We start from the raw sequence: 62,119 nt of genomic DNA, 5'->3' as shown, positions 1-62,119 counted from the left end.
GATGAGTCTCTGGTTTGTAAAAGAGTATGCGCCCTTTACCATCATGAAAGTTTAAATTTAAAACTGTGCCTTCAAGAACAGATAATTGATAAACTGGAGAAGTTTATCTTTTTCTTTTTCTCTCCCTCCAGTTCCAATGAAAAGAGTTCCGAATTGATGGTATGGCATTTAAAAATGAATTTTGTACAACTTCTAGATTTTGCATCAAATATTGTTTTGTTAGAGTCCACAACCGGGAAAAGTACTGTAATCCAAATTAAAGATTGTAAGGTTTCCATAAATTTAGCATCTGTGATTTGTCCCTACTTTGGTAGCTGCAGGTAAATTCATGCACTTATGTTTTTAACCTTTTTGTATTATCTTCTGTAATTGTATGTTGTATGACATATCTGTTGACGTTATAATCATTCTTTCACTACCAGTGAGTGTCAGAGTCATAGGTTTGTTCTTCTATTAATTTGTTTTTGCTATAGGAAAGATGTTTAAATTTTGTGTCAGTCAAATTCATATTGTTAAGGAGAATAGGTAAATTTTTAGTTATAAGTAGTTAGGTAGTTGCCAAGGGAAGAGTTGGAGAGTTGCTAAATTTCATGGTTACTAAGTGGAAAGTTGTTTTTGCTTTCTTCTGTAAAGCCAATTTTTTTTGTTAACACACAATCCGTTAAATTATACTCACTCCTAATGAAAATTGTCTATTTAAATTGAAGAGTATGAACACAAGAATCTAGAAAAACTGGCAAAATCTAATGCCTTATTTGTTTTTCGGAATCCCCACCAATTACAAAACAGCACCGAAATATCAGCTTGGGCCACATTGGATGTATTCTGATTGGTTTCCTGAAGCACATAAGATGTTATCTAAAGAATCTAGGGCCCAGGTGTTAACAAAATCGAGATTGAAAAAGACTCCTAACGTTGCATGAGACCTTATCAAAAAGGGCCTGAAAATGATAATAATTACATGTTTAATGGTAGCACTTTTTCCCAGGAGACGCGGAACTTCTTCACCACTTAAAAACTTTTCACCTGATAAATTCAACAGATCTCTTGACGAAATAGAAAGAAATTGTCCTTTGAGAGCTAAGGAGCGTGAAGGTGTGTTTACTCGAAAGCGGGCATTAACCGAACTGGGACTGTCGTCACCCGATAGCCAAGCATCCAAAGCATCCAAACGGCCGTGCTTTGGAAACAAAATTATTGACAGTTCTTTTCTACAAAAAGGATTTGAACTCTCAGCAATCTGTAAGAGCTGTAAGAATCCTAAAAGCAGCTTGATTTTGTTGCAGGATGATTCTAGAAGGCATGGCTTGAAGAAACAATTTTCATTGAAATGTACGGTATGCAACGCCTGCACCGATTTCGAAACTAACAAATCAATTTCTCACACGTCCAAGATAAATTTAAGGGCAACACAATCCAGCTTTTTCAGTGGATTTGGACTCACTGCTCTCCAAAAGTTTGCTCTACCTTAAATTTACCCCAACCACCAACTAGCTACAATCAAAATGTGAAGCGTCTTTCAGAAGCGAGCAAAGCTGTGGAAACAGAGACATTACGAAAAAGTGCTGAAAACATAAAGAAATGTTTAATCAATAACAATGAAAATGATAAAGGGAAAGATATTGATTCAAATATTTTTGATTGCAGTGTCTCAGTAGGTGGTATTTGGCAGAAAAGATATGGGTTTTCGTCATTGCTTGGTGTTGTATACATTATCTCCATGGACACCGGAGAAACCCTAGATTATGTCGTCAAGTCTAAAATATGTTTTGAATGTAAATCTTGTGCCCACTGGAACAAAGACAGTCGAAGGTATAAAACCTGGTTTGAAAAGCATAAACCACATTGTGAAATCAATCATACAGACTCAGCAGGGGAAATGGAAAAGTCAACAGCATTTGAAATTATTGAAGATATTATTTCAGTTTGTCTGTTCAGTATTCATATTACTGTGGAAAGTTTATCATTTCTTGAACATGATAGTATAGTAGGCGACGTTTCGGGAGATACTTCTCCCATCATCGGGCCCGATGATGGGAGAAGGATCTCCCGAAACGTCGCCAGCATTTGAAATGTTCGTCCGGTCAATCAAGAAACATAACCTTCGGTATACCACTTATGTTGGTGATGGTGACTCAAAACCCATCTTTGATAGATTGTCCTGCTCAACCTTTTTTTGAAAGGTGTTTGGAGGGATTTACTCAGAACCAGAACGAATCTCTCAATAACATCCTCTGGGCTAAATGCCCAAAGCGGGTTTTCTGTGGTAAGGCAAAACTTGAGGCTGCAGCAGCCCAAACCATTATTGCTTGGAATGTGGGGGCTGCAAGACAAGGAGCAATTCTAGAGAGAGTAGGCATAACTGACATTGGTACTAATACTCTGATTGATTACCAACAAGAAAACAAGAATCGCATTTATCATGCAAGCTGAAAGTCAGATTCTTGAGAAAGAAAGGCAAAAGCTCTGCTAGATTTTATCAATCTGGTGGTTTTACAGTTAACAAACTGCCTGACAAAGATATCATTGTAGATAAACTGAATACTGCTAGTTGCTCTTCATCAAAGTGTGCTAGTTGTTCTTCACCAAAGACGGTGACAAGCGATGAATAGAGGGAACCTAAAATTTTATTTGTTTCAGACGTGACGTCAGGGAGTATATCAGACAACTGTTTATCTATATTTTTTGGATTTTGAGCATGTTATTATGTTGTATATATTTATCTTATGATATAAATAGGTTTACAGGATGATTTTTCACTAGAATTACTTAAAGATTGCCCTGAAATGCAAAAATTCTACTATTTGGACGTGAAGATTATCTTTTTTGGCGTTTTCCAAGAAAAGAGGTTTTTGAGCTTTGAGAAAAGATTGTGACTGTTGTAGTCATCCTTTTGAGCTGAAATTTTCAAGAGAGGTTCAAATCAATGTTTAGATTGTTCTAAATGGGAATTTCATTTTGACCACTTTAAGGTATGGTTGCTATGGAAAAACAGAGAAGTTTTGATTTTCTACTGATAGATATATAACACTTAGTATATATGTAGATAAACTTAAGAAATCTTTTCTTGGCCAAAATCTATTGTTTCTATTGTCATCACCCTATTGTCACAATGGCATGACATGTCAAGTCAATTGTTTACTTTTTGAAAAGCGGAAAGGTCATTCTATCATCATGCGAAGTTTCAAGTACCAATCTTTTTTCTTCATTGAGTTATGTTAATCTATGTGAAAATTGAGCTTTTTTTGAAAAAAGGTATAGAGCCACCTTAACTTGTCCAGACAAACTCAAGTTACAAAGGACTTGCATGCTATCTCCATTTCCAAGATTGCGCCTTTTCCCAGAAACTGTTGTCCAAAGTCGCCTTACTCATATCTCATTTTTGTTATTTTCCTAAAAACCTTGACCTCTCTAAACATTTCAAACATTCCCAAAACATCTAACAATGTGTGTTACATCTGTTTATGCTACTGGGAATGAAATAAAAAAAATTGTAATGATCACAAACTATTTAAACACTTTTTTAATCATTTTAGATCATAGTAAAAATGTTATCAAAACTATGTTTAGTTCGCAGTACACTGCATACCTTAGTTAAACAAGTAAGTAAACACTTTGCTCGCTTCATTGTGAAAATATTTTTTTTTTATTGTTAGTGCTTTTTTTAGGCGACAAGATCAATGTCCGGTTTATCCTTTGGTAAGTATGCTTTTAGTGATATTTTCTGGAGTGGCATTCCATGTGAAATTTTTTAAGAAACTTTAACAAGCTGAAAAAATCTCCAACAATAAAAAACAGGGAAAAGACACAAAATAAAAACAGTTTTTCGTTAGTTACATTACATGGGATGTTGTACTAAATTAAGGTTTAGTGCTTGATGGTTTCTGGCTTTCCAGAGTCACATAACGAAAATTTAGAAGGATTAGAGGCCAAAATTATCAAAATGTTATGAAACTCAGTGCTTAATACTCAGGTTTCTCAATATTACAGCTCAAATGAATTTTGATTAAATATGTAACTGAGGTTGTTTATAAAAAGGGTCTTTATTTGCATGGTTTAAGTTGGGTTCCTGAGTTTTGTTCTGTGTACGCAATATTTATTTTTACCTCAAAGAGCTTAACGATGAACAAAAAGGCATTGAAGACTTGTCCCGCAAATTTGCGAGAGAGGAGATTTTGCCAGTTGCTGCTGAGCATGACAAGACTGGGGAGGTAAATTTAACCTAGTTTTTCCATCCTCCTAATAACAAACTCACATAGCAAAAAGACTTGCAATTCAAGTAAGTAGTGGCCTTTTATAATTCTAATTAATTGTTTCTAATATTTGACAAATTTTTTTTAGTTTCCCTGGGATATTGTAAAAAAAGCTCATGCTGTGGGTTTAATGAATGGTGCCATTCCAGTTGAATATGGTAAGAGAAATTAGGGCTGAAATGCACAATCATATATAATTATCATTTTTTAAATGATTGTTGTATTGAAGTAATTTTTATCTTTTAAATGATTAAATGATGTGTATTTCAGCGCCAAATGCTTTACTTTCATTTTACTTCAAGCTTCAGAAAAAAAATTAATTCGTAAGGTTAAATATTTTGATTGCTGCAATTTTTTAAAGTAAATTATGTTTATAAGATGTCCAAGTTATTAACAACAATCTTTGTGTGCTGTAGAGGCACATTTCATTTTATTTTTTAATAACAACTCTAAAAACTTGTAGCCTTATTGAGGTATAGGATTTCCAATGTTGATAAATTTTTCATATGGAAATTGACTGATCTAAACCTGTTAATAGTATTTAATCACTGCAAGAGAATAGCAGAGCAGAAAATCTACCTCTGCAATTGCTGAATCACACATCTGTGTGAGTGATCAGTAGGCTTTTTAAAATTTAATTGGCGTTAGTGGTCAAACTTGAAAGTGCGTATTTTTGTGCCATTTTACAACAACTTTAATTTTTAATTTTGCCAAAAAAACATAATTGCAAAATTTGTTTTGCGCAATACCAGAATTTTTTACCCTACGAGTGTACCTTCTTTGCATCGCATGATTAAACAGAACTGCTATCTTATAAGAAACATGTAAGATGCTTTTCCTTGTGAACCTACATATATTTCAATACATTTCTGGTGGTATACACACAAATTAAAAACATCTTTCAACACATGCTTTTACAATTTAAAGAAAAAAGTTGTGAAATAAACTTTGAAATTTATTGTGCCCTTGTAAGAAAAACACAGCATTTCTACAAAGGCTTGTAGCTAATGAATGCCAAATATAAATATATCAGCTTGCTAACTACTAGAAATCTTATATATATCAACCAAGCAAATAAGATTTATATTTTATGCTTATTCTCCACTGCAATATAGTAAATCCTCAAAACAAAATCATTATTGAAATATAACATCTAAGTAAGCTCAACGATAAACCATACACTGCAGGAAACCTAAAAAAAAATAAACGGTTAGGTCACAAGTCTCCGTTTTTGTTGTTGTTGTGCCAATCTTGTGTTACAGTAAAGCATATAAACAGTAAATTATAATTTTAAAGCAATAACAAATCCCTTTAACTATGTTTTCAACAACTATCTTTTACACATAACATACATCAAGAATCGCGGTGTTTCACCTGTTACATTTCATTTACACTTCTATTAGCCATGACTTTAAAGTATATTTTAAAATACAAAATTTTGCTAACTAGATCTTTTGATACTTTGAAGCATCAAAATAAATTAAAACATACTATTTTAGCTAATTTGATGTCGCTGAATTCGAATATTTGATTTAACATTCAACTGAACCACTCCTTATATAATGCTTTATATTGTGTTTATTGTGTTATATGAGTTAATTTGCATATTATTTCTACGCAACCATAATAAAGTCTAAACGTTGCAGCTCATCTATATGAAAATTAAGCATTGCTGGTTTGTGTTGACGAAATAACCAACATGACTGTGCAAAGCTTACTAAATCTCATTGAATTTTGTTTAAAAATTAATGAAAAATTGCGTGATCGTATGATGCTTAAATCTTTTATTGTAAAAAACATAGTTTTACCAATTTTAAAGTTATATTTTAATCGTGCCCTCTGAGTATGAAATTGTTACAACAAGTTAAAAAAACATGACCAAAAACTAAGCTGTAAAGCTGCCACTATAGGCTATTTATACTATAGTAGTGATATGCTTTTCATTTAGGTGGAATGGGCATTGATAGTGTCAGCTCTTGTATTATTGAAGAAGAATTTGCATATGCATGCACTGGTATAGGTGTAGCTATCGAAGCGAATGGTCTTGCTGTGAGTTCTTTAAGTAAAATAACTATATTCCAACAATGCAGTAGTTTCTTAGTCAGCACTATTGATTTGATTGATGTCCAAGCAGTTACTAAAATTAACAAATCCATTGCACTTATAACTCTGAGACAATAATTTTCACATAGGTAGGGAAAAAAATGATGTCTTTTTTAACATGAGAATGGTAACCAGAAACCCATTTTAGAACTGACAGGTTCATGACAACACTTTCTCACTCAAATATCATTTTCTTCTACATACACAGGCCATTTATGATTTCATTAAAATATTGAAAATCCAATATCTTTTTTACTGCCCATCTACCCCAGTAAATCTTTTCACTACACTTCAGCATCTGTAGCATCAACACAAGATGAGTGTTTAGAATGCAGATGTGTAGATGCAAGAGCATTGGTATGATGACCTGAACAGTCATTGTGATACTAGGGTTTATCTTTTTTAAGTGTGCACCTGTTAATATTGCTGCTAATGATGAGCAAAAGAAGGAGTATTTTGGTAGATTGATCTCGGAACCTTTATTGGCGGTAAAGATTTTTTTATTTGTATTTGTGTTGTGCCAAGTGTGAAATGTCAAATTTTATGGTCATTTTTACCACCAGTTTAATGAGTATAACAATGATTCTATTTCTCTTTTTTTCAGGCATATTGTGTGACAGAACCGGGTGCAGGATCTGATGTAAGCGGTATTAAAACAAAAGCTGTTCAACATGGAGATGAGGTAAGTCATGGTAAACAAAAGTTAGAAAATAATAGAACACACTTTAAAAATAATTTCTTTATTGTACACGAATTCGTGTGGAGGAGTAAGATGGAAAAAGAGTTTTTATGCTGTTAATAAAATGTGTACAGGCAATTGTAGGAAAAAGTTATATTTTCTGCAAGAAGTCGAGTGCTGTGTTTCGTGAATCTCGTACATTCTTTGTTCCCTATCTTTTTCTTTATAACGTGCGCCAGTTGTCATAATTTGTTTACATTTTTACAAACATATACACAAGAATGAAGCGCAAGTCGAATAATCGTTTTGTTTAAATTAATGCTCACAACTTTTTTTTCATTGCGATTGTCTTTAATGTTCCTTTAAATTACCCCCTCAAGATAATAAAAAGTAGTTCAACAAGCAGTGTTTCTATCATATGATTATAATATTTTAGTGGGTTCTCAATGGCAACAAAATGTGGATTACTGGAGGTGGACTAGCCAACTGGTATTAGCTAATATCTTTTTACTTATCAGATTATCCTTATTTTTTTTTTCAAATAAGTAATATTATATTAGTTGTTAACAATTTTATTATGCATACCGCATACAAGAATTGCAGGAGAATTCATCCTGTATTTTCAATTGTAATGTACTTTCTTTTCCTTCAGGTACTTTGTATTAGCAAGGACAGATCCAGATCCAAAAGCTAAAGCTGGACAAGCTTTTACAGGCTTTATTGTTGATGCAGATTTGCCTGGAATTATTAAAGGAAGAAAGGTATATCTTATACATGAATGTTAAGTGATCAAATTAAATTTAATTGTTCAACAATAATATATAATTGTAAGGTCAACACATCTCCATATGTTACTTCATGTTCAATTAACTTTGCTCGATTAACTACTATTTTCAGGAATGGAACATGGGACAACGAGCATCGGATACTCGTGGGATTACCTTTGAAGACGTGCGTGTATCTAAGAAGGTGAAAATCCTCTTTATATAAGACAAAAATAATTTGTTTTTAAATCTGTTTTAACTAAAAATGTTTTTTACTAAAAATCACTGTTGACAAGAAATAAGCATTTATATAAATTTTAAAGTTCTTTTTATTTTGGATGATGATAATGAAGATTACTTTTTGTCGTAATTTAAACGCTATCTGTTGTTTATTTTCTTGTTACTTTTCATTTTAGAATGTATTGGGCAAAGTTGGAGAAGGTTTTAAATACGCTATGGGAGCATTTGATAAAACTAGACCAGGAGTTGCAGCGTCAGCTGTTGGTCTCTCCCATAGAGCACTCGATGAAGCAGCAAAATATTCCATGGAAAGAAAGACATTTGGCACTCAAATAGCTAATCATCAAGCTATTCAATTTATGTTAGCTGATATGGCTGCTGGTACTGAACTTGCTAGGTTGATGGTGCGAAGATCAGCTTGGGAGCTGGATCAGGTCAGCTAATAGTTTGTGTTGTACTAAAACTTTGCACACTTTTACTGTCTTCAAGAAAACCAAAAGACCCATGGTATTTTTCTGTTGCGCGACTTTTGTTGTTGTTGAAGAGATAGGTTTTTAGAAAAAAAACACCCTGCGATCTCAAGAAAGCTTAACACTAGGAAGATCAACCGATATTCTATTGTTTCTAGTGTTAACGTCACGATCGCGAAGTTTAAAGTAATCTACGAAAGCAGGAGCAACATTGCCACCCAAAAATTTTTAAACAAGCACTACAGCTTGTTTATTGAAGGTGTCCATAACTATAGTTGTTTTAACATTAAACAATGATTCCGCTCTTCTTTGAAGAGATTTCAGCTTCGACTGCTTTAGTACTCATGAAAAAAAGCATAGGCGACAGCTCGTGCGATGGCATAAATTTTTATGTTATTAATTTTGTTATGTTAAGTCACCTTTCTAATGTTTATATATATTAAAAAGTTCAAAATGTAAAAGTTTGTTATTCCTTATTACATTATTAAATAATTAAATCTAAAAATCTTTTACATGCGAGTAGTTTTTTGATAAATTTTAAAAAGCTCTAACTAAAAGTCCAGCATTATCTTTTTACCTAGGATTCCTTTAAAATTAACTTCAAAACTAATTCCTTGAAAAGCCTCTTTTAGTAAGTACTCCTCTTTTAGTTTGTTCAAATATGGTACACAAAAAGGTCCCAAAAACTAGGTTAAAATTAACAGTGGAAAGCATGCACGACTCTCGCAAACGTCTTATTTTCGAAACAATATAACTAAACTGGTGTATTTATTAAGTAAAAAACATTTTTTACAGTTTGACACAAAAACAGCTCTTGTTATAACTTCTGTTGTATGCACCTCTGCTCTTGTATAGGGTCGACGAAACACATATTACGCTTCTATTGCAAAATCATATGCATCAGATGTTGCCAACAAAAATGCGACCGACTGTGTTCAGGTATTTTTAACATCAGATAAATAACATGATTGTGTTTTGTGTGCGAGGTCTTTTTTATATAGGAATAATAGCAGTACTATCATTTTTTAGCCAATAGAAGTTTTAGCCAATATTATTCTACTAAATATATTTAATTACTAGTTGAGGGAATGTTTTTATATTTCCACTGAAAAGATTCTTGATGACCCGACTAATTTTTGAAGTGTTGTAATGTTTTTAGACGGATTGCTGCTGAGATATTTTCCTAGCCCTTTTTTCACACACACAAATTTCGGTCCTTCATACAAAATTCATACAAAATAAATGAAATGGCTTGCCATGAAAAAGAGTCATGTTACTATTTAGGATTTGTTAGTTATGGGACGAGGCCTGACTTTGTTCTCATTCTTTAATTCAAACAAATTCGTAGTTGATCGATTAATCATTGTTGCATATATTTTTATATTGTTTCTACTTAGATATTTGGAGGTAATGGGTATAATTCAGAGTATCCAGCAGAAAAACTTATGAGAGATGCAAAAATTTACCAGGTATGATTTTACGCATTTAAAGAATGCACTTTCTATTACTAGAAATAAAGAAGCTTACATCGACAGGTTATGGTTGTCCAATTAAAACAAAAAAATTACTGCACATTGTATTTTTTAACAAACTGAAGTAAAGGGTAAAACCACCATTATTTTGGCTTTGTGTTGAAATAGTATTGAAAAGCCATGACAGCATCATCGATTTGGTCGATAGTGAAAGCCACTCATGATATTAAGTTCTAATACATGAGATTTTTTTCTGTTTAGATCTATGAAGGGACGTCACAGATTCAACGATTGATAATTTGTCGTGAATTTTTTGATAAACTTATGAAAGGATGAATTTCATTTTGTAAATATAAATTTTGGATCTGGTGTGAATTAATGTGATATATTATTAGTTTTTTGTTTAAATTTAATAAATAATTTGTTTGCTATAACTTTTTTTCCCATAATATTAAAAAAACCTGCAGCTCAACTATTTAAGAACCTTACAAAAAAAAGAAAGAAAACTGTCAGTATTTTAGCAGTGAAAGAAGTAGTGAGACAGGCTAAAAATGTACGGTTCTAATAATGCGCTGACCTGCGAGTTTGATTCACGATCATTCATTTTTATTTCAAATGTGTTTACTTTGGAATTTTTTCAAAATTTAGTAGGTAAAATATTTATGCGGATCTCTTTTTTACCGACAATCTATTGACTCAATCAAACAGATATTATTGGGGAAATTTTCATTTTACTGTTATATACAATAAGGCTTTGTGGGTTCTTGTTAGTAAAAAAAATGTAGAGGCGTTGCATTAAAGCCACGGCCATAAATTTTGCACTTCTTAATAGTAGTTTTTTCGAGAATGGCATCATCAAATGCTTGCCGTACGTGAGCCAAAATGGTAGCTGTGAGTAGCAAGTAGCTAACGACTATTTCTAATATTGTGAACTTTTTGATATTTTAGTTGAAATAATAATGGATGATTATAAACTTGGATGGGGTGAAACACTTCATGTTCCACATGAAGAAGTGGAATTTGCATTTAATTTTAACTTGCGTGGAATTCAAAATCGGTTAAAGGTCAACATAAACATCCCTTTAAAAAGAAAAGTACGAGAATTGGTGTATCGTTTGATCGCATCGCATTCCATACCATGCTATTTACATGATGGTAAGAAATTTTGTTGCTGAGTCTTCCTATGACCATTCTTTAATATCAGTACCGTCATAAAATTAAAAGATTACCCAAGGTAAATGATGATAAATATTTACATGCAGCAAAAATCTTTTTGTGCATTTTTTTTTAAATTTATGGCAGACAAGATTTAATTTTGAAAAATTATCCAGTGTGTGGCGTTTTAATATAAATGAAAAGTAATTAGCGCAACTCTTTTATCGTTTACCTCACTGTTGCAGAACTTCTACTGTCTCTTTTATTAGTACATGAACTTCCAGTCATATTTATCGTAAAGGTATATGTTTTTCCTGGTATAAATTTTCTATAACTCGGAAGATATCCTGTCACTCACAACTGTAATTCACATAGAAATTAAATCACAAATATTTTGAAACAACAAAGGCTCGATGATACACGGTGATAAACTTTCTGCGTCATTTATGTATATTAAACTTATTGCAAAACGATTATCAAAAAAAATTAAAAGATTTCTCTCGTCGAAAATGTTGGGTTTTAATGCGGGAAATAATTTTCAAGATAGCCAATATGTATGTTGTTTTGATTTTTGTTCGTTCATCCGTTTGTTTTGTTTTGATTTGTTTTGCTTTGTTTTTATTTATCTATTTGTTTGTTTGTTTGTTTATTTATTTATTTATTTTTTTGTTTTGTTCTAATTATTTCTCATGTACATCAAACATTGTACATTTAGAACTTTACAACACATTAAACTCCTTTGTTATACAAAAAACGAAAGAATTTCAAGCGAAGATGGACGAACGATTATTCGAAACACTCAGCATACAAGGCGTTAAAGAGAGGCTTATAAAAGATTGGAGCAGTGCTTATACTCACAATGAAAGAGAACATCAAACAAGTTTCGCATCAGTTGATAATGTTTGGGCAGATGTCTACCATGCTTTGATCCACTCGCCAGCTCTTGATGCGTTATTACGACTAGAACATAGTTATTCAGTCGCAATGAAGGATATGGTGCAGCAGCGTGACAACGCTCTGAAAGAACTGCGTGATAAGTAGGTCATTTGTTTACCTCCGTTTTTTTGTAGGAAGTGGTTTATCGCGTTCTGTTTTGTTTTGACTAATTCTTACTTTATAATGACTTGTGACAGCTTTTGTTAGCTGCTTAATTTTTCAGACTCTGAAATCTTTTGTCCTGTGTTCAGCGTTAGGAACACAAAATTATCTTAAAAAAGTTTTGTAAAATAAAAAATCCTAAGATCCTAATAAAATAGTTTATCTTTGTTTTGTATTTAGACAAGTAGCTGAAATGGAAGAACTAGTATCGTATGTTGGTACCATGAAAACAGATGAAGATGTGAACAATCTTGCTGCAAAACAATTGGATGAATCTCAGGTAGACCTGTGTTTCTTTTCAAAAAAAAGCCTAATAGCAGCTTCAGAAATATTGTAAACGCGCTACAGCAAATCTTCCGAAAAATGTTTAGAATTATGTTTGGGTAAGAAAATGAGATTTTAAACTAATTTGCATAAAAAATCCTGAATATTTATTGTGATAAGAAGTACCACAAGGGAATTAATTTTCGCGATATATTTTTAGGGGAAAAATCGTGAGAACTAATTTTCGCGAAGTAAGCAAGTCCTAATATTTTCCGCGAATGGAATTTCGGAGGAAAATAGTTTGAATCCCTTTTTATGCCGTTTTCAGGGTTACCATAGTAGCTTTTATGATTGTCTTAATAAAACATTTTTAGATGCAAGAAATCTACTGGTCGAGTGCTTTATCCGACCTACAGGAATCACAGAAGCGTGAATACAGAGAGTGGGTGTTTACTGTGCATGAGAAAACGATAGCTGATGATAGTTGCAAAGATGTTAAGCCCACTCCACGTCTTGTCAGAAGTCCTTCCATGGAAAGCTATCAAATGAATTATGACGTCACTTCACCTCAAGAACATTTTATGGAAGAAAGTTTTACAATACATTTAGGTAGGTGAGACCATAGATATCTCGTTCATTTATGTCAGAAAAAGTGGAGATCTTAAATTTTCCTTACATATCGTACGTTGTTGTTTGTAGGAAATCAAATGAAAAGTATGCACAATATTCGTTTGGTGTGTCGAGACATGTTGGACTATTGCCAGTGTAAAACCACCTTTATCGGGTGAGTAAATAAACAAATTATTAAGGAGCAGCGGTAGAGAAATGGGGGCGGTTTCTTCATGAAAGCTTTTCTTGTCCTGCCATATTTTGATCTGAAGAAAACATGAACAAAGCTATACATGAAAGCAGATAGTCACAAAAGCAATTTGATCTGTGGCCATTAAATTTGGTATAAGTATCTATTCGTAGATCGATCTTCACAGCGTTAAAGTTTTTGTCAAAGTGTACGACTACTGTGTTTCTATTAGAGGAAGTATGGTGCCGCAACCACAGCGACTGCAAACTGCTATGACGTTATATTCTGAATCACTCTCCGCATTAATCTTACTTGTCGACGACAGGCTGCATACATCCATTGGGATCAAAAAAAGTTTGTTATTGTTTTGTTTAATTTTTATTTTAAACAATTCATAATTTTTTTTACCGTCATGTAAAAAATTCCAACTCAAAACGATACGTCAAAACTTACTAAACGTCAATTAAGCTTTAAGACAGAAACGACGATGAGTGTCAAGGTTGGTAATTTTATTAAACTTTTTGGCGAATGTATGGACATATTTTTTTATTGCGAGTTGTCTGGATTGTTCGCCAATGGCCGTAGCTAACCAAATTTCATAACCTTTAAGTTGTTAAGTTTTCTTTGACTTCTTTTCGCTTAGGATTCAAGCAAGTTTGCAATGAATCTACAGATTTTCATTTCCCTGACTTTGAGAAACAAATATGCTTAATTGAACAAGGACTACAGCACCGACCAACCCGAACTCGAACGATGCGAAGCAGTTTAAGTCATGCGAGGGAACCTCCTACGAAAAACAAAAACCTTCAAACAGGTACTGAATTAACACATTGGATTGTAAGCATTGCTCAATTTATTTGCAAAGAAGTGTTAGCGCAATTTTTAGCCAAAAAAGAGTAATTTTGGAGTGCGAGTCACTCATTTTTAATAATCTGAGGGTGGGTTAAAAGCATATAAGCAATTTATTGTCGTTTCAGGCGATTTTTACATCACGAAACATTCCAATCTGGCCGAGGTGCACGCTGTTTTTCATTTGGTGACGGATGAGTCAGTCGCGTTGTCGACAATCAACTCACGTCATGCCGTTATAGCGGGTGTCAGAAATATCATGTTAGCTGCAGCTCGACATAACATCACGAATGTCACTATACCTCTCTTATTAGTTCACGAGATGGGAGAGGTAAGTTGTTCTGTTTAAAAAAAAATCACAAAAATGCTACCGAATTTTCGAAACAAAAATTTTACAAAACCAAGATAAAACTCGCAAGAATTTATTTCTCTATTTCAAATTTTCTGTATTGATGGTGAAAGAGATACCAGGTGCATTAACAACTATATGGTTTGGCGTCGTTTATATCTTTCGCCTTAAGCCGTAGCCGTATTATGTCTGTGTGTTTACCATAGCTACATAGTTACTTACCTCCCCTTGTCACGAAATGTATATACGACGGGCAAAAATATGAGAAGCAGCGAACCTGTTAATTTTTTGTCTGTTTGTGCATCAAAACCAAGAGGTATTACGGGGTGCACGAAATATGGTTAATATGTACGAAATATGGATGATGGGAATAGTATGATTGGCTGATTTTTGTGGAATTTTTCTGTATATGTTTTCTCATTTTCAGGTGAATACATTCGGATAATCAAACTATTTTGAATGAGCCACTTTAAATATTATTAACGTCGATTTTAACGGGGATATATCAATCTGAAATTTCATATGACACTGTAAAAAAATTGCTTGTTTCTTTGTATGTTTTCCTATAATTATCTTTAGAATTTGACGGTACAATGGTGTATGAAGCGAGCTGAACTTGTTTTCAAATGTGTTAAAGGTTAGTTAGTTGCTTCTCATGGTTGCATTTTTTGTTGTTGTTGCTGTTGTTATCTCAGGTAAACATTAAAAAAACAACTATTAGAGGGTAGTCTCGATTTTCGCCAAAAAGCTGCGAATCAGTAATTATGCCAGCGGTTGAAACGAAAAGTTTTTCTCGCAGAAGCAAAGTTAATCTAAATCTAACTACGCCGTAGTTTTTAAATTCAAAATATATTTTGTATGGATGATTTTCATTTCTGTAGGTTTTATGATGGAGAGCTTATCGTGGGATGGTCATGATTCTAGAACTCTACAATTTGTTGTACCTCCCGTGAGTAATGCGACCTTTTTGGATTTCACATACCTATACTGTTTTACTACGTACTCATTTTTTTTAAGGGTATATCTGAAGATATGTTTGCAGCTTTCAGCAATATGCTTCCCAGTATCTTCAGAGTCTCCACAACCCTTGATCTGTCAAATATTTCAGCAAATTAGCTTACACGACTGGAGCAATATTGCGGTGAAGTAGAATAATTATTGCCTTCTTGCACCAATATAACAATACAAGACCTTACCAGAGTTGAAATCACTGATGGAGGACAGTACGTGCCACAGCTTTTGGCAACAAGCTGCAAATTTTTTAAAACAATTAAGATTTAAACTTTATAGAACAGAGATGTTTTTTGTATATATGTAATTATAGCTTTATTTTTGTGCAACAAAATGACCAATAACAAAAAGGTTTTTTTTAAAAAAATTTGTTTTGGCTGTACAGTTGTACACAGTAGCAGTTACTCCTTAAATAGAATTTCATACTAAAAAAAATACAGAATAAAAGTGGAGATCTAGAGGTTAGAGATTTGATTTTATATTTTTTCTCGGAAAGATCTTTGGTCCGTCAAAGAAGCGTTGAAGGATTGTTTTGAGGGATGAAGGAAAATGACCACTTCAAAATTATACTTGCCGCAAATAAGTGGAACTCTCAAGGGCTCACTTGACCAAATTAATTCCACTCAGGAGATGCATGCAACAGAGTTAGTTAAATTCGTAATTTACTTGAAATTTGCACTTCGAGGACTCGCAAGGGACCAAAAGCTTTGTTCGAGACAGAACATTCTCATATAAATTAAGAAATTTATTAACAAAGCAATTATCAGGGGGTATCAAAAGTTTATTTACTTATAATTCATCCAAATGAAAATCGTGTGTTTTGGAACACCCAATTTATCTGATGCCTCGAATGTTTTGGGTCCATTGGTATTTTCATTTGCCGTGTAGATGACCCCTTGAACAAAAAAGTTTGAGATAGGGAGAGAAAAAGGATTTTTGTTCGACATAGTGTCCACTGTACACATTTAAAGACGGTATTTTTTTTAGTCTGTTATTGCCAAGTTGTTGGTTTTTTTGCTGCTTGAACAGGCGCTATTTTAGAAATGAAGAAGCGCACAAACGGCGTTGGATTCATTAGAACGAAAAGTGAAGTTGTTGTTTTTTTCACAAAGAAAGGTTGCTTGTTATTTAACTTTTTGATTATAGATGTGTCCCTTCTTAAGAGAAAAAATGAACGCGGAAAAAAGAACGTAGATTTAATATTCGCAGTTTTAACAGGACGGACATTCGCGATCTTTTACTTCGCATTACAGCTTGTTGCCGGCTCGTTTGCAATTTCTTTTAAAATTTACTTTGAAGAGAGCTTGCGAAAAAAATACTTTAGAAAAAGCTATTTTATACTAGCCATAGTTACCACAAACGCGCCCCGAATTGCTAATAACGATTTAAAAAACACGAATTTAGAACGGAATGGAAATTTAAAATGGATAATGGTGGATATTTGATGCGATTGCATGATAACGGGAACAGAAATGTAGAACAGAATTGAATGGAGGCTTGTGGATAAACTTATTGCCCAGAGTAAAAAACTATAACTGATGTTAAATGAACATGCGAAATATTGCGTCAGGGCTTTAATGACTTGATTTGCATTAAGACCTTTTATTACTGCCCAACTTTAGCAAAATACAGCATCCTCAGATTTTATCTACGCCATACCATTTTAGCCAATCGCGCAATCAAATCCACACCAAATTGAGCATGATTACAACTTATCTATTAAAATAAATGCATTTCAATCAATCGTCAAATAGATCCACTCCGAATTTTCTCCGCTTAAGGTACCTTGACATGTGTCAACAAATAAACCACAGAGCAGGTGTAGTCGGGTTATCATCGCCTTCTTAATGTTAGTTATTTTTGCAACCTTGTTCCCAAAGGGCACGTTTCTTTTTTTACATATACTGGGAACAACAAGGTAGCTCGCTGTTAAAAGATTATTCGTAAGTACCAATTTTGTAGATTTTTCAAATAGTAAAAAATTTCACCGTCCTCTAAAAACCGAAATTCTGTATCGTATTTCCCTATTTTTAGCGCACAATATTTTAGCACCTTTCCCCATATTCTGTCAACACTACTAACCAGACAAGACTTTGTACAATACTGTTGTGAAACTTGACAACCAATTTGATGATTTCTCAAGGAACACAACGACTTCGACCTATTAGATTTTATATTTTTCTTCACAATAAAACACACACGCAACTACAATCTTTCAAACTCCTTTACTGATTCTTCTTGCCACCACTTATCGATCGGTGAAGGTCTAAGACGTCATTTTTTAATTTTTCCACCAATATCACTCCCTTGTCGTTTACCCATGTGGATACACATCTAAAAGTAAAACGAAACAGAAATGAGAAAGAAAGTATAGGCTAGAAATTTTATTCCCATTACTGAAATAAAATTGAGATTTTTTTTAGATTTTATCTGAGTTGGTTGGAAAATTTAATAAATTATTATAACACTTTTTACATAGAGCTTTATGATGTAAACTTTTCTTTGAGATATTAAAGTCGAATTAGGAAAATACAAAGTAAAAAGAGGAAAAGATGCCGGTTTTTTAAGAAAATAATGATGTCAGTAAAAAATAATAACGTCAGCATTTTTATCACTTCTTTCATTTCGCTTAGTGACTGTGCAAAGTTTCATAGAGTTTTTGAATTCAAAGGGGATGGCAATGTTAAAACCAAAATACCCCTCCTCCCGATAATAAGAATTAAAAGATCTGGTTATTCTACTTATTTCATATTCCTTTCTGATAGTATTGATTTACATGCATAAATCCGACCTGAGATTCGATTTGAAACACTCACTTTGAAAAGGATGCGTGAATATTTTTCTTGGTGGCGCCATCTTGTTTTGTTATTTCACACGTATAATTGTTATCGAATCTTTTTAAAGTGGTTTGAATGGTCCATTTGGAATCAGGATCCTAAATTAAAACAGTGCGATAAAGTTTGCAAATTAAGCACCTCATAAACTTATATATTAGCTCCAGTGAAAATTATTGGAAAACTCGTTTTTGCGAATTTCGCGAAATTTAATTTCGGGGAAATTTGTTTTTTTTTTCTTTTTGAAAACAATTTACACTATTTTTTTCTACATATAATATATATGCGAGTTTTAAATTCAGCTGTCTTTATTACTTCTACATAAAGCCCTTCAAAACAGTATAAATTAAGAAACAAATTTCATCAATTTCTTCTCTTGCGAAATTTTAATTCTTACAAAATATTAGGACTTGCCAACTTCGCGAGAATTAATTAAGTTTATTCTCTTTTGGTGTCGGTTTTTCTTAAGTTTTCCATGATTTAGTGTCACAACAAACAAATAAACGCCAACAAGGAGATGTCGTTATATAAGTAACTTACCAAACCAGAAGCCTCTCTTTGTTTAGCTATTAAAATGATGTTCTTTTCAATGAAAGTCATAAACAGGGTTAAAATTGACATGAGAGAGAAGTATCTATATAAAGAAGTTAAGGACAAATTCATATATGAAATCAAACCACAATTGTGTAAAATATCATTTATTTTCAGAGCGGCTATCGACAAATGCTGCTTAAACCCTTTTTCAATTTAAAATGTTAAGAAAGTCCTATTCTGGATATTGTACACCCATTTACAATAAGGCCAGAAATTCAGCAAAATGAAATCATTTCCGATCCCAAAGACGTTACATGCAATATTTTACATATGGAACAAGTGTCAATATTTCTGAAACAACGGATCTTTTTATCTGTATTGTTAAAATAGGTCACTTCCTTGCAGAATAAGTTTGTATAAGACATTCTGTAACGGAACCAAGTTTGATCGTTTAGACATAAGTGAAAGCCTGCAGGCACTGTGTCTCCCTCCCCCATTTTTCAGGGTTACACAGCCAAAAATCCCAGGTATAATAGGGTTAAGAAAGTTTAAAACTAACTTACAGAAAATTTATGCGCTCATTCAAAGAAACATTCGTAGAAGCTGCGTTTAAAAATCATTCCAACACATGCCATCAATTGGAAACTTTTTTGTGTAAAAATGCCCTACTGCAAATAAACTCTGACTTTCTTCAAACACAATACTGTTTCTTAAAACAAAAATAGAAAAAATAGAAGAAATTATTACACAACCTTGCTAGCAGAGCAAAAAAAATTTTTTGGACTTGCAAAACTTTAAAAAACTTTCACTATCATTGAAAAGGATACGACAATACACACATGATAAGAACAGTTTTTGAGAGTGGAAAAGGATTGAGATAATCGTACAGTAGAGCATACAAAGCAACACCACAACCTAATCCACTGAAAAGTAATCTAGTGTCCACATACACATTACTCTCTGAATATTTTAAATCCTCAGTAAAAATCTAAAGTAAAAGAAAATTTAATAAAATATTTCTATATTTTTAGCCAATTCAGTATATACTTTGCTTACTGACTAACCTTTCTAACAGCGTCATCAATGGCATGTTTTAATGCATTACCATCCCATTTATCAACTTTGATTTCTTTATCCTAAAAAATTAAAATCTAGAAAATCATTTCTCTGCAAGTGTTTCCAACATGAAAACCGTCTTTCTGTCAAAATAAACTTTTTGGACAATATCATTTGAACATTTGCTTCTACCAACAAGTTCCTCTGATCTAACATAGCTAAAATGTATAATGCATCCATGTTATTATGTATATATAGTTATTAAATAAAGTTGTTTCATTTTTTTTTAATTTTTAACTCTAATCATGTGACTACGACCATTGTTTAGTGGTAGATTCCTGACCAATGCTTATTATGTTTAATTAAAATGCATCATCTCATAGAATTTTCTCTGGTTTACAATAGGGATTCTCAATCTTGAGACCTGGCAAAATTGTATCACTATCAAAATCACATTAATCACTTTCTATTTAACGTTCGTTTTGAATATCATAAGAAAAAGAAAAATCTGTAAAACTCTTCTAATTAAGCTATATCAAAATGGTTTTTGCTATCTGTCGCTTTTAAAGGCTGCTGAAAAGCTGCATGACATGATGACATCCTCCCTGGGATGTTAAAAGATGCTGCAAATAAAATATCTAAACCATTATGTTATCTTATCAATTTATCCTTACAAACTGGTATTGTATACCTGCAGAGTGGAAGATAGCAAAAGTGAAGCTTATACACAAAAGTGGTTCTACTTCGAATTTGGACAATTATAGACCAATTTCAATCTTGCCAGTGCTGTCAAAAATTCCAAAACGAGCTGTTCATAAACAACTTACAGATTATTTGAAAAGCAATAAGTTCCTCTATAAAAATCAACATGGCTATTGGAGAAAGAGATCCACTGGGCAAGCTACATCATTTACTGATAGTATTCGAAAGGAAGCAGACTGCAGAAAATTGGTTCGCGCATTATTTGTATATCTGTCAAAAGTGTTCGATACACTTTCTCATAGTATTTTATTGTACAAGCTTAAATGTTACGGTAACACTGGGATTGACATCAATGGTTGTCAGATTACCTATTCAGAGGTATACTAATCTGTATATATGAAGGAATCTCATCTGAAGAACATTTTGTAACATGTGATGTATATTCCTCAAGGGTCGATTTTAAGACCTAATTGTTTTTACTTTACTTTAATGATCTCGAGGACTACCTCATTCATTCATACGTTATCATACGCTCATGATACAGTGCTTTACACGTCAGATAGAAAATTTGAAATTATTGAAAACAAGTTGGTTTGGTGCTGGAAACCGATTAAGTAAGTCGATGTCTTGACGAACTGAATCTCGTTTATCAAGGCACCAAAATTAACTATACAACGCTTTATAAATATCTTGGCATGGTTGTAGACCAAAACCTAAACGTGGCATAAAGAAAAAACTCAATTAAATTCGGACCTGCTATGGTTTCCAATTGTTTTGTCAAGTGAAGAAATTATCTACAATTAAATCCCTGATAAAATGTCAGGTCCGCCTGTATGTGCAGTTTTGTAGACTTGTTTTATCCATGCTCCGTCAGCGTTCACCTCCACATTATTTAAGAACCGCATGGCTGGATTTCTTGTGAAGACGTGGTTACCAACAACGAAGGGCCAGGTAAAGAGATTTATGTCTATGTAGTTCCTTTAACTAAGTCAGGAGTCGGGGAATTAGCTAGGATGGTCACGTTGGCTATGAATAGGCTTGCTTGTGGATTAAAAGGACCAGGACTATTCAATAATTCTGAGACCTAAAAGTGTCCAACCAAACTGGAAATGTAGCGGACAATTTGTCTGACGAGTCTTCAAAAATTATTTTGTGGGCTGCCATCGCACACTACAAAATCGATTAATCACACGCCTGAAACGATTTAGGTGTGTGCCAAGGCATGCGTGTGCGATTGCACGCCTCTCCTGAAAAAGCTTGAGTAGCAGTCATTTTGGAGGAGGAGCACATGTGCATTATTGATGAAATATATAAGCACACAGTCCTTTTTGTGAAGAAATGTTTAGATTGTAATTGTCAAAATACTCGTCGTGAAACTCGAGCTCACAAAATCTGGCTTTTTCTCTACAGGAGTAAAAAATTTCAATACACTGCCCATAGAGATAGGGTCAACAGAGTCATTCACAGATTTAGGAATAGAGTCATCAGTCATTTTAATTGCAAATAATTTTTATTAATTTGATATTTTTGTAATTTTTATAATTTTTATTTTTCCGGTGATAATTATACTAATCTGTTTGTTTGTCTCTTGATTCGTCTTGAACACTCCTATCTTTGAGTATTTCAAGAGTGGTATTTGATATTTTGTTTTTCTATGTTATTTGTTTCAGTCGCAATGCATGTTTTACATGACTTTTTACATAATGTTTTATTATATATATATATATAATGAAAAAGAAATCTCCAAACACATTTGGGAATTAAAAGATATGATAAGAACTACAATTTAAATTGGTCAATTGAGAAAAACACAGCACCATACAAATGCAGTACTAGAAGATGTGACTTGTGCCTAAGTGAGAAAGTACTGATCCTAAGAGCCAATACTAACGTGCTTTTGAATAAACGCAAGGAACTTATTTCAAAATGCCGCCACAGGAATAAATTCTTTATTGATAATATTAAGTAACGCTTTGTGTATTTCATCAGTTAATCTTACTTTATTGCTCAAGAGAATATTTTTTAATATACTTAGCTAGCTATATCTTGTATAATTTACAAATGAGTTTTTTAGCAGTTTTATGATTGTTAGATAATCACGTAATTAGAACGGTATACGCTAGCTAGTTATACAACTCCACGCAAACCGTTTGGTTTCTATTTGTTAATTTGACCTAATACAGACAAGTCAACTCTTTTATAATAATTCAAAAACCTCTTCAATTTTATTTCCCATTGCCTCTATAAGTTTCAAATTGAGAGATTAATTTGGGTGAATATCATCATATGGAAAACATCTGATTAATTATGGATAGCTAAATGAGATGGGATGGAGTACATAAAACGGCTGCCATATTGTTGATTCTAAAAAAACACAACCTGGATTGCACTTACATTTTTATCTTTTTTGTCCGCCATCTTGTAACCTTGCTTTGCCAAATGTATATCTTAACGTTTAGAAAAAAACAAGAAATAGTAATCGAAGCGAGAGGGAGACGTGTTGTTGGCATATGTCACTCTCCTTCATGGAGATTACTAATTTTTTGAGGTTTCACACAGAAGTTCTGGGTTCTGGGTTCACTCATGACATTAATCAATAAATAAAGGTTGTGGAGCGGGAACAGGTTCCTATGTTCGAAAGCGAAGTATTTACATCATATTCCATGAAAAATACGGAGAGAACTTTTACCTGCTCCAATGGACAGTTTAAGTAAGATCTTAAGACTTAGTTTCCATTAGACGATTTACTAACGCAGCGTCTTAAAAAGCATATTGGATAGGGGTTTTGTTTCCATTTAAAATGTATTGTTTCGGCATAGATTGGCTATCGGATAGCTATCACTCCATGCCGATCATGAAAGTGACATAAAATATATCGGATAGCTCTTAAGACGATATTTTTTTTTAAATGGAAACAGGTGAATAAACGTTTCGGCATGCTTGAACATAATAAAAGTAATGACAACTTGTTCAGTTTTGTTTTTTGCTCAAAATAGCGTTGAGTAAAGTTGATTTGAGTAAGGATATGTTATACTTCAAAATGTTTGGATTTCAACATGTAATATGTTCATCTCGGTGATTTCATTTTTAACTGAAAGACACAAACGCAAAAGAGAAATTATTTTGAAGATGTTGATTGCTGATTCAAATAAAAGAAGAAACAAGAAGAAAAAGGAACGAGAACTTCCAAGATACTTGGTAAGACCTGGTAGAAGTAATATATCTTCAAATCATCGGGACTCTTCCACTGATTTATTTTTTATTTGGTACTCAAACATGTGTTTTTTGACAATAGTATACATGGTGAAGAACATTGACAAAACTCGTCATCATAGTGCTCATACTAATAAAAGACGTCTAATGGAAACAGCACTTACCGCATTAAAACGAATTAATAATAGAAACTGTTTCCATTAAACAAAAATATGGTATTAATTTTTGAGACGCGGCGCTTCGCTAAATCGTCTAATAGAAACTAAGTCTAAAAAAGTTTCCTCGAGGAAAATGCAATCCCGCCCTCAGAGCTTTTTTTCACTTTTTGATATATGCATGCTGGCGCGACCATAGCCACATTAGATTGCGAATAACAGAATTTACTCTACCAAGAAAATATTTTAGCTTGCATATGAAAATATGAATTTTGCTACATATAATCAACCATACTTGTTTCGATATAATTTATCTAAGATTATAGAATGTATTAGCACAATATTTTTTCGGAGAATTTGTTACGCATCTCTTTCTGGAAAAAGTTGACTCTTTTTAGACGACGATTTTTAAAAAATTTCGTCGCAATTGTCTGAGTTGTTTAACAACGACAAATTTGTAAACAAAAATCCAAAAGATTGGAGAAAAAACACTTTTTTCCCCTTTGTGTTTTTGTTTTTAATTGTGACGTTTGCCATCTATGGAACAAGTTTAATTAGACGTGCGTTTAAATTATGGAATGAAGGATTTAGTCGACAAAAAATGAAATCTAAAAATGTTCAATCCAAAATTTTGGAAATTGTTTATTGTTTCAATGTTTGAATTCACCGTAGATACTGCTTGACTTAAGAGACGAAAACAGGTATGTTCAGGGACGATCCACGCGAAACCTATCGCACATTTGTGAATATCGTTAAATTCCCGCGCGAGACCCACTGCTCATCACAACGTTCCTCCCGCACATATCTTAAGCACCGTAAGTTATCGCTCTGCATATCGATGAATACCTTGTTTCAAACTCGCTGCTCATCACCTCTACCTTAAGTATCAAAGCGTAAGCTATCGCATAGTTGTGAACATTGGGTATTTATCGATGTTTATAAGACTGGTCACTAGTGATATTTAAGTACCGTAAACTATCGCAAATATTTTTTGCGTAAAAAATAGAGATCTTTATACAACAAATGTGCGTAATTTATCGCAATAACATATTAAGTAGAGTGAAAGTCCCTTACTCAAAAGTTTTGTCTGATAGGCTTACAGATAGTTAGAAGGCGTGTAAAGAAATGGTAAGCATGATGACCTGTTTTAACAAGAAGAGAGCCGAAGAGGCTGATTAATATCGACTGTAGGTTCAGGCTATTATCATGCACCATGATAGAAGCCTGGATTGGTAGTTTCAGAGGATGATTAGGAAGATCTTAAAAAGTTGTGCAACTGGATCAGTTGCATGGGGTACATAGTTTGAGTGGAGAAAGGAAAAGTCTCTACTCAAATTATGACCACTATTAAAATCTCTAGTTGAGGGTTCCAAGAATATATAATAAATGTTTTGAGTATAAAAAATACAAGACTGATCTTATCTCTTTATTAGAGGCACCACAGAGACTAAGAAGATCAACAAGACCGAAAATCATGGGATGAGTTTGTGCAACAAGAGATGACTAAGAGTTAACCAGTAATGAAAAGTAAGATGCGTAAATGGTATGACTGGCTGATAAAAGCTGTGCTGAAACCAAAATAGAAAAGTGAAAAAGAAACAGAGGAGGACTATGTGGATGGCATGCGTATATTTGCTAAAGAACCAAGGAGGACTCAGAAAGTAGGGAGAAGCGCCAAGCCTCACCACACGCTTTGAGAACATAAGCACGCACTACACAAGACCTTCCGAAGCTTTCGCATCCCTGGTATAGCAAAGATAACTTACCCACATTTGTATAAAGATCTCTATTTTTTTACGCAAAAAATATTTGCGATAGTTTACGGTACTTAAATAACACTAGTGACAAGGCAGTCTTATGAACATCGATAAATACCCAATGGTCACAACTATGCCATAGCTTACGCTTTGATACTTAAGGTAGAGGTGATGAGTAGCGGGTTTGAGACAAGGTATTCATCGATATGCAGGCTTACGGTGCTCAAGATAAGTGCAGGAGAAGCGTTGTAATGAGTAGCGGGTCTCGGGCGGTATTCAATGATGTTCACGAATGTGCGATGGATTATGCGTGGACCGTCCCTGAACATACCCATTGTCTTTCTACTTGGCGTTCATTTGACGGAGAGGGTACACTCTTTCGAGAAAATATCTTATTGTAGTGCACTACTTAGAGGGTAGTTTCCACTACATTGTGTCCAATATTGTACAGTTAAATGTAGTAACTGGTGTGCAATTCTATACAATTATTGCATTTACTTTTTAAATTCAGTTTTGTTGCAAATATTACAGACCCAAATGTTGCATATAATGAAAAAGATAGATCAACCAAAAAGTACAATAAATAGGAGAAAATTAAAATAATTTTAACAATTGTAATTATAAAAGAGAAAACAAAAACATAACACTAAAATTTACAAATTTAAGTGTTAATGACTATCGAATGAGCGCCCTCATCAAAACACTATTTGTCGAATGAGTTCATATTCCAGCGGGGACGCTCATTCGAGTAAATCTATATTATATCTTTGATACTATAATAATACGCCAGTCTCTGTGACAGGCAAAGTGGATGTGCTCATTTTCCTTTGATCTTACCGAAATTTTCTTTGAAGTAACCGAAAAATGCGTCTAATATGCTAAATCTTCTGACGTTACGGCGCGACGTCAATAACACTACTTTAACGTCAATATCCTATATTAAATTAATGAAGCCATTACAGTGCACTTAAAACTTTAAGGCCATATAACACAGAGCACATGATCATATACATTTTGCAGTTTAAGCTCTACACAATAAAGGCAACGTGAAAACAAGGTTCTAAATTATTTTTTTTGGATGGGTTGCTGAGGTCACCAAAACATATAAATCAACCTATTTTCCATTGCTCTTTTGCCTAAGTGGTTTTTTCCACGGGCCTTAATCGAATAGCCTCTTTAATAATAGCCGTACTTCGTCTGTCTGCGTGCGTCTCTTTGTCTTTTTGTTACGGAAACACGAAATGCGATACATAAAAGACGGGCGAACCCGTGGATTTATTCACGGGCTATCGGCTGGTCTTTATATAGCCGTTGTGCATCTTTTTGTAACGGTGTTAACCACGCACGAAATCTTGAGCATACAAATAGCAATTGCGATATATGTTTGTCGACTTTCCTGTGACATGCAAACTCTCATGAATTTCCAACGGGTTAACGACTAAGTCTCTTTAATAATAGCCGTATTCCGTCTGTCTTTTCGTGCATCGTGCATTTTTCCACAGGCCACCGACTAGTCTCTATTATAATAGCCGTCGTCTCTCTGCTGTCTCTGCGAAAAATGGTACCACAAGTAGCGAGAGACACACAAAATCCAGTATATAAACGAGGGGAGCGAACCCGTGGAATCCTCCACGGCCACTGATTACTTTAAGGGCAGAAATTTTCGCGATTTTCACGATTTTGGTCCCTTTTCGCCAAAAAAATTTCTGCCCGGTAAGAAATTTAACCTGAAATTCGCAAAAATTATTTTCGCGAAAAATCAACTTTTTCTAAAAATCGCGAAAGTTTTTTCCAAGTTTTAAAAGCCGAAAAACATTATCTGGTTCGTAGACACAATCAAGTTGTTCATTTTCCAGTGGTCTCCAAAATCTTCGAAAGTAATGAACCCCCCTAACAGCAGCTGTAAATCTATGCAACTTCTCCATTTTTCTGAACAAAAAGACACCAGAAGCTAGACAAACAGATGATGGTTTGTCATGTTTTTTATCAGATCACGTTTTAACGCAGTCCTAACGCACTCTCCTCATGCATTTGATTTGGTGTGTACATTAAACAAATCGAATGTTTTTGTTCGTTTCGAAAGTCGAATCGAACACGTTATAAATTTGGAAAGATATTCGATTTAAAATCAATTTTTTTCATTGAAATTCATTGTCATTCACGAAAGTTTTTGTTTCCAAAAATAAAGATTTTGGAAAATTCGCGAAAGTTTCTTCTGTAAATTTCTTCCACGAAAATTCCGCGAAAATTTCTGCCCTTAAAGTAGTCTATATTATAATACCCCTATACGTCTGTCTGTGACGCAAAATGATAACGGCAGTAGCGAAACAAACGAAATGCAGTAAATAAATAACAAGTCCACGGACTATTCTCTATAATAATAGCCGTCGTCTGTCTGTTTGTCTATCTGTTACGGAAACACAAATTGCGATATAAAAAAGGACAGGCAACCCCGTGGATTTTTCCACGGGTGGACGACTAGTACGGTAAATATTTACTTTACTTTGTAGACACAGCTGGCTATTCTTACACGTATAATACATACAAAAACAGGAAGAAATAAATGTAATGTAAAATTTTATTATCCAAGCTTTAATTTTGTAAAATCTCTTATTCTGCTTTCTAAGTCTTGCCTTTTCCTAAAATCTGTATGAGAAAATGGATATCTAGCATTTTCCGTGATATGTTTATCGCTTCTTTAAGATCGCCTACATCTTTGATGTAACCATGGAATTGAATTGGCATGACGAAAATAATTTGTTGACAGTTGATGGCAGGTTGATATCTGGTGCTTGTAACGTGCATTTTTTATATTAAAACGCGCCCCATCTCTTTTTACAGTCATTAGGTAGGGTTCGAGTAACAGAGCACCTGCGTACAAACGGAACACTAAACAGTCTTTTTCGAAGTTATCTTTCTATGTAACAAAGTAAATTGACATCAACATGCGACGAACAGGTGCAGCGGAAGAGAAGTCGAATTTTGCTTGTATCACACAATTATAAAGTTATAATAAAGTCATTTTCTTTCATGCTTTTGTAATGTTATGAAAATGTAAATTTAAATTCTTAAAAATTATATTAAATAAATTGAAGAATTTTCATAAACATTTTAAACGACAGTGCCCCTTCTCTACAATTTAGAAGGAGAATGGCGCACTCTTGGATTGTTCTTTTGTTGTTTTCGGCTTTGTTTCTTTGCTCAAGGTAAGTTACAGTATTATACTTAACCTCGTGTCAGCACTGTTTTGCTAAGTTACAATACGGCGGTCGTTAAATGGGCAAAATGGCGCATATAGAAAATCTCTGCTGCAAAATAATTTTTCGCAAACTTTTAGCTCTCCACTTCAAAGATTGTGTCGTGGTCCTAGATCATTGTAACTTGTCGTTTTCCAAAAAGTCATAATATACCTTCTCGTAACTCCCAGGGTCTCGTCTAATGAAATTGAAAGGTCAATGCTCAGCCATGGAAAGTAAATTTTACAGTTAAAGTAAAAACGCTTTGTATATTAATAGAACAGATGGTGTAGTGGTAGCGCTTCCAGTTTGTAATCACAAGGTTTTAGGTTCGAGTCTCTACTCCGGCGCACTTTAAAAGTAGTGTTGACAGACAATAAGCCTACTGGCACGAATCGGTTTTTGTGGCAGGAAAACGAGTCAGAGAAACGATATACATATCTCCGATGGTAATGCTAAAGGCGGGATTTCCACGACGCAAATTGGACGGCGAATTCACTAGCGAAATGTATTTGAACATCGCAGTTTATTTGTTTCGTTTTTGGTTCCAAAATTTCACTTCGTCGAAAGGTTAAAATAATTAGCAACAAAATATTTCGTTGTTAACTTTTAACCAATCGGAACACAATTATTATTGTTTATATTTGGAAAAACTTATTACTGAAGAGAATTAAAAATGACTGTTATATTTAGCGGTTTTCGAGTATCCGAAGGAGTGCTTGTATTTTAATTTCGCTATATATTTTTGTTGTTGTCATGGAGGTTAATTCGCCTTGTGAACATTCACCTTGAGTTAAGCGCTCCGCTCAAATAAAAGCTCTGGTAATTTCGCAAAAGGAACATAAATACACACTCCATTGAAAAGCAAGAAAATCCAACAAATAGCCAGACTGTTTATATAAGCATTGATAAACTAAAAGATTATATCTACAAATTAAAAATATTTAGGATTTGTCCGTAGCCAAAATTTTAGACAAAGACTAATATAATATTTCCACTGCTGCTCTAAGTTTATTTTTCTAAAGCTATACAACCTCGATCCCAGGGCTTTTTTCTCTCTTTTTGATATAGGACGGCGAGACAGAAATATTTCTGTCTCGCCCTCCTATTATCAAAAAAAGAGAAAAGAGCCTTGGGATCGAGGTTAAAAACTATAGGCTCGATTCCATTTGACTCTATAGCGCAAAAATGTCAAGCGAGCCTTATACAAATATTATGTGTACAAGCAGAATCAAACCCAGGGCCTGTAGCGTTTTTTTATATCCTCACATTAAAAAACGCTACAGGTGCGGGAGGATGTCAAAGAGTGAAAAGGGCCTTGGGAATCAGGTTGAGTTGGGTGAGCTATTGTTTAAACTAAAGATTTGGGCATATTTTTTCATTTTCTAATCATAACCGCTTTTTTTCACGGTTACCCTGCTGCTGCTATAACAATAACCGCAACGGGAAGATTTACGTGTTTTTTCTTTGGTATTCATTGTGAAAAGAGAGTTTTTTAAAAATCTTATACATTTTATCTTAACGTGTTGACAGGTATATTACCGCAACGAAACTTATAAGTTTTTTCTTAAAACTAAACGCATTCTCGACCCCAGATCTCTTTGAGATAAGCTCGAAAGTTGAGGTTTTAATCTCAAACAGCTCTGGGGACGAAAATAAACTAAACGGTCCGTTTAAACTTACCGTGTATTTTAGCCTTAAATAAGAAACAAATGCGCCGCTAAACTTCCTCCAAACACTGAGTCACGACAATGTTAGTACTGGAGACGAATTTGCTACATATTTGCGCGATTTTCTCAGAAGCAGTCCGTTGGACTTTTTAAAATCGAAAGCTGCGGGACAAGATAATCAGGTCAGGACATTATTATGACAGGTTTTTTTAATAACATGAAAACGATTTAACTTTTTAAGCTTTGTGTTATACATATTAAACTCAGTAAAAACGAAAATATGCAGTAAACAGTTTTATGAGCAAGAATACTAAACACAACAACAAATAAATACAAAGAGCAGCGAGCATGCACAAAAACAACTAAATATATACAACGATAAATAAGTGAGCATACTACTATATAAAGACGAAGTAGCTGATATAAAGCTGAGTCTATATTACAAATATATACATAGTAGGTAATGCAAATATCTAGAAAATAGTTAGCAGGGAGGGCGGAGGAGCAAATTCGACTGAAGAACTGAAGAGGAAAATGAAAACCATGTGCCAACTATATATACTCTGAGGCAAGGGATTCTGGGAGGAACCTTCTAGAAGGAGTAGGGATGACCCACATGGAGTGGAGTACTAGGATACTCAATGGGGGTATGTATATACTGTGGAATTTAAACAATGATAAACAAGATTTATCAGTCACAAAAATTACGTCAATAATTACGTCATTAATTATGTTAATAATTACGTCATGCTAAATTTGCCTTTTTAGAACCACCCATTCCCCCTCGTCACACTCCATCACGTTTTCATATAAGACCCCTTTGCGTGACGTCATGCTCGATTGAGACCCCTCCCCCCCTTTAAAGCGTTTTTCCAAAGAGATAGGATGGTGCCTTTTCTAGGTGAAACAGACTTATTTTATCCCTCCATGTTTTAATTTGAGCACAAGCTTGAGATTTCAGCTCAGGGAAAGTTTTGATTTCCTTTCCCATGTTTTGCCATATTGGAGAACACTTTATAAGAGTTGCTTTCACAAGCAAATCTCTCTTTATACGCTGTGATCAGCTCTTGATGCAGCAGCAAAATCATCTGGTCTAACTCCTCTGATGAAGTATATAAAAAAGAATTGTATCAAAACTAAGACAACGCCTTTTTTGACAAATTAGAAATACTTTATTGAGAATTTTTTTACCATGACGTTATGGATTTAAACTAGGTATGATCCACACCACATTTTACCGTTACACTGTGTCAGGTAAAACAGAAAGACCCACCTATCCCCTAGCTTGACGTAATTATAGAACGACCTCCTGGAGCTGAAGTATGAAATTTTATAATTGATTTTTATTTTTAGTGCAAATGGGGAATGTAAACTCGACCTTGGTATTATCCTAGATGAATCAACATCTGTTGGGACCTACTTCTCATCAGAAGTTTACTTTGCTCGATTATTTGCATACAGATTAAAGTTTGGGACATCAGCTTCACTAGCTTCAGTGATAACTGTTTCGGATGCTGCAAGACTAAAGTTTCGTTTTCGTGATTATCAAGGATACAACGGAAATGGACTCCAATCAGCTTTGTACTACTTACGTTCCACAGGTAAGTAAAAAGTTATTCGAAAGTAGTAGAATGTACAATATTTAACCTGCCATGTATTCTCCTAATCGGATTATATACAACTTTTGTTGAAGGAAAATACAGACTTTTTATGTTCCAACTTAGAGAATAAGCTTTATTCAAACAAGAACTTAAATATCTGGATTAGAACTGGATTAAATATCTGATTTAGCAAAAAATTACCTAAAACTAGGAAATATAACAGGTTTGAAACTTAGGCTTTATTTAAATTAACGCCCCTTAAAGCCTCCTTTTAATAATGCCCCCCACCCCCCCCACCTTCCTTCAAAACAAAATTATTTCCTTCTTTTAAGCATCCCACTATTTTAAACACCTAAATATATGGATATATCGCTACTAAACATCCCTACTATTAGACCTGCTACTTTTTGGACCGTGAATGTTTATGTAAGAACAAGGAAGAAAACAAATGATCTTATTTCATTATTTCCTTATATAAATCATTTTTAAAAGAGCAAACAACAAAAAAACAGCAAAGTCCACCATAATGAACTTGAAAATAATCCTCTCAATGGCATAACAGACTCAGAAATTGAAGAAGCAAACACCCATTCAATTTTCTTGATGAAGAGGACGGTTTTGTAACTGTTGTTTGAAGATAAAATTTTTTGTTTTTAAGTAGACACCTCCCTCTTTTAAACGGTTTCCTCTAATAAACGCCCCCTCAAACCTTGAAGAGTTAAATAAATACTCTGGGTGTTTATTTGAGAATTTACATTATTTATGAAGCTGACTGTATAAATAGCATGTTTCCCTCAAACCATAACAACTACACTGAAAATACTGACCTGCAATTAATTGTGACCCAAGGGAATATACACAAATAAATTTTTTAAGATGAGCCCAAGATTACATGTATATATACATAGTAAAATTACAACAGCATATTATTTCGTTTTTTGATTACCATAATTTGAAACGATTTTAAATTAACATTTTTTTTAATATATTAGTTTTAAAACGTATAGAAATCAGGTCATTATTGATTTGGTTCAAATTATTGTCTTAAATATCATAATTCGTTTCAAAATCGTTTATTTGTATTTATTCAAATTTGTTTCAGGGTGTTTAAAATTTAAAAAAATAATAATGTTATATCAATCTAGTAATTGAATGGAGATTCACATAAAAGTCAGTCTTTTTCAGGAGAGGTGTGCGATCGCACGCGCATGCCTTAGCACACGCCTAAATCGTTTCAGGCGTGTGATTAATCACACGCCTAAAAAATAAATATTGAGTTTTCAAAATCAACCTATAAAATCCATTTTGTAGCGTGCGATGGCAGCCCTCGAGATAACTTTTGGAGACTCGTCAGACAAAATGTCTGATAGATTTCTGTCATGGTCAGACACTTTTATATCTCAGAAATTATTGAATAGTCCTGGAGCTTTTAATCCACGAGCAAGCCTATTCAAAGCCAATCTGACCAATTTACCGACTCCTGACTTAGTTAAAAGAACTACGTAGACATAAATCTCTTTTGCCTGGCCCCTTCGTCGTTGGTAACCAGGTCTAACACAAGAAATCCAGCCATGCGGTTCTTAACTAATGCGGAGGTGAACGCCGACGGAGCACGGATGAAGCAAGTCTGCAAAACTGCACTTACATGCGGAATAGACATTTTATCATGGATTTAATTGTAGATAATTTATTCATTTGACAAAACAATTGGAAACCATCGCAGGTCCAAATTTAATGGCTTTTTTCTTTATGCCTGTAAAAACGAAACCCACGTGCGGTGTAATTTTTTTTTGAAATTTTAATCCACGTGGAAAACGAAGCATATTTTTTCCTATTTACTTGTGATGACTTTACAAGTAATAATAATAATACAAACTTAAAAACTTATTTTGTTTTATATGTTTTAAGTTTTCTTTAGTGATGACATTTTTGCGATTTAGGGCGTGAGTATACGAAAAAATGGGTTTTTTTTTAAAAAAAATTTTTTCAGTGATTAGATAGCAAAAAATCTGGGCTTTAAAAATGGTGCAACAATATTTTTAAAAAAATCTATTTATAAGATAGATTATTATCCCAAAAAAGTTTTTTTTTTCATAAATTACTTTTTTGTTTTGCGATAAAGATCAGATATTTGTTCAGACGTAATCATCTTGGGTATTAATTTTTACTACTCAATTATGTTCAAGGTTATAAATGATAGATAATAAGTTTTTCTCCTATTTCCCATAGGACATTTTCTTTTTCTTTTTTTGTCTTCCTAAATTGAATTACCGTGAAAAACATGGCAAAACCAGTTTACAAGTTAACAGCGAATAAAAATATCCTATCGTCATAAAGCTTTTATATCATCAAAAAAGAAGAAAATCCAAAACAAAAATATTAGACTCACCAGCTAAAAGAAGATTAAGGCAAAAGGTTTCTACTGCTGATCGCCAAGCTAGCACTAGTCGAAAAAAAATTGTAGACGCTGTGTCATCCAGCGATAGCGATGAGAGCGTTGACAAATACACAAACTTTCCGCCGTGCAACTGGATCGTTGATTTATATCTATTGACAGATTGTTTAAAAAGATCCTCCATTTGCAAAATCTGTCACGGCCAAGTAACCATAATGGAGCACAAAAACTTTCGAGCTGGACTGGAAACAAAGTTTATTTTGCAATGTAACAATGAAACATGCGACATGGCGGAAGATTGTTTTACCACTAAAAAGATGGAAAAAATATTCGAAGTTTATCGAAAAAGTGTTCTTTAAAATAATGAATTTGTTTATTTCCTTTTCCTCTTTTTTTACTCGAAGAATTAGAGTCTAACGAAGAGTGTGCCATCATAACTAGAAAAGTTAACAAAATAATTTTAATAAAAAATAAATAAAAAAAAATTATGACATATTTATAGCTACTTACCCACAGTCACGCATCTCCGTTAACATACTTCTTTTTTTCCTTTCAAGTTCAGGTTTTTCGTGATTTATGTTTCTAGAGTTTGTTTTTGTTTTACCCATACTCAACTGTGTATAATTGCGAATGTGAGCGAACACGTGCAGCATAAATAGAAGATGTGAAAAACAACTGTTAACAAAGAGTTGTTACCATAGTGATCAATTATTATGCAGAACTATAAGATTTCTGTAAGAAACTTAAAAGCTCTTTTTCACAGTGTTAAATTTTTAAGAGAGTATCACTAACGTTTTAAATCTCTTTTACAAAACTATAAAGGATGTGGGGGTGGAGAGCACGCTTAGCATGCAGAGGAATGTTTGATCTAAAAAAGCCTTTTTTTTATTTCTTGAGAATGAGCAGAACGCGAGTTATGATGAGTTTTCTGACAATTAGAGGTTAAAAATTGTGGAAAAAAATTTAATACTAAAAACTCCAAAAGTCAAAATAATTATGAAAAAATTAAAAAAGCGTTTTTAGATCAATGTCTTGTGATCACAAAAAAACAAACAGCAAACTTGAGAAATTAGTAGTTTCGTAAAAGAGATCGCATTTGTAGGGGAGGGGTCTTTTTTTTCTGTGTCTATTAAACCTTCAAATTTTATTTTTTCTTAATAATTTTTTTACCATTATATAGGAAATCATATAGGCTTTCTAAAAATATATACATTAATATATCAAAATAAATTTTGAATTATTAGCATGTTAAAATATCACACCTTTTTTGTATACTCACGCCTTAATTGGTTTATTAAAATGCGCAGCCTTTACTTAGTTTTTTAACGGCCCCTGACTGACACATTTATTACTTGTACAAACACATGCTTATTTTGTTTTCTATGTTTAAAGGCTTTTGCAGTCTCCAGTGTTTGGGGTTCACTGGTTAAATCGTCCCCACCTTTTAGGAAAACGCCAAAATACTTTCTAGGTGTGCAATCATACACACGCCATAAACAATGGCGAGTGCGGAGGCATGCGCATGGATAGCTATTTGTATGGATACAAAAATGTACATAAATGTTCCAATTTCATTCATTTTCATTGCATGACTCTGTGACATTGCCTTGTTATCTTCTCACTGTTGTTACTTATAATAAATAAATGTTTTATAACATTTACAACCAAGTATAATACTTTGATGAATTATATGACAACAGAAGTTTATTCCAGTATGCCTTTCACCTATATGTAAGATTTGAATTTTTGTTTTTGAACACTTTTACATCATTGTAATTCAGTCCCAGACCATAAGTACAAAACACATTCCATAAAAAAAGACAATTATTCAAGATGAAACAGTAGCTGATTCATGCCAAGAAAACAACCTTCATGATTTTATGGATTAGTTTAGTCAAATATTAAAAAATTCCTTTTTGGTTAGCTTTAACCTTGAATCAAAAAATTTCAGAAAGTTTCATTTTTATCTTAACTATTCTGATTTCCCAATGGTAAGAAAAATTATGCTGGATCTACTGGCTGTTAGAGAATATGTCTTTTCCATCAAATTTAACATTAGGCTAATGACTTTTCTTACATGTAAATGGCCTGACAAATTAAAACCTGTCTTATGACGTGCAATATTATAGATACTAAAATGTCTGATATAGGACAAAAATCAAAAATAAATTTTTTGATCAAAGGTTGCAGAAGCTGTTTAAGCTTGTTCTGTCACAAAAAAACCTTCTAATTTTTATTATTTCTAATCTCTTCTTACAATTTGGCAGTAAATCTTGTTCATTTTATGATGTTGTATTTAACATAATCTTTTGTCTGTAGGTGGAGGTAGTCGAATTGATAAAGGCCTAGAACTGGCTTTTTCATCCATGTTTCATGATACAGCAGGGCAGCGACATTCTGTTCCAAAGGTTTTCTGGTTTATGTATACATATTTTTATGCATGTACATCTATAATTCCTAAAATTACAGTCTCAGATAAAATCTAAATAGTCAATTCCTTTATGCATGGTGCATTCATTGTGTTTAAAAGCTCAACTATTAAATATATACAGTGTAACCTACACCTTATCAAAATTAAATTACAACTTTTTTTTTCACTTCTATGCTCCAGATTCTTCTTGTGTTGACTGATGGAAGAAGTACTTCAAGCTTGGCACAAATACAAGCTGCCACAAATAAATTAAAAGCCAAGGGCATATTAGTGTTTTCTATCGGAGTTGGTGCTATTAATCAGCAAACACTTCTTTACATTGCATCGGATCCCAAGTTTGTATATCAGTACACGTATGCAACAAATATTCAGACCATTATCACCAATATTATTTCTCAAAGTTGCTCACGTATGTATTATCTGTATATAAAAACAAATATTTTAGCTTTTGTGGAGAGCTGCTGCACAAAGATGACAAAGACGTGTGCACAGGAAATGTATTTATACACACATAAAGTGGTGCATAAAACATATGTTGTTTATTCTTAAAAAATAGCTTTTATTTGATAGTATTCTGAGAAATAAGATTATATTTTGTCTTCTGTTTTTTTGTGAGAATCATTCAGACACATTTGTTTCACTTGGTAAGTGGAGAAAATGAAAAAGCTTTTATAAACGAAATGCTACGAAAAAATCTCAGAAAATTATTGTTTAGTTGTCCGTTGAAGTCAGGATGAAGACCATAATTTTCCTACTTTATTCAATGTGTTTATTTTCTGATTCTTTTCCTTGCAGTCTTGTTATACAGAACTCCACTTATTTTTGCTTTTAAAAAAGAATCTTTTATGCATAAAAAAGGCCCTAAAACAAGATGCATGAAATAAACATGTGCCATGGACTTTGATTTTAGACAAATACAGTCTAGATTAGATTGAAAGAAGGTCATCAATATACCATGTCCAACCCATGCTAGCATGGAAAAAAAACGTTGTACTGAATAATGATAAGGTTTTCAAATGTGAAATAGCAAATAATAGCCGTAACAATTTTTATCAAACCATACATAAATAACTTAGATAAAATTATAGTTACAAGATCATCTTTTAAATTTGGTGCAAAAGAATTATTATGCACCAAAAAAAATATATACATTTTCTATTTTCTATGATCAATTATTTTGATATTATAAATGAAAATTTTTATCCACTTTGTTGACACAAGTAAATTCCCAGAGTATTCCACCGGTTACCTACCTCAACAGGAGCTATCTGTCACACATGCTGATTTGAATGCACAAATTTCCTTGGTAGAAATAGCAAATAAGATACATTTTTAATAATTCATATTGATTTTCCATGGGCTGATGACTAGTGTTATGATATTGTTTTTCCAGTTGTTACATGTCAGTTTAAAGATTGTTATTATCATTACTGGTCTGCATGGTCAGCAAAATGTGGGACTGCATATCGTACAAAACAACTCCGAACTGCTGTAAGTCGCACCAAAACTCAAACAGGAAAATGTACAGGTCTACCAACATCTTGTAAATCCATGCTAAAAGAAACAAAAAATCTTGGTACATGCATCACAAGTAAATAGTTTACTTATGTTTTTTAGAAATACATTATCTAAATTGTCCTTTTTTAATTGGAATATCTTATATCTGGTTGAATATGAAAATGAACATGAATAATAAGGAGTGAACCTATACAAAATAATTGAAGATTCTTTTTCCTTTACTCTAGATTCTGAACCAACTAGCTGCAATATTGATCTTGGTGTAATTCTTGACGAATCTTCCTCTGTTTTTCCACTTACAAACTTTAAAAAAGAAACAGATTTTATTGAAGCTATTACATATAATCTTGCCCTTGGGGTTGATCGTTCGTTAATTTCTGTAATGACCTTTTCAACACATGCAAGAATGAAATGGCGATTTCGAGATTATTATGGATATAGCAAAACTGGATTGAAGCGTGGTTTGTCTGCTTTGGTTATGACAGGTATTTTTATGAAAAACATTTTATTTTTTACTAAGACTTAAGCTAGTAATGTGCACTTTTGATCATTATCAACTAGATGTATTACCAGCAAAAAGATGGAATTCTTTTAAGGTTGCCTTCTTTAAAACAAATGCTGCATCCTTTTAAATTCATCACCTTACCAAAAAAAAAACTTTTCTTTCATAAAAAATGTTTCTTTAATATCAAGCCATTTATGAAACATTAATTTGTCATGTGAGTCTTTCATGAAAGCAAGTCTGCATCATTGTGATGTGAGTGAGAATCATGTGAGCCAGACATGCATCAGATTTGGAGTTCTGGAATATTTAAACATTTTTCTTTCTTTGTCATTCCTTAAACCTACATGTAATTTTCTTAGGTGGTTACGGAACTGTTACAGACACAGCCTTAAATGCTGCCAGAAGTCAAATGTTTGTGACTGCATCTGGTACAAGATATAATTTTCCAAAGGTACATGGAACATTGTAACCATATAATAAAATAACAAAGTCTTCATAATAGTTTTTACTTTTGTAAGACACAGTCAAGTGGTGCAAAAATAAAAAAATAAAAAAATGTTATGAACCTTAAAAAGAATACTTGATTATTTTATGAATTAAAGGTTATCTTTTTATAATAAGTGACCCTTTGAAGCATAACACATTCAATAGGGGAACGCCTCAAATAAAAAGTGCATTTTCTAGTGAAAAATATTACTTAAGCCACCTTGTGTCAAATGAAATAATTATGTTTATATCTTGTATTATTTTGTCTTTAAATATCTTTATTGCATTCAGGTTCTTCTTATTATTTTGGCTAAAAACAGTGGTGTTGATATGCACCGTCTTCAAGAAGCTTCAGATCTTTTGAAATCCCAGGGAGTAAATGTATATGCAATTGGTGTTGGTTCTGGTGTATATGTGCAGGAATTAAAAGCAATTGCCACCCATTACAAGAACGTATTTCACGTTAATAGCTTCTCAAGCTTACAAAATATTGCCACAAATGTTCGAACAGCTGTATGTGCATGTATGTGTGTTTTTGTGCTTTTTAGTAACCTTCAAGATTTAGTTGAATAAATGAAAAATAAAAAAAAAGCAAAATGTTACTGAAATTAAAATGTTACTGAAAGTTGTTACTATTGTTACAAGAATCTGTTATATTCTTAGTGTTTTACATATCTCAAAGGACAAAGCATTCTTAGTGGAAAACTTTCTTAGGTGATTTAAGATTACAAAAATTTCATTGGTCAAAAAAATAATGGTCGGTACAAAGATTTGTCCAAATATAGATTTTGAAAATAAACATTGTTGGAGTTTGGAGGTTTTTTATGAAAAAGAACAATATAAGCAGCCTTAGGCTGTTGTCAAAAAGCTTTCTTTTTGACTTGTAATCATAAGATTTCAGGTTTGAGTCTCCACTCCGGCGCACTTTAAATGCAGTGTTGTCAGCCCATTTGGAGCCATCTACTGACCGCTAACGGGCTTGTGTGGCAGGCAAGCAAGTTAGAGCAATGCTATACGTATCTCTAGCGGTAATGTAACATAGTTACAGTCGGAGGTGAGAAAGAGCCAACCGTTAGGATAGAATCCCCAAGGACGGTAAAACTTCCCGTTACTTACTTTCCTATGAAGCTTACACATATCATACATGTCATGTTTTATAAAATAACTAATATTAATAGTTTTTACATCTTCTAGTTTCTACATGTATTTACTACCAATGTGATTATCATCCATGGTCAGCCTGGAGTGGAAATTGTGGGAAAATTTCACGTACAAGTTATTTAAGAAACACAATACGTAAAGAAAAGAGACAACAAAGTGGTTGTGCTGGCTTAACAACAGTCTGTGCTCCTTCAAAGAAAGAATTTAAAACAGCTGCTAATTGCCAAAGTATGTATGACACAGAATTTAATTCTTTATAAATTTAACAAACATATATGGTGGTTGTTCATATTGTTTTTAATATTTATTACATTTCAACCTATACCTTGTATCATCATTAAGGGTGAAATATTTGATCTGTTTAAACGGAAGTTTAAAACCTGACTGATAACCTGTAGAGGAAAATCAAAAGTCTTTGTGGCAAGAAAAATGAAAAGACCTGTGACTACGGTTGCTACCTCCGCAATTATCATAGCAACTGTTAAAAAAAAGCAAAAAAAGAAGAGTCCATATTGCGAAAACGAGGGGAAAGTCTAGTTGTAACATCTACATTACTGCATGAATTTGGAACAGTAGATCAGTTTGAATACGAAAAGTTTTTGAGAATAAGTATAGATGTTTTTGATGAAGTGCTTGAAATTATAGTCATCTATACAGAAACAAGACACAGTAATGTGCACTTATTACTTGCGTAAAGCTTGCTAGTTATTTCGAATTGCAACATATTTTTTTTGTTCACAAAAGCACACTTGGCAAAATTAAGTTTGGTTTGCAATGCAATATAAAGCAAATTTGAAAAACTTTATAAATTTCATTTTTTTTTGCTCTCGCCATTTTTCTTGTGTTTTTTCTTGATTGTTTTTTGCAATAGCTATCTTGTTTTTAACTTATTTTGCATAATATTCCGAAAGTGATACATGAGGTTAAACGTAGACTTATGAAATTTCAAAAGAAAAAGACCATCTGTTTAACCAAAAAAGCTGGTCCCTTTTTTGGAATGACCAGTAGGTTAAACTTGGCAGGTCAAAAAGTTCCATTTGTTTAAATACACAAACCATATTGACCTTATGACTTATCTGTCATGTTAAAACCTCCCGTTTAAACGAATCGAGTATTATCAGCCTTCAGGATGGGATAAATTATATAAAAAAACAAAATTAATGACTAACGAAAGTGGATGTTTATTTCATTTTTAAATATGTGTTTGAAATATTCAAACAGAAACAAAAATAAACAGTAAAATAATTGGATGTCACTGATGTTTAGCATTATGCTCAAATCTCATTTATTTACAAACTTTTTGTGTGTTTAATCTCCTATATTAATTTAAGTAGTTTGTTCAAAATGGTAGCTAAATAGCATGAAATAGCGATGTCAAGGTATGTACGACGGATACTAATTCGGGGACAGGAATATGGAGGACAGATGATTGCATTGATTTTTCCACAACCTATTGACTAGTATATATGTTAATAATGATCTGTTTAAAATGGTTACACTGCAGCTTTATTTTAGATTTTCCACAAACTAATGACACTACTTTATGCTAACTGGTGAACAAGGATGCACAAAGTATTGATGTAGAAATTGTACCATGGTTGAATTCCTATGAATTTTTTCACAAGAAAACAAATAGCATAACTTTTGCCTTCACTCCCATGAACTGTTACTTTACAAAATTGTAAAGGCTTACACCAGTCAACAAACTTTTTATTATTCTTCTTCTTATTTTTAGGTGATTCTACAGCAATGTGCAAGCTAGACCTTGGTGTTATCTTAGATGAATCTTCATCAATCAGTCCAACTTCCTTGTTTCGAAAGGAAACAGATTTTATTCGAGATCTGACAGACCATTTAACAATTGGTCCTCAAAATACATTAGTTTCAGTTCTAACATTTTCTACAATTGCTCGATTGAAATTTAGTTTTCGTGATAGTGATGGACGAAGTAAATTTGCACTGAATAATGCTCTGTTACGTATAAACATGCTAGGTATGCTATGTTATCTGTTGTTGATTTGTAGCAGTGTGATTTTTAGAGAAATAAGATATCAATTATAAAATATCATTTTGTTAAGTTTACTGATTTAAAAGGGGCTACATAAAATATAAAAATAGGCACTTCTTTTACATAAAATACAAAAGTAAGCATTTCTTTTTAACTTACACGTAGGTAAATAAAAAGCATTATCACAAGCTGTCACAAAAGTTATTTAAATGGTGATTATACCACCAGTGTAACACTTTTATACCATGCTTTTAGCTAGAAATATTATGCTAATTGACAGATGTAGATGAGTAAAGACTTCTTGTATAATTGGCCATGCCTAAAGTTTAAATTTGCAATAAACGTCTTCATTGAATAAATACACCCTTTTAACAGACTCTCCTCTTAAAAGTGGGCATTTGTTAGTAACAGAGCTTTTCTAGTTAATTCATATAGGGAAGGGTTGACACTGCAAGTGTCCAGACTAACTATATCTTTTTATAATATTTTCATCAACGAAATATATCAACAGCCTCCATTTGAATTAGAATCTAAATAATAGATAGTGCTAATAGAAATATTGAATACTGCAGATTTTTTACTGTTTAGGAGGAAATACTGCAACTGAAAAAGCATTAGACATGGCACGCACAAAAATGTATGCAACCAGTTCTGGTCAAAGGGAGGGAGTCGCAAAAGTATTATGATTTATTTTGTTTATTTGTTGGATTAGTCACACCAGTTTATATATTATTTTTTTTAATTATATTCAACTACTAATGCTGACGTTTGTATTTCTAAAGTTGCTTGAGTTGAATTTTATTTGACAGGTTTCATTAATTTATTATTGTTTTTACTATTTTCACAACAAAAACAAAATGTTGGTAATGTTAAAACTGAATACATTTTTATACTAGGTGTTAATTGTAATAACTGATGGAAATAGTCAGGTTGGACCAGTTAGAGTTAAACAAGCATCTGATCTTTTGACTGCAAAAGGAGTAAATATTTTTGCAGTAGGAGTTGGCAAAGCAATTAATCAGAATGAATTGAGAGCAATTGCAACTGGTGACACTAACATATTTCGTGTTGATGGATTGAATGATTTAAGTAATATTATTAATCGTGTTCGAACAGCAAGTTGTTCAGGTGAGTAAATAAATGATCAAGACCTGTCATCTACGACGAAACTTCTCCATGTCTTAAATTATTGTCTGAGATTTGGCAGAGTTGTAGGAAGGTACTGATTGTTGTGATGAACTGAAAATAGGGGGGAGGAACACTAGGGAGATGGCAAAGTAAAAACAAACATTGTGTTGGTTTTTTTTTGATGTAGTTTTATTATATTTTCGGTTTTTAAAATTATATCTGCTAAATTAGTAAAAAAGAAATTTTGTGTTTTTTTTTTCACGTTTTTTTTTTCTGCTCCAGTTTTGTAATTTGTAAAATGAGTTTGAAGTTTTTTCAGATTTTTTAAAATAGTATGTGGGAAGTAGAAGTATCTAAAGGAATCACTACTTTTAAAAATAATTAGCCATTCTACCTATTTTTAGCGGTGACATGTCAGTACAGAGACTGTTCATATTATAACTGGAGTACATGGTCTGCAACATGTGGTACAGTAACAAGATCAAGGCGATTGTACCGTGCAATTGATAGAACAACCAAGAGGGTTGGTGGTTGTGCAGGATTAGCATCATCATGTCGCTCATCTATTTTAGAACAAAAGACACTCAGTGCTTGCAAGCGTATGTGTTTTTATAATAATGTTACAATGCTAGGGATCTTGTTATAGGAAGGTTTATTAAATTTTAACTGGATTTTAATTTTGTAGGTTCTATATTATATCGATTAAAATAATGTAATTTATTAGATTTTCATGTTTTACATACCTTGCTAGAACAAAGAAAGTTAGGAGAATTTTTTGAAAGTATAATCGATACTTAATTGTGTGATTGTACTTTGATTCAAAAATTTAGGCATCAATTTTTTGGTGATTTAAGAAAATCAGAATCTTGCTTTCTTGTAATGTAACTTGTTATTAGACATTATAGTTGGTTTATAGTTACAAATTATTTAAAAACAATAAGGAAAGAACAGCTGAATAAATGTAGTTTGTATAAAAGTATGGACTATGTAGCTATGCGTGTAATATTTTTCATTTAGCCTCCATAGTAATGTGCACGTATTATGAATGCAACTGGGGAGAATGGTCAATGGCAAGTGCCACATGTGGATACAACACAAAAAAACAAAGGTTTTTAATGCAGAAGCAAAGAAGTGCTCATTATTACACCCGCTGTCCTTCAAACTTAAAACTTACCCCTTGTTCAAAAACGCCTCAAGTTTCAACCGCCAATGTATTATGTAAGAACTAATTTGTCTTACCTGCATGTCAATTTTATTGTTTTTAAACTGTTGATATATTGGTATAAATAATTTTAACGTACCAAAAAACTTAATCACAAGTCAACTTTTCTAAAATTAACTTTTTAACACTAAAGTGATAAATTTAACATGTAGCATGAATTACATTTTGATAGCGATCATTCTTGTAGGTATTTTGTACATTGTAGCTTGATATACAGAACTTTTATTAATAAAAAGAAACACTGTTAATAAAAAAGAAGCTAATGACATGATAATATTTAGCAATAATGTCTTTAATTTTTACGTATACTTCTAGGTCCATGTCGTATCAGTCAGTGTTCATGGTTATCTTGGTCGGGTTGGTCAGGTACATGTGGAAGTGTAACAAGAACACGCCAACTGCGTAAAACATCTCAATATCAATATTTTTATGATTGCAAGGCTGCAGAAATAGCACATGGGTGTAAAATTCAAAATGAAAAAGAGACACAATCAGCAAATGTTAAGCCATGTAAGAAAACATTTTTGCTAATGGAAAAAATCATCTTTCACATCAAAATCTAACAAAATCACATATTCAACATATGCAGGCTAAGATAGGGAATTCTCTAAGCATATGCTAAACACGTTGCTTAACCTCGGTAATCCTTCTATGAGTTTTTAACTTGTGTCATCGTTATTTTCACTGCCTGAGCTTGTGTAACCATAATTTAGTTTTGTTCATCAATTTTTCCTCCAATGAGCATAACATAATCGAACTGTTAAGCATATCCCAGCCTGATTTCAAACTTTCACTTGGTTATAAAAAAAACATGTAATCTTCGAATCTACAAAAATTGTAAGTGGCTGCTTAATTAAGCAATATAGAATCAAAAGTTATCACTTCACATGCGTAGGTATACTCTGTACGTATTAAATATGTACTTCTGTAAATAAACCAAACCATGCAATTTTTCTTTTATTCTCTTTTTCACTCTTTTCTCAGTGTGTTACCATATCTTCTAACTTCACAAATCCTCCCAAATCATAATAAAAATAGTATAATTTGTTAATAACTATAGCAGCTATTTTTTGCATTACAACAACATAAGTTTTATTTTTTATATTATATTTAGGCGTTACGACAGAGTGCAAATTGGACCTAGGTGTCATTCTTGATGAATCAACATCAATCCATCCAAATTTGTTTCGCAAAGAAACAGACTTTGTAAAATATTTCACTGATTATTTACCCATTGGAATGACAAACACTTTGGTTTCAGTCATCACATTCTCAACTGATCCAAGATTCAGATTTAGTTTTAGAGACTACCCTGGTTATAACAAATATGGTTTAAACGGTGCACTTGATCGAATTAATATGTATGGTAAGAACTTTTTTTTCGCTTTTCGCTTTATGCAAAACTTTTTAGAATAACTGATGTTGAAATTAAATTAACGATGTGAAATAACAAATATACACTGATGCGTTTATTTTTTATGTATGTTTTATGTTTACGACCCATGATCAGAACTCATTGGTGTCTGTTTAACAGGACACTTTAAACAGGAGGCAAGTGATACGAGTTGACTTAAAAAACAATTGTGATTAAACTTTCGTTTTATATCATAATGCTTACCATACGAGTATCTGTCTGTGATCCAAACTTGTAGTTAAATTCTTATAGAGTTTTCCACGGGTAAAACAAAAATAGTAACGCAAAAATACTAATTTTGAGAGGTTATAAACACAATGAAGAAGATGCATCATTTTTTGTATTTAAAAAAAGCTTCACTTTGTTGTGGTGTTCATCAAATCAAATAAATATGTTTTTAGGTGGTAATACTGGTACCGAAAAAGCTTTAGAAATGGCTCAAAATCGAATGTTTACATGGAGCAATGGTGCAAGATATGGTATATCAAAAGTGAGGGGACATTATTAGTGTTATAACGTTAAATTTGTAGTGCAATTCTTTAGTAGCCTGGCATTTTAATATTCGTTTTCAACTGCACTTACTGGCCATGGACCATTTACCCTTTGCAGGGTGCATTGTCCATTAAAGTAATTTTAACAAATAGTATTACTGCTCCCAGATATTTCTCTAATAAATTATTTCTCTAATTTCTCTAATAAAAATGCTTATATCCAACTGTTCATTAGGCTTTGATAGTTATCACAGATGGGAACAGTCAAGCTGGCCCAACCATTGTTAAACAGGCTTCAGATAAACTTGCTGCTAATGGAATCGACATTTTTGTAGTTGGAGTAGGCAATGTTAATCGGAATGAGTTGAAAGCAATTGCAACCAATGATGCTAACATTTTCCATGTTAATGGATTGAGTGATTTGAAATCCATCGTGAATCGTGTTCGACAAGCGACATGTGCAGGTAGAATAATAATAAAAAAATTTTTAATGTACATTTAGAAAACTTACGCATTGCAATTAAACATTTGGCAACTTTGTTAATAATCGACACCAGACGAAATCTCAAAATAATGTCCGTACCATAACTGCAGGTTTTAGCTTAATCAGCAACTGGATTAGCAAGGTATGGGGTTGTGATTTTGCTTAAAATTTGCCAAACTGCTAAGCAGCTTGATAGGCTGAAAATTTGAGTGCAAAATAGAAATGTAAGCTGGAAACTTGTAAATTTGAAATCTTATTTTTTTATTCATACTGGTATTCTGTCTGCAATATTGTTGCAAGAATTACTTCGTACTAAACGTGCACGAAATGTGTACAGAAGCTTGACTTACCTAAGTGGATAATGAAGGACGAACAATTCCAGAGTTTTTTTCACGGATTAATAATTAACATCGATATACATCTTTGACTTACCTGTATTTTTTTCAGTCAAGGAGTGTCATTACAAGCATTGTTCCTACTATGGATGGTCTGCATGGTCTGGTACGTGTGATAAAGTTCACCGAACAAGAAAATTGTATTATGCGTACAGTAAAGTTACAAAACGATATGGTGGATGTGCAGGGTTACCAACAACATGCCAAGCAACTCATAAAGAAGAGAAACTTCTTCAAGCATGCAGAAGTTAGTGTTATTATTTCATGTCCTAGCCGTTAATATGATTTATAACCACTAGGTTATTTATTTTAAACTCTTTTGCTTTTAATTCTGTCATAATACAAACATGTAATTTTAGACTTGTAAGCATAAGTTTTTGAAAACTTGAATTGTTTTTCCCGTGTATTCTACCTGAAAGAAAGGTCTACTTGATCTAAAACTGTTGTAATTGTTGTAAGAGTCTACAAGCATATACATACGGTATACATAAGTAGTTTTTTTTCGGATAAGCATTGTCTTCTTTAAAACACAGAGCAAGCTTCTAAAAAGGTGACAGAATCATGATGGATTTTTTTTCAACTTATGTCAAAGACGTGGGTTTAACAAGAGAGGCGGGAATATAGAAGTGCGGGAAAAATAGTATAAATACTGTAACATTCATTTACAATATGTCACAACTGTTGTTTTAAGACAAGGGGAATTGCAAGTTTCTTTTACAACACGTGTTCCTCATTTGTAAAACATAATTCTAAAGCACAATTGTGTAACCAGGAAGATTAACAGCACAAGAATATTTAAATTTATATTTTTCATTATCTAGAGACAGTTGTAACTTGTACATTCTACACTTGCAATTGGGGTACTTGGTCAGCATTCAGTACCACCTGTGGCGCTAACATGAAACGTCAACGTATCCTTCTTGAAACAAAACACACAAAAAATTACTACACAAGATGCCCAACAGATTTAAATACGAAGCGTTGTTCAAAAACACCGAACGTTGAGGCTAAGAATGTCTACTGTAAGTATAAAAATTGCTGATCTGAACGAATTGTTTTTTTTTTTTTTGATTTGATGTGTTAGCAAATATTGAATGCACACTAACATCACTAGGAACGCACAGTTAAAAAATAATCAAAAAGGCTAAAAATAGGAGTTAATTTAGAATAGGGACCATATTTTCACTTTGCAAGTGACAACTGCTTGTCAGTTGTGAAATGGGTTTGTACAGTTGCACTGTGACACTGTAAAGAGCAGCCATATGCGTTGTTATGATTTCATTGAATGTATTTGTTATTCATCATAAAGGTAAAAAGATTCTATAATAATGATCTATCTTTGGTTTAGGTCCCTGTCGTGTTGAAAGATGTGCTTGGGATGCATGGTCAAAGTGGTCAACGACATGTGGTCGTGCTACAAGGATACGAAAATTAAGAAAATATGTGAACCACCAGTTTTCATATGATTGTTCTTCAGTACAAAAGAGTTTTGGTTGTAAAGAAACAAAAGAAACAGAAACCCAATCGTTTACCCTTGCTCCTTGTATGTCTGTTCGTTTGAATTTTAAGATTGCTTGAACTACTCACTGCAACATATTGAGAGAGATAATTCTGTATGCTGTCTATGCATTTCAATAAAATAAATCCTAATTAAAAACAATGAGCTATGCATGTTTATACATTTAATTTATTATTTGATTTCATTTACCACCACCACCAGCACCCACTCTCCAGTATGACCCACCAGAACCACCAACCAGCACCCACCGGCACCACCCACCAGTACCCACCAGCAAAACCCACCAGCACCACTTACCATTACCCTCCAGCACCTATCTTTATATACGCATACACTTCTGAAACGTGTTTAACAAATACGTATATCATTTTTTTATATATATAAATCAGTATTCTAGCCCTTTATTTCAATGTCTGTTGCAGGTGAGCGTGACTGCGAATATGCAGTATGTACATACAATGATTGGTCAGAATGGAGTGGAAGTTGTGGTTATTTATCGCGATCACGTACTGTCAAAACGACAATAAAAAAAACGAAAGTTAGAGCCCTGACATGTGATGGATTGTTGACTTCTTGTTCTGCTTATACAACTCAAGTACAAAGAAAACCTGTTCTCTGTTAGTATTTTTTTAAAGCAAATGGTTTCTTTAGATTTTCTATATCAATGTTTATAAATGATTTACACGATGTTTGTTTTATAAGAACAATCTTACCAGAACACGAAATATAAGATAATATATACTTACTTACTACTAATAGCGAACTGCTTAAACAAAAAGACGAAAATATATTTTGACATGAAAATTTGTGCTGCGTGTAATTATAAGAACAAAGCTCTTTTGAGTAAAAGGTTGTTTTTCTAATTTCCACAAATTTTGTATAAGTCTCCTCTTTATATTTAAATAACCGCCCCTTAGCGCTTAGTTAAGGGGGGCATTTTTAAAAAAAATACAAAAAAACTTGGTTTTTTGTTTATTTCAGCCTCGACAATTTACTGTAATAAAATTTGAAATGTTCTCAGTTTTACCATAATCATATCTACCAGATGCTAAAATGTTTTAATTTTTTTTATATTATATTTATTTGACTACATTATACTAAAATTTATATACTTTTGCTTTCGAAGGTAACTGCTCTTCAGTGAAATGCACAGCCAAAGCCTGGACAAGCTGGTCCTCCTCCTGTGGTTTTGCGACAAGAAGTAGAACTTATTTGAAAGAAACAGTCACTCAACGGTTGTACAGCTGTGATGGATTAAAACAATCTTGTCCACAAAGTGAAGAACAAAAGAGAACTACGCTATGTAAGATGCAATACAGATTTATAAAATTGAAAAAATACAGTATTTAAATGTTTATGTATGTATGCTATGTATGTAAACGAACAAAAAACACTCCTTAATTTTTCTGCAAATATCTTAGGGGAATAAATTTTCACGAAGTTAGCCAAATTATTTTGTAAATTTTGCAACAAAGAAACTCACAAAAAATTTTTTCTCGCGATTTATGGCTTTTTTTAAAGTGCTGTTGTAGAGAAGACATAAAAAAAGGACTGCTGAAGTTAACATTCACATATCCATTTTTGTAAGTACTAGGTTCACCAAAAGAAAAGAATAGTGAAAATCTTAAACTTTCTTTGATGTAACAAATACGTTTTTATAATTGAAAATTTCGTGCAGGTCAATGTAACTATGTGCAGTGTGTGCCAAATACATGGTCTGGTTGGTCCGCGAATTGTGGAAAGGCCACACGTACAAGAAGGATACAGTCTGTTCAAAAATCTGTAATGAAATCAACATGTACTGGTTTGACAACATCTTGTCCAAACACAGAAGAAACAGAAAGCAGAAACAAACTTTGTACGTATCGAAAATGACCAAAAATTGTAAATATTTAACAAAATAAATTTTAAAAAAAATGGTTGAAGAAAGTAACAGTTAATGATTTTTTTAGGTTCATGCAGCTATGTAGAATGTGTTGCAGCTACCTGGTCGCCATGGTCTGCAGATTGTGGAAAAGCGACAAGGAGTCGTGTTATGCAAATTATATCGAGGACTGTTGAAAGATATAGTTGCGATGGTTTGAAAAAAACTTGCCCTACTACAACTGAGCAGCAGTCAAGAACCAAGTTATGTAAGACAAAATGCTTCTTTTCGATTTTTAATTCAGTTGTGTATTATCGTACACAGGGTAAAGCAATACGCCTAAAATGTTTATAAAATCTTCGTGAAAGATCTACGTAAAAATTGCTATAGAAACTCTGATATAAATGTTTTTATTAGTTTTGAATGGTGGGAATGTAATTTTTTATTTGTTTTTTGAAAAAGCAACATTTTGATTTTGTTTATTCTGTTGCATGATTGATGTGAAGCAAAATCATAAATTCTTGTTGCGATGGACTCTTCCTTGAATGATACTAAATTGACCTTGTTTTAAAAATTGTTTTGCATTAAGCCCGATAACAGTGTTCGCGCTATCGTTGCCAAACAATTTCTGTATTAAATTACTGTAAATATTTTGTGTTATATCTAATCCTTTTTTTTAACAGGTAAATGCGAGTATGTAGAGTGTAAGCCAGCAGCATGGTCTGAATGGTCAGCCGAATGTGGTACTGGAGAAAGAAAAAGAAAAATACAGATTGTGAAGAAAATTGCTATGAAAGAAAGTTGTGAAGGGTTGCCAACATCCTGTCCGATGAAAGAAGAAAATGAAAAAAGAAATATCAAATGTAGGATTTTATTTCTCAAAAATGTGTAGCAAGTTTTGTCGAAATGCATTCCTTGTCCACACTGTTGCATATTCTCGTTTTATTCAGGTGAGTGTGAACATGTTGAATGTGTTGCCGGACAGTGGTCTAAGTGGTCAGCAGAATGTGGTCGCATATCAAGAAGTCGACCAATCAACACCATTATAAAAACAGTAATGCAGTATGATTGCACGGGGCTTCAACAATCATGTCTAAAGTCAAAAGAAACCGAAAATCAGGAAAAATTGTGTAAGTGCTCCTATTGCGAGTCATGTTTGAATATCTCAAATGTTCGATATCTCAAATCTTTTATTGCTGTCAACAAATTTGTTCCTTCTTTTGTACGGATTATTAAAGTGAGAACTTTCAGTTAAAAAATTATTTTGGTGTTAGCATCCCCAGAGTTTTACAAAATCATGTTGAACAGTAAAGTTTAAGAATTAAGCTTCTTTCTCTTGGAGAGTGAAGGCTGTTGAAAATTAGGAAACAGCGTTAGCATTCGAAATAAAATGGTACCTTAAATAGAATGCTCAATCAGTACGCCCTGGGGTTTAAATTTCTCGTATCTTACAGTACCAGTATGAAACTGAGTTAAAAAGACTGTCATCACACTAAATTGAAAAAATACGTTTCTATAAAATGTCTACCTCTCCATGTCTTTAACAGTTTTCTGCCTAAACGGTGTGATTATCTGTTATATTATGGACACAGGTGAATGCAAGTACGTACAATGCGTACCAGGTCCCTGGACAGAGTGGTCTGCAGAATGCAACGGTGCGAAAAGAACACGAAGTATCAATGCTGTTCAAAAAACAACAAGGAGACTGACTTGTGAAGGCCTTACATTGACTTGTAAAAATTCCGAAGAAACAGAGACAAGAACGAATTATTGTAAGTGATTTTTGGTTATTGCATTACAATTTTTTTCAGCAAAAAATATCATTTTCACTGCTCAAAAATTACATTAACCCAAACATTTTTCCACATAAGTACGAAGTATGAATAAGTATTACAACGAAATTTGTGTTTACAATCTAAAATTATTCCCAGCACTGAAATGTTTCGTATTAAAGACATCCACTACTGAAACATACTTTCGAGTCGGGACTGATGAAAAATGTTTTAAGAAGATGACCAACTTGTCATTCTTAAATATGTCTGATTATTTTGTCTTGACAGTGAGTCCTCAATAATAAAACTATGACTTTTACTCCAGTTAGTTTTCAAGTTCGACATTTTGGGTATTTCAACCTTTCCATAATACTTATTAGATCTAACTAATCAATTTTTCGATGTTAGGTCCACCTGGTGAATGCAAGTATGTAGAATGTGTTCCTGGGGCGTGGTCAGAATGGTCTACAAAATGTGGTGCAGGAGAAAGAAGAAGATTGCTGCATACGGTAGAGAGGACTATACTTAAATATAACTGTGAAGGATTGAGGCAGACATGTCCAAAAGACCAGGAGGTGGAAAAAAGAACAGAGATGTGTAAGTTGTATCATTATTTAATTTAAGGCTACGAAGTGGGATGATACATTCTTAGAAATTTCGCGTCATACTTTTCATACTTTTCGTATTCAAAAGTCCTAGTCCTTTTTATAAGAGTCGCTAGAACTTAAAAAGACCTTTTAATGATACGGTAGAGTTACCGTAGTTTTGACACACACTCATATACATATTTAAAAGATCTCGAAACTAAGACAAAATATTATTTTTTGAAAATACGTGTTTGGATGAGTTGTGAGTGTTTACAAAGTTCGTATATGCGCGAACATTCTGACAGGCAAGAAATGAAGGACCTAGGCTAAATTGACAGTTATATAGACTATATAGTTGACTATATAAACTATTATCTTCTCTCTTTATAACAGGAGACTTCCCAGTTTTAGCTTCTGTGTTTTTTTCACTTAATATCTTTAATCGTTGCGATATGTTGTTAATTTTTTTGTCTCTGCATATGCGTGTCCATGTCCATTGTTCTCGATGCAAAAGCAAGACATTACGTCACGGCGCAACTCATCTATATGGTGATGTACTTCATTTTATGTAAGGAATTTCCAAGATGGAGAAAAATCTAAAATGAAAAATACACTCCTGACTTGGCGCTTTGGTTACTTTTAACAAAATATTTTTTCCACTAAACGATATGGTCAAATTGCTCTTATTCAGATCTCCATTGTTTTGCATCAATTTTTGAAAATACCATTCTATTTAAAAATTATTTAAAGTATTTGCCGCCATATCTGGCTAAAGACTCATTTTTAACATTAGAAAAAACAAAATCTCATAGGTAGAGGTATTAGCGACACAATATTGTTTATTGCGTCATATTTCCACAAAAATGGAGGGAAGTTATCAAGACATTTTAAGCCGTTACGATAAAAAATAATAAAGATGTTTTTTTTACCTATTGTGCTAAAAAAAACCACATGAGTATATAAAAAGTGTTTTTAACACTTTTAAGATTTTTTAACTTTTATTTGCTTGTGTATATAAGCTTGAGAAATAAAAAATTAAATTCCTGATTTATTTATAATGCAAAAAATTAAAAACATTTTACGGAATAAAATTTTTGAATTATTTAAATGAATTGCCGTATGCTTCAATACCTGATACTACTTTGCTTTCATTTCAATCCGATAAAGAATACCCGCGAAAAAATTAATTAAAAAAATTTGGAAACGAGTATCCGTGAAAATAATGAAATATATCTTTTTTCGACCCGTGAGATTTTTGCAATATTACGATGTTTCATCGCTTAAATTTCTTAACCATAGGTGAGTGTAAAGAAGTCAACTGTATTCCACAGACTTGGTCTGAATGGTCGGCTGAATGTGGAAATCGCGAAAGAAGTAGAAGTATAAAAGCGATTTACCAAACAGTTCTACGTCACAGCTGTGATGGATTGAAAACAACGTGCCCACGATCGGAAGAGAAGGAGACGAGCAGCGTACTATGTAGGTTTTGTTTTCCATTATAATTTTTGACAAAAGCTCAAATTTCACAATTGGATAATTTTTCTTCTAAATTCAGTAAAGAAAAAGGGATCAGGAGAAAAATCTACATTCTTATTTCTACTGAGCTATACGTGCTATGTTGCATTTTGTACTGAAAATAAACATTCCTTTGTGAACAAAAAACAACAATGCTATTTTTTAAATTGCTATTTCCAAGCCGCCAAGAAAGAATAAAAACGCATGTTCGGACTTTTGGAATTTAAGATCGTTCGATTTAAAACTTTTGTAAATTCACCAAACAAATTCGAATCATTGTTTATATGAATTGAAACAAAAAAATGGTTTTGGGTGAGCTACTTTTATATTTTTTGTGTGCTATGGAAATGCTTTTATTTGTTTACGTTTTTATATTACTATTTTAATAATGGCTTCCCAAACCGGTTAGTGTGGCTCCATACAAAGCCCTGTTTTAATAAGCCGTAAACCAATCAAATCATCGGTTTTCTTTATACTATAACCGTTTTTTTGTATCAGTCAGGTAATAATTAATACTATGTGCTAATTTATTTTTGCTAGAAAATTGTTGTAAATAATGAGATGTAATATACCTTGGGTGATTAATTGGGAGTTTGTTTCACCGAAGTTATAACTTAAAAAAAGACCTTAGGGGGGGGGGGGGGGCTGGGTACACCCCTTCCCCTCCAAAAAAAAGAAATAAAAATACTTCGAACTAGCTTAATAGTAATGAGACTTAGAAAAGATGTTTTTTCCAATTTAAGAACTTAAAATCTTCAAATGTTTTATCAACATTATAGGCACGTGTCCTTATGTACAGTGTGTCTCGGAGGTGTGGTCAGAATGGTCTTTTGAATGTGGTCCAGCTGAACGAAGTAGAGATATCAAAGCAGTGAAGAAAACCATCCAAAAGTTGGATTGTAAAGGACTACAACAAACATGTCCTCGTCCGAAAGAAATACAGGAAAGAAATAAGCTGTGTAAGTGATTTTCATTAATTAGTTAGGGTAAATAGATAAAACGATCTCTTTTTATGCTGACATTGCTTGCTTTTCTCTTCCTGTAATTGGACCCCAAATTGTGCATGCATTGTGTGTTGGATGAGAGAGAGAGAAGAATCACAGTGAAATTCCGTTGCACCTAATGTCCCTAAAACAAACATATTCTACGGTAAACAAATAAAATGCCAATTAAATATATGAAATCTTTTCTTTTTCAGGTGAGTGTGAATTTGTGCAGTGCGTTCCTGGGACATGGTCAGAATGGTCAACAGAATGTGGAAAAGCGACCAGGACTAGAATTATCAATTCAGTTCCTAAAACCGAAAAGAGAGAATCTTGCGAGGGTTTGACTTTAACGTGTCCCTCATCTGAAGAGACAGAAACGAGGAGTAAGAAATGTAAGGAAAGAAATTATTGTGATATAAAATACGCGATACACTGGAATACTAAAAATATTATGTAATGTATAACCACCCAAGCCAAAAAGCAGTATCATTCAAGGAAGAAAGAAGTGCGTATTGAGTTGAGCTCGTTTATTCAGTTTTTACATGTCACATATTAACGCAGTATAGTAAGTGCAATCCCTAACGCGTTACAACTGTGACTGAGAGCAACCACGTGACTTTATTGAACCAAACACGCCTACAATCATACATTAACACCGTTGTAGGCAAAAAGCTGCGTGATCTACGTAGTACCATTGACGAAATAAAGGAAAAATAGCACTTTCACACAAGTCAAAGAGGGTGTTACTCGATTATTATTACTAGGTAGCGCTAAAGCACTCTTGGACGACCGCCTCTTAGTGTGAAATATTTAATCATACGGTCATATCTTGCGCTATCTCAAACATTCAAATTCAATTGAAAAATAGAAAGTGGAGATAGCTAAACAGAAAATAAAAAAAGTCAGACAGAACCGGCATAAAAGACAACAAAAGATTATCGCTTTAAGAAAATGTACGCCCAGAATTTAAAGAATTTAAAACAAAATTGAGGATAAAGTACTCCAAAATACCTCGTTTCCAGGGCATTTTGCCTTTGTAGAACTTAAAGGATCCTGATGACAAGAGGATGCCAAAATAGTATTACCACGCAGTGAGCTTTAAAATATTATTTTAAGAAGAGTAGTGACAATAAAAAAGGAGAGAATTCCAGTGTATTAAATGCACATTAAAGTATTTCTTTGCATGCATAAATTTTAAAACGTGCTTAAACTATTTTGTAAAAAACGGCATTGCTCGGGTCATAGGGGGCCCGAGACAGGCGCAGGGCTGGAACAACGATAATTTTTGTTACTCCAGTGGTACTTGAACCATCGTAGTAATTTGCAAGTTCAAAGGAAAATAAAAAAGAAGAAAGGAAAAGGAAAATGGTAATCATGTCATTTGTTTGTCATAGGTCGTTGTGATTATGTGGAATGTATTCCTGGACTGTGGTCTGAATGGTCTACCGAATGCGGTCGAGCTACGAGAAGTCGATCAATTAATTCTATTCAGAAAATCGTGGAGAGATATAGCTGTGAAGGATTGACACAATCATGCCCAAAACCCGATGAAGAACAAAGCAGGGACAAAATCTGTATGTACTACTTTGACTGAATCGTATACGAGGTTACGTGCGAGCTCCTGTTTTTCTCGTGTTATATTTGGAAAGGGCGGTTGGGGGTAGAGATTTGTTTGAAATAATAGGCATAGTAAAGTAAAAGACGTGTACGATAATGGTCTTTAATTTTTTAGTTAGGCTAAGGGGACTTTTTGTAATTTTTTCTACATTGTCAAAATAGAAATAAAAAATACTCGTAAACAAAGGAATCAAATATAACCAATCAAACGGTGTTATTGTTTAAGGCTAGCAGTAGAATTCTACCTGTCTTAGTGTAAAATATTTGTCTATGTTATCATCATCATAGTTCTCGTATTGCCTGTAGCCTCGTTTGTTTCCTGCCTCAGTTTAATTTCCTAGCAAACCAATTTACGTACAGGTGAGTGTGAGTACGTTGATTGCGTGGCTGGAGTTTGGTCCGAATGGTCAACAGAGTGTGGTAGCGGGACAAGAACGAGGCCTATAACAAGTGTATCAAAAACCATAAAAAAATCCAGTTGCGATGGATTAACGACAACGTGTCTGAAAACTGAAGAGACAGAGGATAGGAAGAGATTATGTAAGAAATTTTGTCTTTTCAATTATTATAGTTTTCTTTTCGTTCGAGCCGTGTGAAGGCTATTATACCGATGTTTTTGCAGGTACGTGTACTTACGTTGACTGCGAAACAGGAGCATGGTCCGAATGGTCAGCAAAATGTGGAAATGCAACCCGGAGGAGAGTGATCAGTGCAGTCGTGCAGGAAAGTGAGATGGAGAGCTGCGAAGGCTTAAAACAAACTTGTCCAGACTCGGAAGAAGTAGAGAAACGCTCTTCGTTGTGTAAGTAATTTGATATAGCGTTACTTGTTCTGTGTGGATTTGTTCCGATTGTAAGGCAAATTAGAGAAATTGGTACACGTTACCGTCTTACAATAAATATGTACAGGCTGAAAAACCTGAAAAGACACTCGTCATTTACAAACTTAAATGCATGACTGCAGACAAATACAAACACACATTAAATAGAAGATGGTAGAGGGCCATAAATTTTTCTTTACGTTTGCCAATGCCTTTAAAGGGTGGAATACATGGCGAAAAGCTTATTTATATAGAGTATTTTTTTGTAGGTGAATGTCCATTTGTTGAGTGTGTACCAGGGGCATGGTCCGAGTGGTCTGCTGATTGTGGAGAGATGCAACGAACAAGAGCGATTGACGTGGTGGAAAAAACAGTCAAAAAAGCTAGTTGTGAAGGACTGCTGCAAACTTGTCCAGCATCCGAAGAAACCGAGTATAACGAAGCTTTATGTAAGATTATTTTCTGCTCAATTTTGTTTAAAAAACCAGCTATCAGAAATGTTTTAAATTCAAGAAAATTACTGCTTTCTGGAAATCTAATACACAAATAAAATTCGCGACATTCGCGAAGATTAATCTTTGCAAAAAAGTGTAAAAGTGTTCAGTTATATCATGTGTCTTTTGTTACGCTATGTAGCCGTCTGTTTTCTCAAGGTACGTGCAGTGCTATTAAATGCACTTGGGCACCTTGGAGTATGTGGACGAAAACTTGTGGAAATGCTGAAAGGTCACGTGTTAGTATTGGTCAGTTAACAACTGTTAAACGCTTGTCTTGCGATGGACTTCAAAAGACATGCAGTGAGAAGCCACAAACCGAGAAAAAGACGTTTCAATGCACCGGTATGCCGTCCATCTTAACTACACGCCATATTATTATTATTATTAAGAATAAAATATTCCCTTCATTTAACATCAAGGTCTGCCACTTGTTAATAGCTATTTCAGAAAAGTTTGAACGCCCACTGTGACGTGACAAAAGAATCTTTGGTGTATATTAATTTGAATTCAAAACAGAGTCCAGTATTTTCTGTCTGTATTTTCTTCTTTGAATTTAAACCTCGCTTTAGAATTTTGATTTTATTTACTAGAGTTATTAAATTTATTTAAGTTATTTTTTTTTTATTTCAGATGTAAAACCAACGCATCAGACAGGTACTTTTCTTATTATCTTTTCTGGCGTTTGATTGGCTAATCTACACGAAATATATGCTATATTTCTACTGAGAAACGAGCACAAGTTTTAACTTATTTTTTAATTCCACAGTGTAAAAAGGTTATGTAACTAAGAACTTAAAAAACTCCAAAAATATTTCCGATATTTTTTCGGCAATAACTACGATAATTACTAAATATTCACGGTGACTATTTTTTTTGAGCGAGAATTAAGAGACATCTGGTAAATTTAAGAAAAAATAATAAAACCTTTTGTGGGCACGTGTTTTTTTTGACTGTTTGATATTCCAATCAAACTTGCTGATGAAACGTTTTCTCGTTTCTGTTTTCTTAGAAAACAAGAAAACTGAATTAACACAACAATACTGTCTGAGCTCGACCTCGTAAATTATACTCTTAGTTTGTCACTGTTCGTTTCTTTGAATGTCTTGAAAAAAAATAATCAGGCAATGTTTACGTTTATAATTTGCTTGTTTAATAAGTATGACGCAAGCATACTCTATGCCTGATTGTGTTTTATACATGTGATCCAGTTCGAATGCTTAGAAAAAAAACATGTCATCATCCTAAATCATACGTTATGCTGTTTGTTGATTCCATATTGCATGATGCTATTAATGTGTATTGGTGCATGAATAGTTAGCGCCACCGAAATAAAACCACAGCCTTCGCAAGGAGGACACCTGTTACGAGCAGACACCTTTCGGTTCTCTTTGCGAGTTTCCTGGGGTACAGATTTCCCTGGCTTATGTCACTAATTATACATGTTTTTGTATATAGCCGGCTCTGACACGTGTAGTGTTAAATACCGTGCGCTTGGCTGCTATGACGACGATCAGAAAGTGCCTCGCCCATTACCAGAATTGATTTTAACTGACCGCGATCCAACTTATCGTACATGGACTGGCAAAATGATCAACTGGAAAAATTGGGATAGCTACCATGTTGATTTTATTTGTCGATGTGCTGCTAAAGCTAAAGAATTGAAGTACAGATATTTTAGTACTCAATTTTACGGTAAGATAATTTTTTATCAAGTATTAAATATCGATTTTTAAAGTTTCCAGTAAGCTCCTGCTAGAACCATTGTCCATTTTTTGTGTGTAGGTGAATGTTGGTCTGGACCAGAAGCTGGTGATACTTATGCGCGCAACGGAAAAAAAGATTATTCGCATTGTATTAAATCTAGGTTCGAATCATGTAAAGTGGGTGATTTAAATTGTGTTGGCAAGAAGGAGACAAATTACGTATATGAACTCAGTGGTTTACAATAAGGCTGTTATGTCCATTTGTGTAAAATTGCATTTAATTTTTTTTAGGGATGGGAAATATAAAACAGCAGATTAAATAACTCTCTGATAGGTCATTTATGTTGTAGGTTATTAAAAATGTCTGCAAGCAGTAAGAATGAGGTCACTAGCCGTGCGAGCATTTAATTTATATCGCAAAACTGCTTTTTGTTTGTGTCTGTATAACACAGAGAAATACGGGTATTGATATAAGGGAATAGTCGGTAGCCTGGGTTCATCTGTCCGTCCGTCCTTTAATTATCGCATTTCGTGTTTCCGTAGCGCGACTATCTTTCTGCGGACAGACAGGCAGAATAGCGGCATATAAAGAAAAGTAGCACAAGTCTCCACTCGCAACTACTATTTATATCTCTCAACAGCGAAGTTATGTTATAGACTAGCTGGGTGACCCCGTGTTAATCGCGAGGTTGAACGCCTAAGTTCGGGTAAGCTGTTTCTAACTTCCGAGTAAGACGTATAGTACAGGTAAACCGTGTAGGATGTCGGTGAGGCGTTATATTGCAAATATACGGTGTCGCACATCCAGTGGAGTGCTAACAGTGATCCATCATGTATTTTCAAAAAATGTAGATAAAACAGTTACACAGCAAATTTTTTTTTGCAAAAAAAATTTTCTTGAAAGCTTAGGTGCAAGTGCATAATTTTGCTATATCATATATAAGCTATAGCTACGGCCAAGTAGTCAAATACAGTTAGCTGCAACGAAACTTTCAAATAGTATATTTGATGTTAAATGTGCTTAGGTAGCTGTTTAATTAGGTAACTTCTACGAAAACCTATTCCAAGAAAATGTAATTACTGGGTGATCGAAATAACGACAGGCTGTTTGACTGTGTTTTGCAACTATGTTCTTCCTTAGAAACTGGATGACTGTTTTAGTTTGACGGGGTAACAACAGGTTAAAGGATCACCAAAACTTATTCAGTAAAATAAAATTGTTGTATTGACTACTTTGGCTTTTCAGCTGGCCGTAGCTATACCTTATATATATATATATTATTTCGCTAAAGTATAGCTACCTGCAGCTGAGATTGCACGATTTTCTGCAAAATGAA

At 33.3% G+C, this 62,119-nt stretch overlaps 4 protein-coding genes across 6 annotated transcripts; 3 read left to right on the top strand and 1 right to left on the bottom strand.

Annotated features, from left to right (window-relative positions):
* Positions 1-3,512: 3,512 nt before the first annotated feature.
* Positions 3,513-10,415, top strand: LOC130662561 (medium-chain specific acyl-CoA dehydrogenase, mitochondrial-like). The gene is made up of 14 exons (XM_057461457.1): positions 3,513-3,602; positions 3,669-3,699; positions 4,114-4,211; positions 4,342-4,411; positions 6,202-6,302; positions 6,764-6,844; positions 6,961-7,038; positions 7,472-7,524; positions 7,688-7,796; positions 7,933-8,004; positions 8,216-8,473; positions 9,365-9,448; positions 9,907-9,978; positions 10,243-10,415. The coding sequence occupies exons 1-14, from the start codon at positions 3,549-3,551 to the stop codon at positions 10,315-10,317; spliced, it is 1,236 nt and encodes a 411-aa protein (XP_057317440.1). The 5' UTR covers positions 3,513-3,548; the 3' UTR covers positions 10,318-10,415.
* Positions 10,416-10,527: 112 nt separating this feature from the next.
* LOC130662560 (protein C12orf4-like) lies at positions 10,528-17,833 on the top strand. 2 transcript variants are annotated; one of them, XM_057461456.1, is made up of 11 exons: positions 10,530-11,136; positions 11,852-12,173; positions 12,415-12,514; positions 12,873-13,107; positions 13,198-13,282; positions 13,530-13,651; positions 13,941-14,111; positions 14,275-14,477; positions 15,075-15,132; positions 15,377-15,444; positions 15,513-17,833. In XM_057461456.1, exons 1-11 carry the CDS (start codon positions 10,941-10,943, stop codon positions 15,609-15,611), a joined length of 1,659 nt encoding a protein of 552 aa, XP_057317439.1. In that variant the 5' UTR covers positions 10,530-10,940; the 3' UTR covers positions 15,612-17,833. The 2 variants fall into 2 exon arrangements, with proteins under 2 accessions (XP_057317438.1, XP_057317439.1); XM_057461455.1 differs by having other exon boundaries at positions 10,528-11,136; positions 15,377-17,833.
* On the bottom strand, positions 17,662-23,157 carry LOC130662563 (signal peptidase complex subunit 2-like). The gene is made up of 6 exons (XM_057461458.1): positions 23,027-23,157; positions 19,939-20,010; positions 19,702-19,862; positions 18,881-18,974; positions 18,323-18,441; positions 17,662-17,840 (listed from the first exon to the last, which is right to left on the bottom strand). Exons 1-6 carry the CDS (start codon positions 23,048-23,050, stop codon positions 17,732-17,734), a joined length of 579 nt encoding a protein of 192 aa, XP_057317441.1. The 5' UTR covers positions 23,051-23,157; the 3' UTR covers positions 17,662-17,731.
* A 5,645-nt stretch (positions 23,158-28,802) lies between these two features.
* On the top strand, positions 28,803-61,105 carry LOC130662382 (uncharacterized). 2 transcript variants are annotated; one of them, XM_057461238.1, is made up of 40 exons: positions 28,803-28,963; positions 32,017-32,264; positions 36,979-37,067; positions 37,271-37,499; positions 38,484-38,681; positions 38,836-39,093; positions 39,473-39,564; positions 39,891-40,122; positions 40,794-40,988; positions 42,496-42,753; positions 43,357-43,445; positions 43,665-43,896; positions 44,301-44,495; positions 44,914-45,114; positions 45,434-45,628; positions 46,233-46,484; positions 46,934-47,022; positions 47,259-47,487; positions 47,955-48,149; positions 48,724-48,924; positions 49,251-49,445; positions 49,844-50,038; positions 50,548-50,724; positions 51,100-51,279; positions 51,374-51,553; positions 51,969-52,148; positions 52,236-52,415; positions 52,878-53,057; positions 53,466-53,654; positions 54,944-55,123; positions 55,939-56,118; positions 56,358-56,537; positions 57,540-57,719; positions 58,123-58,302; positions 58,385-58,564; positions 58,852-59,031; positions 59,236-59,421; positions 59,710-59,733; positions 60,535-60,771; positions 60,862-61,105. In XM_057461238.1, the coding sequence occupies exons 1-40, from the start codon at positions 28,908-28,910 to the stop codon at positions 61,026-61,028; spliced, it is 7,263 nt and encodes a 2,420-aa protein (XP_057317221.1). In that variant the 5' UTR covers positions 28,803-28,907; the 3' UTR covers positions 61,029-61,105. The 2 variants fall into 2 exon arrangements, with proteins under 2 accessions (XP_057317221.1, XP_057317222.1); XM_057461239.1 differs by lacking the exon at positions 28,803-28,963 and adding an exon at positions 30,840-31,310.
* Positions 61,106-62,119: the final 1,014 nt, after the last annotated feature.

Source organism: Hydractinia symbiolongicarpus, chromosome 10 (genome assembly GCF_029227915.1).
Source record: "Hydractinia symbiolongicarpus strain clone_291-10 chromosome 10, HSymV2.1, whole genome shotgun sequence".
Classification (NCBI taxonomy): Eukaryota; Metazoa; Cnidaria; class Hydrozoa; order Anthoathecata; family Hydractiniidae; genus Hydractinia; species Hydractinia symbiolongicarpus.
Note: the sequence above shows the minus strand (reverse complement) of the source record. Positions and strands in the feature narration are given on the sequence as shown.

What these genes read in the sequence shown, in the direction of transcription:
- LOC130662561 (XM_057461457.1), top strand. Translation starts at nt 3,549, where the DNA reads ATGTTATCAAAACTATGTTTAGTTCGCAGTACACTGCATACCTTAGTT. An exon ending in AATGTCCGGTTTATCCTTTG is followed by an intron (nt 3,700 to 4,113) that starts GTAAGTATGCTT and finishes TTTACCTCAAAG; the next exon opens with AGCTTAACGATGAACAAAAA. An exon ending in TCTCGGAACCTTTATTGGCG is followed by an intron (nt 6,845 to 6,960) that starts GTAAAGATTTTT and finishes TCTTTTTTTCAG; the next exon opens with GCATATTGTGTGACAGAACC.
- LOC130662560 (XM_057461455.1), top strand. Translation starts at nt 10,941, where the DNA reads ATGGATGATTATAAACTTGGATGGGGTGAAACACTTCATGTTCCACAT. An exon ending in TGTAAAACCACCTTTATCGG is followed by an intron (nt 13,283 to 13,529) that starts GTGAGTAAATAA and finishes TGTTTCTATTAG; the next exon opens with AGGAAGTATGGTGCCGCAAC. An exon ending in ATCCATTGGGATCAAAAAAA is followed by an intron (nt 13,652 to 13,940) that starts GTTTGTTATTGT and finishes CTTTTCGCTTAG; the next exon opens with GATTCAAGCAAGTTTGCAAT.
- LOC130662563 (XM_057461458.1), bottom strand. Translation starts at nt 23,050, where the DNA reads ATGGCGGACAAAAAAGATAAAAAT. An exon ending in CTTATCATGTGTGTATTGTC is followed by an intron (nt 18,975 to 19,701) that starts GTATCCTTTTCA and finishes TTCTTTATATAG; the next exon opens with ATACTTCTCTCTCATGTCAA. An exon ending in ATTCACGCATCCTTTTCAAA is followed by an intron (nt 17,841 to 18,322) that starts GTGAGTGTTTCA and finishes TTTTACTTTTAG; the next exon opens with ATGTGTATCCACATGGGTAA.
- LOC130662382 (XM_057461238.1), top strand. Translation starts at nt 28,908, where the DNA reads ATGGCGCACTCTTGGATTGTTCTTTTGTTGTTTTCGGCTTTGTTTCTT. An exon ending in GCTTTGTTTCTTTGCTCAAG is followed by an intron (nt 28,964 to 32,016) that starts GTAAGTTACAGT and finishes TTTTATTTTTAG; the next exon opens with TGCAAATGGGGAATGTAAAC. An exon ending in CGAGTATAACGAAGCTTTAT is followed by an intron (nt 59,032 to 59,235) that starts GTAAGATTATTT and finishes TGTTTTCTCAAG; the next exon opens with GTACGTGCAGTGCTATTAAA.